The 72,089-nt window shown below is 36.8% G+C and overlaps 1 non-coding gene and 1 pseudogene across 1 annotated transcript; one reads left to right on the top strand and one right to left on the bottom strand.

Annotated features, from left to right (window-relative positions):
• Nucleotides 1-36,083: 36,083 nt before the first annotated feature.
• LOC112614994 lies at nt 36,084-36,289 on the bottom strand. Its single transcript, XR_003117242.1, has one exon. It is a non-coding gene; the product is annotated as a small nucleolar RNA U3 (small nucleolar RNA).
• A 14,930-nt stretch (nt 36,290-51,219) lies between these two features.
• LOC112615071 lies at nt 51,220-51,349 on the top strand (annotated as a pseudogene).
• The last annotated feature ends 20,740 nt before the right edge of the window (nt 51,350-72,089 follow it).

The raw sequence follows: 72,089 nt of genomic DNA, 5'->3' as shown, positions 1-72,089 counted from the left end.
AAAATAGCCTATTCTTTAACTATATAATATAAAATTACTTAAAATAAAATTCTAATGAATAATGATAATAACAAATAACACATTCCTCAGTGTACAGTAAATATCTCTCTTTTAAAGTGGCAGGAGAACAAAATGGATTTATCTTTTATGTCTTTGAATACTCATATTTGCAAAAGATAGAAAGTCTTATTTAAAACATTTAAAATATAACTCATATTTCATCATGAATTTACCTTTACTATTTTCCCCCTCTTCTGCCTTTCTCTAGTTTTTTTTTTTTTTTTTTTTTTGAGACAGAGTTTTGCTCTTGTGGCCCAGACTGGAGTACAATGGTGCGATCTCAGCTCACCGCAACCTCCGCCTCCCAGGTTCAAGCAATTCTTCTGCCTCAGCATCCCAAGTAGCTGGGATTACAGGCATGCACCACCATGCCCGGCTAATTTTGTAGTTTTAGTAGAGACAGGGTTTCTCCTTGTTGAGGCTGGTCTCGAACTCTTGACCTCAGATGATCCGCCCACCTCGGCCTCCCAAAGTACTGGGATTACAGGCGTGAGCCACTGGGCCGGGCCCTTTCTCTCGTGTTGAGGATGCTTCTTATTATGTTTTTCTATTGAGTTCCAAGAGTGCCTTTGGACAAGTTTGGCTATAATTCGGTCTTTGAGTCTTTGTTATCCTTAAAATAGGCTCAGACAATTGTATAATTGGTTCCCTAAGGATTTTGGAGCATTGGAGCACTTTCTTTTTTGTTTTTTTTTGAGACGGTGTCTCGCTCTGTCGCCCAGGCTGGAGTGCAATGGTGCGATCTCTGCTCACTGCAAGCTCTGCCTCCCGGATTCACGCCATTCTGCATTGGAGCACTTTCTAGTTCAAGCTGTTACCTAACATATATCCAAGACTCATAGAGAAAGTTGCATTGTCTCATCAAATAATCTATAGAGACATTTAACCCAAGGTTAATATCATCTTTTGATACAGAGATATCAAAAGTACAGGGATATACTTAGGGACTGTATAGGGATACCATATGGAAGAACACTTCACACTTCAATGGTATTTGTGAATCAACTCTAATACTTACTTTGGCGTTTTAAAAACAATGCACATTGACACTGTAGTTAAAGTATTTGAGCACCATGAAAAAGCTTGCCTTGATTGATTTCAACTTTAATATTTCACTTTTTGGAGGAGGTATCTAATGGGAAGTGTTGATGAGGGTGGATATTTTAAGACGGTAGATTTTTTTCTCCCACCATAAGCTTAGTTGATCACTTATAAATGAAGCATATATATTTTTTAAAAAGACAAGGATTAGAAGGGAATCACATGTGTAGAAAACTAAAGCTGTATTACATTTGGTTTTGGCAGCTTCCAATTCTATTCTGTGACTTAGAATGTGAAGTGAAGAACCTGTACTTACTTTGAAAGCCTGAAATAAGTGGCAGTTACTAGCATTTCCAGATTCATGTTTTCCTAAATGCCTGGGATAAACTCAGTAGAGATAAAAGAATATACGTTAGTGAGCAAGTAAGAACTCTTTCAGCGCATTAAAAAAGGGCCTATTTGAATTATCAAGTTTATTGACAATAACATATATCTTCTTTCATTTCTGTTTATACAGTCTCTGATGGGAACTATGGCCAGAAGATGTTATGATACAATGTTAAGATAAGTTTGGCTTAACAATTCTTAGAGAAAATTCCTTACCATCTGCTAATTTCCAGAACTTTTATGGTAATTAGAACAGTCCTCTACCAAGAAAGGAGAAAGGTATACAAGTAAAAATCAATTCTGCTTCTTCCCCAGGTCTGGGCCTTTTTTCCCCTGCTATCTCTTTGGAATCCTAAGGAATGACTTGATACTTCATCACATGCCTGGGGGTGGTGAGGGCTCAGAAAGGGTGAGGTGAGGGGTGCTTGTGGCCACATTTCTGTATTGAATTTAATTTTTCATTGATAATTAGACTCTTGAAGCCACCTGATATTTTTGACCAGCAGGAAACAAAAGCCCACTGATTTGACTCAGGGGATACACAGGAGCGGCCCCCACTGTGCTCACACAGCAGCTCCACAAAGACTAAAAACAAGAGCTGTGGCAAATTGGATCACCATACAAGTTTCAACTGGCCCATTGTGTACAAGTAGTAAATTGGGAGCTGATATTTCTGAGAACTATTTATTAGCAAAGCTTGGTGTTTTACTCCCTCCCTCCCTTATCTCTCCCCATCACCCCTGCTTAGTTTACTTGAGTAAACAGCTTTTCCCAAGTTAGATGAGCAACCTAAAGTATTTCTGAAAATTCAGTTAATTATCCAAAGAATTGTCCAGACTAGAAATGTACTGATGATATGTGACAAACTGAATACATTTTTTTTCTTTTTACTAATCTTAACGGGCATTCATGTGTGTATAATTGTACAAAAGGCAAATGGGTGACATTTGCAAGAGTTTACTGAAATGCAAAAAATAGAATAATATTTTAAAAATTCAACTCTATTGCTGCATGTTTTATTAAGATTTTTAAATGATGATTTCTCTATGACAGCTTCGGGTGGAGTGATCAGTTCTAACCATTTAGTATAAAAAAAGTGTGAAAATACTAGGCTGTGGCCAGTTAGCAGAAATCATAGTTATACAAGCCTAGACCTGTCTGTCTTACAGAAGAATTGATAACTCTGGATGTTTTTTCAATTTGAGTAATGCAGAGGGAGAAAAATAGAGTTTGTTTCATTAGTTGCTTATATATGTACCATCTCTGAGAGTTTTAGCTTTTGGTGGTTGGGAATATGGTATTATCGCCACTACAATATCACAGGGGAAAATGTATACAGAAACTTGTATAACTGCAAAAAGTAATGTTTATATGAACCCTTTACAGTGAGGCTTTTGAGATGATGCCAATTCATTTTATGGATATTTATTCATTTAATCTTTTATGGGTACTACCACATATGGTATATTTTTATTTCTGTGCTCTTACATTTTCATCCAGTATATAAATTAATCCCATAGCAATGAAATGATTTGGTGGTAGAAGCGCAGGAGTAACAGGATTGATATTGGTGCTGCAGCTAGGGAACAGCATGGAGACCATGCCAGAGAGGGTGCAAGCATGCTTTGCTCATTATTTTGTTTCTGAGTATGAAGACTAAGCCATCAAATATTCACTAATGCCTATGATGTTCAATAATCTGTTAGATGTTGTAGAGGATGAGAAAAGTATGATGCTTGGCTCCTGACATCTAGAGGTTTATCATCTAATAGATAAACAAAAGTTACTATCATAAAGCAATTAGCAAACTATTGAACTACAGAGGTTGCAAGAATAATATTGCAGAGCTATGAATATTTGCATGCCTGTTTAGGCATTCTTTTAGAAAAATTGAAGTGTAGACTTTCTTAACTTGGTAGCTAGCATGAGATAGGTGGGATTATTGTACCTCAGAAAATTATAAAAGAATTCAAAAATATCTTATAAATTAGAAAAAAAATTCATTTGATTCTTGGGAATCAAAGCAGACACTAGAGACTCAGGATCCAGAGATACTGAATAGTCTCCAAGACTAAGGAGATATTATTGGAGGAATATGGCATGTTTAAGAAAACTTTAGTTTTTGTCATTACAGATTTTTTTTAAAGTAGGGAAATTGAAGGGAAGCAAAATGAAGAATATTTATAAAAGTTCCTCATTGGGTTGCTATGAGGATTAAATGAGATAAAGCATATAAGGTGCCTGGCACAGACTAGGTGTTCAACATATGCCAGTTTTTAAAAAAAATAAAGCTACCAGCCTGACCAACATGGTGAAACCCCGTCTCTACTAAAAATACAAAAATTAGCCAGGCGTGGTGGCACACACCTGTAATCCCAGCTACTTGGGAGGCTGAGACAGGAGAATCACTTGAACCCAGGAAGTGGAGGTTGCAGTGAGCTGAGATAGCACCACTGCACTCCAGCCTGAGGCAACAAGAGTAAAACTCTGTCGAAAGAAAAAAGAAAAGAAAGGAAAGGAAAAAAAAAAAAAAGAAAAAAGAAAAGAAAGTAAGTGAGGAAAGGTAGAATAATGTCTCAGTGCTTGAGACTAGAGAGTAAGTTGGAAGTGATGATTCATTGTCTTTCTCCCTCGGCTCTCAGAGGGTCAGGTAAGCATGTATCTGCTGGATGGGATCCTCTTTAAGTTTGCTGGGGCTGGACCCCGTGCTCTCCTTACTCTTGTGGCACGTACTCCTAATACCACCCCTTTTCCATCACTACAGGAAATAAGCCTAATTCCAGGTCCAGCGGCTTTTGACACTTTTGTCTTCCCCACCCACCTTCTGAAAATTCCCCTTCTCTTTGGCTTCTGGGATAATCACTGTTTCCTATTTCTCCCACTTCTGAACCTCTTCTCTGTCTCCCTTGATGGGCTTTCTTTTTCCATGAGAAAGTACCGTTGCCTGCCTTTTTTTTTTTTTTTTTTAAACTGAATTCTATTCTCAGCCCCCCTTTTCTTCCCACTCTATAAATCATTCCTAGGAGAGTCTCATCTTCTTGCATGGCATCATTTCTCATATAATGACTGACAATTCTCCATATCCAGCCTCAGCCTCTCCAGTGGGCTCTGAAAATGCATTTCCAACTTGTTACTTACATCTTCTGTAGTTATCTTAAATTCAACCTGCCCGTAACAGAATTTATTTTCCACAGTGAAAACGTTCCTTCTCCTGTATTCCCTATATAAATTAATGTTATTTCTATCATAGGGTGTCCAAATGTACAACTTGCCTGGGATTGAGGGGTTTCCCATAACACAAGACTTTCAGTGATGAACCTGAGAAAGTCCTGGGCAACCTGGGACCAGCTGGGCCTCCTATCTATCTATCTATCTATGAAATCTTCCAAACCAGCACCTCTGAGTTTCTTTCCACACTTCCCCCTCTCTCATCTCCCACCTCTAATTAGTAACCAAATTCTGGGTATCATACCTCAGAAATCTCTCTAGAAACTTTCCCTTCTTTTCTCTTCTCCATACCACTGCCTGTATTCAGGCCTTTATTATTTCTTGCCTGAGATACTGTAATAGAATCCCACCTTGTATTCTTGACTTTGAGCTCAGTCATTTCATATTCTGCCTAAGAAATCTGCATGAATACAGATATAATCTTCGTGATGCTATTAAACAATAAACCTGGAAGGAATGAATTCATACAGAAAATTGAATCCTGCCGTAGATTAGAAGGTTTTGGCTTTTCACCTTGACCACAAACCCAGGAACTGATTGTAACCTCAGTATAATAGATATCTGTTAGAGATCAACACAATTTTCTCCTCAGCATCTGGATCAATTTTTCCCTCTGTCTAGACAGGAGTGCTTGCTTTTAAAAAAATTGCTATGGGAACATCATCTTGCATTATAGTCTAATCAAAATAAAGCCATAAAATTTCTGCGATTATGTACAAAGAACTAGATACTGGTGATAGGATAAGGATCAAGAAAAAGCAAAAATATAAATTTTAACAGGAAACCAAATACTAGTATAATCCATTTTATTGTCCTTCCCTTTATTGTGCTTCACAGATACTACATTTTTTTTTTTTTAAAGAAATTGAAGGTTTGTGGCAATTCTGCACCAGGAAGTCTTGCACCAAAAAGTCTATCGGCACCATTTTTCTAACAGCACGTGCTCGCTTTGTGTCTCTGTGTCCCATTTTCGTAATTCTCATAATATTTCAGACTTTTTCATTATTATTATATCTTTTATTGTGATCTGTGGTTAGGGATCTTTGACGTTACTGTTGTAACTGTTTCATGTCACCATAAACAACACCTGTGTATGATGGTGAACTTAACCAATAAATGTGTGTGTTCTGACTGCTATACTGACTGGCTGTTGCCCCATCTCTATTTTTTTTCTTGGCCCTCCCTATTCCCTGAGACACAATAATATTGAAATTAGGCCAACTAACAATCCTACAAAGACGTCTAAGTGTTCCAGTGAAAGGAAGCATTGCAAGTCTCTCACTTTAAATGAAAGGCTAGCTATGATTAATCTCAGTGCGGAAGTCATCTTGAAAGCTGAGATAGGCTGAAAGCTAGGCCTCTTGCACCAGTTAGCCAAGTTGTGAATGCTGAGGAAGAGTTCTTGTAGAAAATGAAAAGTGCTAGTCCAGTGAACACAGAATGATAAGAAAGCAAAAACAGCCTTATCACTAATATGGGGAAAGTTTTAGGGGTCTGAATAGGTTTTACCGGTCTGAATAGAAGATCAGACCAGCCACAAAATTCCCCTAAGCCAGAGCCTAATCTGGAGCAAGACCCTAATTCTCTGTGAAAGTTCTATGAAGGCTGAGAGAGGTAAGAAAGCTGTAGAAGAAAAGTTAGAAGCTAGCAGACGTTGGTTCATGAGGTTTAAGGAAAGAAGTTGCCTTTATAACATAAAACTGCAAGGTTAAGCACGAAGTGCTGCCATAGAAGCTGCAGCAAGTTATCCAGAAGATGATTGATGAAGGTGGGTACACTAAACATCAGATTTTCAATGTGGACAAAACAATGTTGTATTAGAAGATGCCATCTTTAGGACTTTCATAACTAGAGGGGAGAAGTCAATGCCTGGCTTCAAAACTTCAAAGGACAGGCTGATTTCTTGTGAGGGGCTAAGGTAGCTGGTGACTTTAAGTTGAAGCCAATGCTCACTTACCATTTCAAAAATCCCAGGGCCTTTAAGAATTATGCTATATCTACCCTGCCTGTGCTGTATAAATGGAACAACAAAGCCTGTATAACAGCACATCTGTTTACATAATGGTTTACCGAATATTTTAAGCCCAGTGTTGAGACTTCCTACTCCATAAAAGATTCCTGTCAAAATATTCCTGCTCATCGACAATGCACCTAGTCACCCAAGAGCTCTGATAGCGATGTCTAAGGAGATGAATGTTGTTTTCATGCCTGCCAACACAATATCTATTCTGCATCCCATGAATCAAGCAGTAATTTCGACTTTTAAGTCTTTTTTTTTTTTTTTTTTTTTTTTTGGGACGGAGTCTCACTCTGTCACCCAGGCTGGAGTGCAGTGGCACGATCTCAGCTCACTGCAACCTCCGCTCCTGGGTTCAAGCAATTCTCCTGCCTCAGCTTCCTGAGTAGCTGGGATTACAGGCACAGGCAACCATGCCCGGCTAATTTTTGTATTTTTAGTAGAGATAGGGTTTCACCATATTGGCCAGATTGGTCTCAAACTCTTGACCTTGTTATCCACCTGCCTCGGCCTTCCAAAGTGCTGGGATTACAGGCGTGAGCCACTGAGCCCAGTCCTACTTTGAAGTCTTTTATTTAAGAAATATATTTGATAAGGCTTTAGCGTTCGTAAGTCAGGATTCCTCTGATGGATCTGGGCAAAATAAATTGAAAATCTTCTGGGAAGAATTCACCATTCTCTCTCTCTCTCTAGTATATATTATATATAGAAAGTATATATAATATACAAAGTATATATTATATTTCTATTATATAAATATATTCTATATAGAATATATATTTTCTATATTCTATATAGAATATATATTTTCTATATTCTATATAGAATATATATTTTCTATAATATATACAGAAAAATATATTTTACTCCTGACTTATGACAGCTAAAGCCTTATAAAATATATTTCTTAAATAAAACACTTAAAAATTGTGTGTGTGTGTGTATATATATATATATGTATTTGTTGATGTTGTTGTTTCTAGAGTTTCGTCATGTTGCTCAGGCTGCTCTTGAACTCCTGGACTCAAGCAATCCACCCACCTTGGTCTCCCAAAGTGCTGCTGTGATTACAGGCATGAGCCACCATGCCCAGCCAGATTCCAGTTTTAAAAGAAGTTCTGTTATAAATAGAGTGCTGTCAAACAGCATCACATGCTACAGAGAAATTTTTCATAACAGGAGAAGTCAATTGATGCGACAAACTTCATTGTTGTCTTATTTAAAAATATTCTTACAGCAGCTGGGCGCAGTGGCTTATGCCTATAATCCCAGCACTTTGGGAGGCCAAGATGGGTGGATTGCTTGAGCTCAGGAGTTTGAGACCAGCCTGGACAACCAGGTGAAATCCCATCTCTATGAAAAGGATATGAAAATTAGCCAGGCGTGGTGGTGCGTGCCTGTAGTCCCAGCTACTTGGGAGGCTGAGGTAGGAGGATGGCTTAAGCCTGGGAGGCGAAGGCTTCAGTAAGCCCAGATCATAACACTACACTCAAGCCTGGGTGACAAAGTGAGACCCTGTCTCAACATATATATATACATTTTCAACTGCTACATTAACCTTCAGTGACCACCACCCGATCAGTCAGCAGCCATCAACATTGAGTCAAGATCCTCAGCAAAAAGATTATGACTTGCTGACAGCTCAGGTGATCATTAGCATTTTTAGAAATAAAATATTTTAAAATTAACGTGTATATATATTGTTTTTTAGACATAATGCTATTACACACTGAATAGACTACAGTATAGCATAAACATAACTTTCATATGCACCAGGAAAGCAAAATATTTGTGTTACTTGCTTTATTGCAATATTCTCTTTATTGCAGTGGTCTGGAACCAAACCCACAGGTTTGAGGTATGCCTATACAGAAATTTTGCAACTTGGGTGTATTATATCATCTCTTCTAACTCTACTCTAGGACCTGTCTCTTGTTTCAACTACAGTCTCACTAATAGTGATAGCACTTTTTGCTTATCGATAATATTCTCCATCATCATGCCAGATGCTTAAACTTGGACTGTGTAGTGGTTTTAAAATATATCCACAAAGTCTTTGATATTCCATCCTTCAGCATGTGAAGCTTAATTTCCCTTCTTTTGAGTGTGAGCTTGACTTAGTGACTTGTTTCTAATGAATAAAATATGGCAGGAGTGAGAGGAAGTCTTCTGAGACTAGATCATAAAAGGCATTGTGACTTCTTCTTTGATCTCTCTTGTTGGATCATTTGCTCTGTGGGAAGCCAGCTTGCATGTCAGAGGACGCTCAGACAGCCCTATTCCGAGGTCTACATGGTCAACAACTGAAGCTTCCTGACAACACCCAGCATCACCTTGCCAGGCCTGTGAATGAATGATTGGCTTAAAAGTGGATCTGCTAGTCCCAGTCAAGCCTTCAGATAACTGTAATCCCAGCCAACTTCTAGACTGCAACCTCATGAGAGAACCTGAACCAGAACTACCCAGGTAAGTTGCTCTCAGATTCCTGACCTATGAAACTATGTGAGAAAATAATGTTTTATTGTTTTAAACCACTAAGCTCTGGGGGTAATTTTATTATGCAGCAACAGATAACTAATTCAGAATAGTTTTGCTTGACTTTTTCTCACCTACTTAAGCTATATTGTTTCCCCCTCATTTATTGTATTTACTGCCCTGTGATAGTCCTTCATCTCTTAATAATTGTTTTTACATGCACTCATTCTGTAGGCCTTTCTATCCTCCACTTGTCTGGAGAAAATTCTCCATAGGTCTCTTGCATTTTTTTTCTATCTGGTGAGCAGAAACAAGTGTCTTTTTGTACTGGATCATCTTTTCAAGGATGTAGGTTTGCTTGCTGTCCTGTATAATAAAATAATGTCTTCTTCTGGAGCAAGGTCAGACAGGTTTGCTTACTGCCCATTATAAAAGATTCAGGTTTTGTAAGTTCAGCATTTCTCAGTTGTGATGCAAACCTACTGCATGTGCAGTATACACGGGGCCCTTTCTGCATCACCCCCATGGCACTTGGGTGGGAAGTGTAGCTAAAGCAAAAATGATGTTCATGTGGCCTGCTGGGTCCTGAGTAATTAAACCCTTTATCTCTGATACAGGATCTCATGACTTTTGCAGGCTAACTCATCAGCTTGCAAGTAAGGTAAAATCTTAGACTCTTCATGGTTCTTGACAGTTTTAACTGATTCACCTGAATTCCACCTAACGCTGCCCCTTTTCAATTAATTCTTTAATTCATTTACCAAATGAAAACTGCTAAACTTCTCACTGACTGCCATTTTAATTGCACTTTTTTTTCTTTGATACATCTTAGGAAATGTGTTAGCAATGCAAATTTCAAGCACACTCTCCTTATCTCTACCTTGGAACTCTAGAAGGTAACAATATATATACATATTTTTGAGACAGAGTCTTGCTTTGTCACCCAGGCTGGAGTACAGTGGCACTATCTCGGCTCACTACAACCTCTGCCTCCTGGGCCCAAGTGATCCTCCCACCTCAGTTTCTGAGTAGCTGAGACTACAGATGTGGATCACCATGCCTGGCTAAGTGACAATATTTTTTTTGTGTGTTATATCTTCCTCTTATTCTTTTCCATAGAACCACAGCATCCTTCCACCTGTCTCTGAATAGCTGAGACTACAGGTATGTGCTATCATGCCTGGCTCAGTGACAATTTTTTTGTGTTATATCTTCTTCTTATTCTTTTCCATAGAACCATGACGCCTACCACTTTCAAGACAAATGTGTACAACTTATGTCTCCTGGGAAACATTTATCCATTGTTCTTAAACCTGATTCTGGTCATAGTCTGATTGGAATAACTGTTCCATCCTTGCTTTCTCTTATCTCCCTCAAGTACTGAGCTCTTACATTTTATACAACAACAGTTAATTGTAGACATACATTTATGCCTTTTAAAAATTGTATGTTAACCCATATAGATTTTTTTTTTCTCCTCTATAGGGTAGCAAACTTCTTGAAAGCAAGAGATGTGGCTTTTGTTTCCTTAGCAAGACAAGCAGATCTGGACAGAGTATGCTTTATTTACATGGTAGTCATTTACCTAGTGCTGGCAGACCCACATGTTCTGGTTTCCTGGGATAATCCAAATCTCGTTGGTGACATTGCCTTGGTTTTTGAACATAGGCGTAGAAACAATTGCTGAAGTAGCTCCAATCCTAGGAAGCTGATGGCAATCCTTGAAACTGCCTCTGGCTGCCACTGCAGAGCAATTCCTCTTTTCTGGCCCAAGATTTCTTAGCAGTCTTAGCCTTTATCCAAGACTTTTTACTCTTTCCCTCAGGCTGCTGTAGTTTAAGTCATCCTCTAGAAAAAAAACAAAACAAAACACAAAACCCACCAAAGCTCTTCAATCTTTTGTCCATTGAATAAATCTTCAATTCTCTTTCTTATGCCCTTTAATGTTCTCTCTCTCAGTTAAGATTGGGCTTCTTGGTTTCATATTCTATTCTCTGTGGGAAAGCATTAAAAATAAGAACTAAACAAAAAGTCTTACTGTAAAGAGAATTTTTTTGGGGTCTCTGCTTTTCTTTTTGATGTTTAATCTATTCTGCAAACACAGAATTTTAGCTAATCTGTCCCTCACTGTATCTGCACTCCTGGAAGTTCAGTCCTTGTGGGCAGTTTCTTTTTTTTTTTTTTGACAACTTTTATATATAGCCTTTTAGAGATCATCTCCTTTCTCCAGGCCCATTCTGCTGCAGGCTTGTGAACTTGAAGCAACGTGAGTGTGTCTCTATGTGTGCACGTGCACACATAAGAAGGAGAAAAAGAACTTTCTCATCAAGCAGACTTTTTCAAGTGTCCTCAGCTAGTTTAGAATCTGTGAGTCGGGCACAGAGGCAGGGGGTGAATTTGTCCCTTGATGATTCCCATGGCTAACAGCTTCTTCAAATACCATAAGGTTGTGAGATAGCAGTTTTTTCTCACCAGTTTCTTGGCTTGCCATCCTAATTTGGATGGTCTGAAGTGATATTTAAAGTAGCCAAAACAGTAAAATCAAGGCTCATTTTTATGTTGTGGCCATGCAACATGGGGATTCATAACTAAAAACATTTAATTAATAACATGAGATAATATATGGGAAATACAATGTATACTTCTTTTTGATAGTATTATTCTTTCAAATTGCTGTAAAAGCCCCAATGAAAAGGAAGTCTTATGTTAGAAAAATCTTTATCCATTTGGTCTTATGAAAATATTCTTTTTTTACTATTTGTTTTTGTTCCAGAACTAAAGTTTGTTTCCTAAACCATATATATATATATATGTATAGTGTATGTATGTTTTGAGACAGGGTCTTGCTCTGTTGCCCAGGTTGGAGTGCAGTGGTGTGATCACAACTCACTGCAGCTTCAGTCATCTGGGCTCAAGAGATGCACCCACCTCAGCCTCCTGAGTGGCTGGGACTACAGGTATGCACCACCATGTCTGGCTTATTTATTTTATTTTATTTTTTGTAAAGGTGGGAGTCTCACTATGTTGGCCAGGCTGGTCTTGAACTCCTGGGCTCAAGAGATCCTCCTGCCACAACCTCCCAAAGTGTTGGGATTACAGGTGTGAACCACTAAGTCTGGCCTAAACTTTAAATATATGTGTGTGTGTGTGTATATATATATATATAAAAAATATATATATATTTAAATTTTTTTACAAGTGACTTTCAGAGAAAAAAATAGCTGAGTACAATAGACTGTTTCATCTGGCATTTCAATATTTAAAGGTTCCCGCCTTGCCCCTAGGCCAGATTATTACCTACATATTTTATGAATTTTTGGAATTACTACATAATTGTCAGAGATATATGGCTTGAATTACTATAGCATATATCAGAGTGTCTGCTGAAGACATGCATACATTTAAAACAGCTATAAAAATAACAAACACCAATATTAGCTTAACTTTTTCTTATTCTTGTCCCAAATCCCATTCTTATCTTTCCCTTACTTGAGGTAAACTTAATTTTACCATGTCACGAATTGGGTTCCTCATTAAACAATCTCTGAGACTCTGAGATTTGTGTGTGGAAGTTTTTTTTGGCGGGTGTTTTGGGAGACATACCTGTGAATGGTGAGGCGAAGAATAATTGGATTAAGGGAAAAGTTGAACTATGATTCAGTCACAATAGACATTTCAACTGATCTTACAGAGAGTCCTGAAACTGGGATGCCTGTGCAAAATTGTCTGTCTTAAAGCAAGGAGGCCAAGGCCCTCACATTGGTTAGTCACTGGATGCAGTCCTTCCCCATGGAGGAGAGATAGCCCTAGGCAGGACAGCTTTCTTTGGCAGGTTTCTACTTGTGGCAACCATGCTGCTCTAAACATCCATGTACAGGTTTTTGTGTGAACATAAGTTTTCATTTCTCTAGGATGAATACCCTAAAAATAGCTGAGTACAACAGATGGATGTGGGATTGTTGGGTCATATGGTAAGTGTAGGTTTAATTTTATAAGAAACTGCCAGGCTGTTTTCCAAAGTGGCTGGACCATATTGCATTCCGCTCAGGAATCTATGAGAGTGCCAGTTGCTCTGTGTCCTTGTCAGCACTTGGTGTTGTTTTTTGTTTTTTTGTTTTCTTTTTAGCCATTCTAATAAGTGTGTAATGGTATCTCTTTGTGGTTTTTCATTGTGTTTCCATAACGCCTAATTGGTATCTCATTGTGGTTTTAAATTGTGTTTCCATAATTCCTAATGATATCAATTTCTTTTCATGTGTTTATTAGACATTCAGAATTTTCTTCATATCTTTTTCCCATTTTAAAAATGAAGTTGATTGTTTTCTTTTTGCCAAGTTTTGTGAGTTTTTAAAATATATTCTGGAAACAAATCCTTTATCAGGTATGTGATTTACAGATTTTTTTTTTGCAATCTATGATTTGTCCTCTCATTCTCTTTATGATTTTCTTCATAGAACAATATATTTTAATTTTGATGAAGTCCAATTTATAAATTCTTCTTTTATAATGGATTGATCACTTGGTGTCTTATCAGAAGACTCTTTGATTAACCCAAGGTCATGAAGATGTTTACATTTCTTTTCTGAGTTTCATATTTTTCTATTTTGCACTTAAGTCTCTGATACATTTTGAGCTAACGTTTGTGTGTGGTATTAGGTTAAGGCTGAAGTTCAGGTCTTTTGTAGATGATATCCAATTGTTCTAAGCATCATTTGTTGAAAAGATCACCCTTTCTCCATTGAATTTCCTTTCCATCTTTATTAAAAATCAACCAGCCATAATTATGTGGATGTATTTGTGAACTTTTTATAACGTTGCTTTGATCTGTGTGTCTGTCCTTTCACCTTTTACCAATCTTGATTGATATAGTTTTATCTTACATTTTACTGTTGGGTAATGTGAGTCATCCAACTTGGTTCGTTCTTTTTCAAAATCGTTTTAACTGTTGAAGTTTCTTTACTTTTCCATACAAATTTTAGAACAGGCTTATCTATATCTGCAAAATATCTCTTTGGGATTTTAATTGCTATTGTGTTAAATCTAGATTACTTTGGGGAAAACTGACATCTTATTTATATTGAATATTCTAATCCATGAAAATGGAGTGCCTCTCTATTTACCTAGGCCTTCTTTCATGAGTATTTCATAGTCTTCAGCATATAGATCTATGTATATTTTATTTTTTAGGAGGCTGTTGTAAATGGTGCCTTTTAAAAATTTCGGTTTTCAGTTGTTCATTGCTAGTATATACAAAAATGATTGATTTTTGTATGTTAACCTTGTATTCTGTGACCTTGTGAAGTGTACTTGCTGCTTTAAGAGCATTTGGTAGATTCCTCAGTATCAGTCCCCAACTGTTTTGGCACCAGGGACTGGTTTCATGGAAGACAATTTTTTCATGGATGGGCATGGGGGTGTGGTTTCTGGATGAAACTTTTCTATCTCAGATCATTAGGCATTGGTTAGACTTTCATAAGGAGCTCGCAACCTAGATCCCTGGTGTGTGCAGTTCACAGTAGGGCTCCTGCTCCTATGAGAATCTAATGCCACCGCTAATCTGACAGGAGGCGGAGCTCAGGCAGTAATTCTCCCTTGCAGATGCTCACCTCCTGCTATACAGCCCGGTTCTTAACAGGCCATGGATGGTACCAGTTAGTGGCCCTGTGGGTTGGGGTCCCTTGTTCCTTGGGATTTTCCATGTAGATACACATGTTATCTTGAATGACAGTTTTATTTCTTGTTTTCTAATTTAAAAGTCTTTTGTTTGTTTATCTTATCTTACTGTGCTTGTTAAGACTTCCAGAACAATATTGAATAGAAGTGGTGAGACTGGATATTCTTGCTTATTTCTCAGTCATAGGAGGAAAGCTTTTGGTCTTTCACCATTAGGTATGGTGTTAGCTATAGGCTTTTTGTATATGCTCCCTATCAGATTGAAGAAGATCCATTCTCTTCTTAGTTTGCTAAGAGGTTTTTTTTATTTAATAATTAAAATATCATGAATGAATGTTGAATTGTCTCACATGCTTTTTCTGTATCTGCCTATATGATCGTGTAGCTTTTTTTTTTTTGGTTTAGTCTGTAATATGGTGATTTACACTGAATGTTTCTCAAATAGTAAATTAGCCTTTCATTTCTGCGATAAACCCCGCTGAGTTGTGATGTGTTTTTTTAAATATATTGATAAAATTTGATTTGTTAAAATTTTGTTGAATAATTTTCACATCTGTATTCATGAGGGATATTGATCTGTAGCTTTCTTTTCTTGTATTGTGTTTGTCTGGTTTAGGGGTCAGGGTAGTGATGTTTTCATAAAATGAGCTGGAAAGCATTCCTTTTTCTGGAAAAGATTGTGTGGAACCAGTATTAATTTTTTCTTAAATATTTGGTAGACTTCATGTGTGAAACCCTCTAGTTCTAGAGTTTGTTTTATTGGAAATATTTTAGCTATGAATTTAATTTATTTAATAAATATAGGACCCCTTAGTTATCTATTTATATTTTGAGTGAGTTTTGATAGTTAATGTCTTTCAAAGAATTGTTCCATTTCATCTAGGCTGTCAAATTTATTATATGAATAGAGTTTTTTTTTTTGTGGTATTCCTTCATTATTCTTCAATGTCTGTGGGTTTTGAAGTATTATCTCCTGCTTCGTTCCTGGTGTTTGTAATTTGTGCCTCCTGTCTTTCTTAATGAACCTGGCCAGAGTTTTATGTATGTTTTAATATTTCTGAAGTAACAGCTTTTGGTTTCATTGATTTTCTCTTTTGTTATTCTCTTCTCAGTGTAATTGATCTTTCTCTCTTTGTTATTTCTTTCCTTTCTTTGAGTTCATTTACTCTTCATTTCTAGTTTCTTTTGGTGGAAGCTTAAAGCATTAATTTGAGACCTTTCTTATTTTCTGATCTACACATTTAATACCATAAATTTCCCTTTAAGCACGGTTTTAACTATATCCCACAAATTTTGATATGTTGTATTTTTATTTTTCATTCAGTTCAAAGTGTTTTTGAATTTCCCTTGGGTCTTTTTTTTATTATTTAATTGTGCATTGTTTCAATTCCAATATCTGGGGGAAATGATATATTTCTCTAATTGTCTTCTAGTTTAATTCTATTATGACCACAGCAGATAGTTTGAATAAGTTTAATTCTTTAAAATTTAAGAATGTGGTCCAACTTATGGAATATTCCAAAGGCATTTGAAATGAATGTATATTCTATTGTGTTGGATGGAGTAGTCTATAGATGTCAATTAGGTTAAGTTAGTTGATAATATTCAAACTTCCTACATTTTTGCTGCATTTCTGTCTGCTTATTCTATTAATTACTGATAGAGGTAAGTTGAAGTCACCAACTATAATTGTGGGTTTCTCTGTGTATATTTTTCATTTTATTAAGCTTTTGCTTCATGTGCTTTACAGCTGTATTGTTAGGTGCACGGATGTTTAAAATTGTTACACCTTCTTGGTGAATTGAGTCTTTTATCATTATGTAAATTCCCTCTTTGTCACTGGTAATTTTCATGATTCTGAATTTGTCCAATATTAATACATCTACACCAGCATTTCTTTTATTAGTATTTTCCTAGTATATGCTATTTCATTCTGTTATTTTTAGCCTTTTTTTTTTGGTTTGTTTTTCACCATTATGTGAAATGGATTTCTTTTAGACAGCTGATAGTTGACTTTTTCTTTTTCAAATCTTATCTGATAATCTCTTTCTTATTTAATCAGTATGTTTAGACCACAGACATTTAATGTACTTATTTGTATGGTTGGATTTAAGGCTACTATTTTATTAGTTTTCTGTCCATTCATTTTGTTTTTCCTATCTTTGTTTTTCATTTCTTGCCTTCTTTTGATTTGTTTGAACATTTAGAATTCCATTCTCGTTTATCTGCAGTATTTATTTTAGTATATCTCTTGGTATAGTTTTTCTTCTAGTGGTTATTCTAGGGCTTACAATATACATATCAAACTTTACACAATCTACTTAGAATTAATACTTACTACTTTAGGTAAAATGAAGAGATCTTAGGACAGTTTACACTTCCCCATTTTTGATGTGGTTGTCATATGTATCACATCAACCTATTTTGAAATAGCGTTATAATTTTTGCTTTCAGCAATCATGCATATTATAACAAACTTAAGAGGCAAATAATACTCTAATTTATTTACCGGGATATTTACAATTTATGTTGCTCTTTCCTCGTTACTGACCTTCCAAGTTTCCTTCTGTTATTGCCTTCCTTCCACTTGTAAACCTTTATTTAGCATTTCTTTCAAAGCACATCTCCTGGTGACGTATTTCCCTCATTCAAGAATGTCCTTATTTTGCCTTCATTCTGGTGGATATTTTTGATACAGGATTAGGCTGATAATTATTTCTTTCAGTACTTGAAAATAATGTTATACTGCTGTCTTCTGGACTCCATAGTTTCCAATAAGAAAGCTGCAGTAATTGAAATTCTTCCTCCTCCATATGTAATGTAATTTTTCCTGTTAATTTCAAGATTTTAAAACTTTATCTTTGATTTCTAGGAGTTTCACTATGATATACCTAGGTGTGGTTTTCTTTATGTTTATCCAGTTTGTGGTTGCTGAGATTCTTCAGATCTGTAAATTTATGTCTTTCACCAAATTTGTGGAATTTTCAGCCATTATTTATTCAAATACTTTTCTGCTCTATTCTTTTTTTCCCTCTCCTTCTATAACTCCAGTGTGATAAATGATAGACCTTTGATATTATCTCACTGGTCTCTGAGGCTCTGTTTATTTTTTGACCATTTTTTCCCTTTCATTGTTCAGATTGAATAATTTCTACTAATCTGTCTTCATGTTCATTGACTTTCTTCTTTCATTGGCCTTTGAGTCAAGTCCCTTTGGTGAATTTTAAACTTTTTTATTGCATATTTCAGTTGTAGATTTTTAAAAGTTTTCATTCTGTAACTTCTATTTCTTTCCTGAGACTATAGTTCCATTTGTTTCTAGATTATTTGCTCTTACTTCTTGTGGCATGTTTATACTAGCTGTCATAACTGATTTTTGTTTGATAATTCCACATTTGGATCATCTCAATGTTGATGTCTGTTGATTGCCCTTTCCTTTCAGTTGTTTAGATTTTCTTAGTGATTCTTTACATCAAGTAATATTGAATTGTGTGTTAGATATTTTGAATACTGTGTTATGAGTTTGGGCTTTATTAAATCCTTTTGGAGACTGGCTTTGTTTCTTTAAAAGCAAGAAATCAACCTTGGATTTACATTGTAAGTTCTGACTTGGTCTAGTTGGGCTTGGTTCCAATGTCAGTTTAGTTTTCACAGACTTTGCTGTGCTATTCTGGTTTTCATAGCTTATGTGCTTTCATAAGCTTATGGGCTTACGTGCTTCCATATGTGATGTATACTATAGTTCAGGTCTCAGAGCTTTTGCTGTCTGAGTCTGATAGACTTTACACATATTCAGGTTGAGGATAGCTCAAGGCTTCATACAGAGATTTAAAGAATCTCTTTCAACTTCCTCCTTTCCTGATCTTTCCTCACTCATTGGTTGCCAGTTAATTTATTCAGCATTTCTATATGGCTATAGTGTGAATGTGTGTGTGGGGGTCAATGTTAACTCAGCCTGACATGTTATTAAAACCAGAAGTTTGCATATTTATTTAATATTTAATTACATTTATATATATTTTTTACAACAAAATGATGTAACTTTCACTGTGATATTTACACACTTTTACAAAAAGTTCATGTAGCAGATAATGTCAATGCCCCACTATTATTTTCTTAAATCCTTTAATCATTTTTGTTTATTTTGACTCCCAGAAGTTTTCATTCCTGACAGCTAGCATCTGCATTGCCTTGTGAGAAAGTTGAGTGTAGGCTATGGCTGTGAGTTTGTTTGTGGATGCCTGAAGTGGGAATTTATATGCTCTGGAGATAGCCCTGATACCAATACCTGATAGGGACAGGAGTGTAATATTTAAGTTTCCTTCCTTGTAATATTCAAGGGTTCCTTATCCATCTTTGCAACCCTTAGACATAACCCAAACTGTTGAGTTTCACTGTAGAATTGAGCTAAATTTAGCTCCCATGGGAACTTGCTAGATATTGGCATCCTTGCTTCCTTTTTTTTTTATTTGCTGCCCACTTCTCCATTCCTTTACTGGTTTTTCCTTGGAAAACTTCTTAATAAATAACTTTCACATCAATTCTTGTACCAGGATCTGCTTCTGGGGACCCCACAGTGATGAGTAGAATTCTAAGATGGCCTTCAACATTCCCTGGTGTATGTGCCCTGTAGAATTGCCTCCTCTCGAGCATTGGTGAGGACCTGTAAATATGATGAGCCAGTGACTCCGTGCCCTGTAGAATTGCCTCCTCTCGAGCATTGGTGAGGACCTGTAAATATGATGAGCCAGTGACTCCCTTCATTAGGTTATATTAGACAGCAAAGGTGATGGGATAATCACTCCCTTGACTCAGTTTTAGCAGATTATTCTACTGGCCTTAAAGAAGTAAACTGTCATGTGTGAGGGGGCCACAGTGCAAGAAACTGCAGGGCCTCTAGGAGCTAAGATTGGCTTTCAGTTGATAACCAGAAAGAAAGTGGGGACCTCAGCCCTATGACAGCAACAAGGAACTAAATTCTGCCAATAACCATGTGAACTCCAGAAAGGAACACAGCCTGGCTGACACCTAGACTGTAGCAGCCTTGTGAGATTTGAGCAAAGGACATAGGTAAGCCATGTCTGGACTCCTGCCCATAGAAACTGAAGATTAATAAATGTAGATGGTTTTAAGAAGCTAATTGTGTAGTATTTTGCTATGCAGCAATACAAATTAATATAACATTCTAAGGCAGTTAGTTATTCCAATATTCTCTATTTTCTCACTGATTTTATCAATGTTATAATATTGAGTGTATTTATGATGATAATTCTGAAACAGCTCTTGAATTACGCAAAGCCATTATGGGTTTATTTATTCAGTCATAATTTGTTGAATGGTTAGCATATATAAGGCACTTTTTTAGGTTCTGAGGGGATATTAAGGTGAATATCATCTTCCCTGCCTTAAAGGAACCAATATCGTGGAGAGTAGGGGAAAATACACTGTACATGGATAACAACTATATTATAAATTATATCATAAATGTGCTATAAGGAAGGTATAAAGAAGATGCTATGAGACCATACAAAGCTCTATTAGAATTAAATTTGATGCATGCAATGTGTCCACCTGAGTGTTGAATTCACAGCTGAAGTTCAAAAAACAATAACAGTGTGGTCTAGTGGATATAGTACTGATTCGGCAGTCAGATAGACCTAGGTTTAAATCCAGACTCTTTATATCATTTTCACTCGATTTCCACATTGGGAAAGTTTCTTCCAAACCTTGTACAGAGCAAATTATATGTTTTTCACTCAATTCCTGCACTGGTAAAGTCTTTTTACAAACTTCGTAGTTTTATGATCAGGAGCAAACTATTTATAGCATGCCCCACAAATGATTATGGAATTCCATAACTGTTAGTGAATAGAATGAATCGGAAAATGGAGGCTCTAGTAATATTTCTGACAGATGAAGAGGGTCAAAATCCATATCAGTGGAAAGGGGAGTGAGAGTACATTAGAGATATTCAGGAGGTAGAAGAGACTAAACTTTGAAAATGATCATGTGGCAGAGGTTTGGAGATGAGAGAAGTGAAAAAAATGGCATTTATATCTCCTCCCTCAGTGTTCCCTTCTGGAAAGGTCTTATCTTGACTGCATATGACAGAAAATAAACATTTTTTGAAAGGATGCATGAGTCAAGAGCATTAATAGAACTTTTAGGAAACCTCACACCATTCACTTGCCTTCTTCTGTTAGTTTCTCACTAGTGACAGAGTGCTATCCTTGTTCATAATAGAAACTCTCAATATAAAGATATCAACCCAGGCATGGTGGCATGTGCTTGTAGTCCCAGCTACTCAGGAGACTGAGGCAGGGGAATGACTTGAGCCCAGGAGTTTGAGGCCAGACTGGGCAACATAGTGAAACCTGTCTCTAAAAAGTTAAAATAAAATACACAAAGCAGCATACATTTTTCAGTTGTCTTTATTAGAAATATGTGTTCACAGGGAAACTCCAAATGTCTTTTCTTGGGAAAATCTTTTCTGGAGAGCAGCCAAGGGGAGTTAGAGTGATCTGAAAGCATGGGAATGCTAAATGGGTGCAAGATTCCTGCAGATTCTATAGATGGGAATGTTTTCTGAATATTTAAAAATTATTTTCAGGCTCTTTAAAAATTTAATTTAAACATAAAGTCTACTTCAGATATCCCTTTGGAATGGAAGTAGAAGTTTGTTTTGAGCCTTTCATTTTGGTGCTCAGTAAATGCTAATTTCCTGGTTGGACACTGGAGTGTCAGATGCTTCATCTCAAAATGTTTATGGGAAGACCACATTTTCCCTTGACAACAAGAGCGTAGGAATGGATAATATGTTAAATAGCTCCTAGAGTGTATGAATGGTGTGTTTTTGTTATCCCAAAGCATGTGCTTTATCTCTCGCACACTGTAAGACAGATATAGGTGTAATTATCATATTAACTAGCCAGTTAGCTATTCTGTGAGACTATGATTATGCAGAGTGTAGAGAAAACTTTATTTATGAACTTATTCTCAAGAAAAAAAAAAAAAACAAAAGCAAAAAGCTAAGCCAGCACATCATCTAATTCTCAATGTAAAATAATGCAGAAGTGCGGAAGATGAACATCTGATTTGTCACATCTGATACACTAATGTTTTATCCAAAAGGAAGAACACATTGGAACTTGCTCAGTCATCTGCATAAACACCACCTGGCCCTTTACAGGCACCTACTCAAGTAACAAGAGTCAACGAATGGCAGCTCTGCTCATAGCCTTTTCACTGGTAGAAACAGAAAAATCGCCTTTCTTTTCACTGGTAGATATAGAAAAATATCTCTGTTTCTTTAAAAACAAAACATTTATGTATCAAAGTAGCAGCATCTCATACATTTTTTTTTCAACAGCATCAGATCTCGGTGATAAAAGTGAATCCAACGGAATCTGCTATGTTAGGGAATATATGGTCACAAATTGCCTAGATTTTGAACAGCTAAAAAATTCCTTATCCTTTAAAAAGTGGGTATATCAAATTAGACCCCATGCAATAAGGTGTTTATTGGAACATGAAGTCACTTGCCTCCCAGGTATATCACTTAGTAAATCTTGCATTGGAAATAGTTATAGTTTTTAGTGTAAAATGTTTTGCCAGGGATGAGAGGACTTTTCCTCCTCTGAACTGACACATTCTGGTTGTATGCCTCAGTGAGCATACCTTTGTGCTACATTACACACATAGAGGTAGCGTCACACTTTCCAGTTGTACTAATATAAAAAGGAGGAATCTTGATCACTAAAGTCTATTGTACCAGTCTTGAGTGTTTTCAAGGAAAGTTAGTGAGAGGGTGAATGAGACTGATATGCTGTCTTAAAGAAAGATTTAGGGAAAACAAATCTCACTTGCCTTTACATCTTAGATCCAAGTTGGCTAACTAGAAGGTGTCAACTACCTTGTTTCCTCCACTGTGAAAACCCTGCCAAAGTCTTGGCATATTTCTGCAGACAGGAAACAATTGAACAAATTAGTCTTCTGGGATGTATCAGTTTTTAATTTTTTTTTTTTTAAAGAGGGGAAAGTGTCAGAGAGCCACTGAGCTCTGCCGTTAGCTCACTATTTTATTGACGACCTGTGGGACATGCTTAGTTTCTAAAACTTTCTACCTTTAAGTAAAACTTCCAGCCATCTATCATGCTAAAAGTCTTCCTGGAACCACTTGAAAACTGACAGTCTGCAGCTCTTTTATATTTGTTTTTTGGATCTCATGCCTTGAATTAATGCTTTCATTTAAAACATTTAAAAAATACTACATAATAGATGGACATATTTTGGGGTTACATGTGGTAATTTGATACATTCATATAATGTGTGAAGATCAAATGAGAGCAACTGAGATTTCCACATTAATAGACTTTAATGCATGTATTTGGTAGGGAGAATGACTGGGCTTTCTTTGTTTTTGGATTTAATGCATTATGATATTATGATGTTTAATTGTCCAGGACAGGTATGTCAACACAAGGCAAATGTTTAATCTCGTTTACACTGTTCAAGTGCATCTATCATTAGTCTCTGGTATAGACTCCTATTTTAATTGTATTATCTGATTCATGTTGGAAAAGTATGCCTGGATTAGAGAGGGAGAAGGATCTTGCTCATTTCCCAATTTCCAGTGCAGACTGGAAAGTAATTTTATTTGTTTATTATACTAATAAATTTAAAGTTCCTACTGTGTGCCAGTGTTGGGGAGAGACTAATGAAAGGTAGACATGGTACCTGCCTTCATACAGCTTATAGTCTAATACATTTGAATGAACATTTATGATTTTAGAAATCATTGACAAGGTTTCTACTTCAGGATTAGCAAGTTGATGTCATTTCAACAATTAACATGAAATTACATGTTTTGAGTACTTAGTATACACTAAATAGTTTGTCACATGTCATTTCATTCAATCTGCACTACAAACCCAGCAGGTAATGTTAGTCTAATTTTACAGATAAGGAAATTGATACACAGACAGGTCTCATAACTTTCCCCCTGTTGGATAGCTACCCAGATCTATCTGATTGAAAAGCCAGCTTGCTGAGAGTTTGCATTGGCATCATCAACCTACATCTGCAAAGTGAATTTAAACTTACGTAATTTAGATGAATAAATTAGAAGTATTATTTTTTTATCCTAACCAAAAGTTGGAAACTCAAATATCTACAGAGATAACAGGCATAATATAGTGAAGCAGGAGAGTAATAACAGGGGGTGGTGAGGAGTGTAGTAAATTCAAGCTTACATGCTTTGTTTAAATATTCCAGGTGATTTCTACTAATGAGGTGTGAATGATGAATGCAGACCTAGGGATGAGATGTTGTTAGACCATATAGCACATTTGTGCAAATTAGAAAAAGTCACTCTTTCCCCTTAGTGATTATAGTCCAGGCTTGGCAAATGAGTACAGGCCTTGTGAACATGGCTTAGCAATGGAATGTGAGTTGGGAACCAGCCCAACTTACCCCCTTCACCTGATGCTTTGTGCAAGGCACAGCAAAAGACACTGGACATCTGGGTTTTTTTTGTTTTTTTTGAGACAGGGTCTTGCTCTACTACCAGGCTGAAGTGCAGTGGCATGATCATGGCTCACTGCAGACTCAACCTGCTGGGCTCAGGTGATCCTTCCCACCTCAGCTTCCCAACGAACTGGAACCAGAGGAGCACGCCACCACACCTGGCTAATTCTTGTATTTTTTTAGAGATGGGGTTTTGCCATGTTGCCCAGACTGGTCTCAAACTCATGGGCTCCAGGGATCCTCCCACCTCAGCCTCCCAAAGAGCTGGGATTACAGGCCTATGCCACTGAGCCTGGCCTGACATCTGCATTTTTAAAGCGAAATTTCTTGATTTTTAAAATTAAATTTTAAAATTAAAAATTTGAAAATCACTGCGTGGGTCAAATAAAACTCATTTATATTTTGGATTTGGTCTGCTGGCCGCCATTTGAAACTTCTGAATTACAAGCTAAGCCTGTGAGGCGAGAAGTAGCAGTTTTTGTTTGTTTACTCGTCAGGCTCAAGTATCTGGAGACAAAAATGTTTTCAATTTCAATCTCAAAAGTAAGAAGCATTTTTAGTATCTACATTTTAAAGGCTAATTTGAAGCGAACTTATTCCATTTCTAGGAGTCTAGCTGTAATAGTCATGAACAATTCTCAGGTAGTTTGTTATTTGGTAACTACCTATGTTTAACATGGATACTTGGGAGTTAAAAATGCATCAAGCTTAATTGCAAAAAGGAAGTAGAACTTGCGTAAATCTCAAATTATTTTGAATTTTTCTTTTGATTGTAGACTGAGCATCAGCTGTGGCCTATGATTGGTGGTAAGATAATATCTGATGATGCTAATGTAGTGAGCTAAGAATAACACCAGAGAAAATCCATATTATTTCACCCACAGGAGAATTTGCCTTTTGGTCATGAATTTAGGTTGTCTCAAAATAATTTTGCCAGAGTCTAAGGTAACAATTGCACATTTTAAGATTTCGGTCCATTAAGTTTTGTCTTTGTAATGACTAATTCTTTGTATGCTATCTTACTTAAGCAAACCAAACCAAACCAAACCAAACCATCACTACGTGTGTCAAGGGAATCATGAAAGATATGTTTTGCAGTGAAAAGGGATAGGTACCACAGGTATACCTCACAACCCTTGTGCCTGCTAAGCTGGTACTTCAGGGAAATCTTGTCTTGAGAAATGATAGGAAGCTGCCCAGAGACAGAAAACAAATTGATACTTTTTCGTAGAGGTGGGAAGAAAATACCAGGTCTGTATGAGTGACTACTAATAACTTCTTTTGATGAAATGCAGTTCTTTCCAAGGACTAGAGTTGTTTGGACCTTAAGTAGTCATTACTTTTGTGAAGTTCCATGAGCATGAAGTTCTTTTTCATCTTCAGGAAGGGAGAGCATAGGTCAGTGACAACATCGTATTTTATTTTTTCTTTTTCACCTACAAATGAAACTTGTATAACTCTGTGTGCCTAAGATCTTAAACCCAAGCTGCAAAACTGCAAGAATTTAAGCTACGCACATATGAAATTGCCACAAGCATAGTTTGTTGTCTAGAGTCTGAAGCATTCTGAAGAAGACTATCTTTATCTTTTGTTCCGAGGGAAGCCTAGAACAAATTTTGATTAGGTTCCCAAAGCCTGTCACTGAAATGAGAAAGTTACACTAGGAAATAAGTTGCAGAATCAAAGTAAGTGCATAGTCATTGCTATTTTTGCCTTTAATATTCAGCTTTTTAATTATTAAGACATATATTTTTCTTGCCTATATATATTCATACATATGTGTTTATTTTTGGTATACATATACACACATATTTATCTCTGTGTGTGTGTATATATATTTATACCACTTTATATATATACACACACACACACACACATATACACACACACTCACACACCTATTCCACTGGTACATACATATGTATTTATTTGTGTGTGTGTGTGTATATATACACACACAGATATATGTATACACACACACACAGACATACGCACACACACACACACATATACACCCAAATACATATGTATGTACCAGTGGAATAGGTACATATATGTGTGTATATATATTATATATGTGTGTATATATGTTATATATGTATATATATAATATATATAAATAGTGGTATAAATATATATATACAGAGATAAATATATGTGTGTATGTATGTATACCAAAAATAAATATATATGTATGAATATATAGGCAAGACAAATATATGTCCTAATAATTAAAAAGTTGAATATTAAAGGGGAAAATAGCATGTTGTGTATATATAGATATTTATCTGTGTGTGTATATATGTGTGTATGTGTATATATATATACACATACACACAAACATTTCCTAAAGACTAATTTGAAGAGGAATTACTCTGTCTCTAACAGTCTACCTGTACTCGTCATGAAAAATCATGTGCGTGTGTCATATTTTGTATCAAATACGTATATACCACAAACAAATATATATGTATGTGTGAGTGGAATAGACCTGTTGGAATATTCAGCTTTAGCTTTCCTTTAATATGGTGTTTTGACTAAAATGTTAGAACAGGAAGGATTCTTGGCGACACCTTTTACTTTTAACCTGTGATCCTTGGAACCCCAAGTGGCTTTGGACATGTTTCAAAGTTCCTATAAAAATTTTATTTAAAAATTATGTAATCAGTTCTCAATTATCCAGGCTATCATAGTCTGCAAAGGGGGAGGTTGTTAATCAGGGCTTCACAACTCCAGTTACATTTTAGCCAGACAGCTTCCATTTTATTCAATTATATTCATTTATTTATTAAGTAAATACTTATCTAGCATCTACAATATGGCCAGGCACTATTTTAGGTGCTGAGAATAAGGCGGTCGAAAAAGGTAGACAGAGTCCATTGTCTCATAGAGCTTGTATTCTGGGATGGGATGGAATAAGGGAGAACAGATTTCTGATTAGCATGCTTGAGGAATACTAGGAAGGCCAATGATTCTGGACTACCTTGAACAAGGAGGGAGTTAGGAGAATGGGCCAGAGAGATATCACATCAAGGACATAAAAGGCCTTGAAGGCAAAATAAGAAGTTTGGATTTTAGTGTAAGTGTAATAAGAGATGTAAGACAAAATAAGGAGTTTGGATTTTTGTATAAGTGTAATAAGAGATGTAAGACAAAATAAGGAGTTTGGATTTTTGTATAAGTGTAATAGTAAGATACGNAGATGTAAGACAAAATAAGGAGTTTGGATTTTTGTATAAGTGTAATAGTAAGATACGTAACCTGATTTGTGATTTAAATGGATCCTCCTGCTTCTGGGTGGCAAAGAGCCTATGGTATGGCCAGAATGGAAGCAGCAAAGCCTGTTGAGAGATTTAAGTAGATTTCCACTTCTAAGTGTGATGTAGTAGGTTGCATTAGGGCAATGCTTCTGCTGAAAACAATTAGAAAAACCTGGATAAATTCTGAAATGTATTATTTTAAAGCCACAAAGAGCTATGGGAGCTATGAGGACAAGACAGGCTACAATTTCAGAGAGGGACATGGATGATTAGGAGCTATTTTCTCCCGTGAGAGCATTTGATAATTCTGGGCATGGGCTAAGGATTAAAACTTGGCCCAGGCTGAGGACTACTTCTTGGGAAAATAAAAACTTTAGTGGTTATGTGAAGCTGGACTGACAAAATTTGAGACTATAGGGATCTCAAATACATGGCCAGGTTTTCCCACAAGACATCTGCTGAACTCTGAAGCTAGATAGGAGATTAAAGAGCTAGGTTGAAAGCTTCTGAAAGGTAGAGTGAAATATCACATAGTCTTGTGATGCTTAGGAAACAAAAGCTGCTCTGGGGAGCAGACCCCAAAATAAAATATGCAAGGATAATAAAATCCCTAGAAGGAGTGGTGAATTGATCTGGAGATACTTTTCGTCTGGGATACTTAGTAAATCTGGGTGCCCCTTGAGGCTGAAAATCTAGGCTTGACCTGTAGCAGAGTAGCAGAAGGCCCTTCCTGAGAAGCAGAGAAACCAACAGGATTCGACTTTTTTGTTTGTTTGTTTGGACTGAAGTAGCAAAATTGCAGACTTGAGGAGTGTCAGACACATAGAAGGTTCCTTGATGACATTTGCCACATTTGAAGTTGTGTGGGTCAGGAAGCTAAAGAACCAAGTGATAAACTTCCGAAGGGCAGAACTGAACCTCCTTCAGTCATTCAGATTTGGGAAATCAAAATCCTACCAAGTTTGCAGTTGAAAACCCTGGGTAGCCATGCCCTAGGAACAGGGCCAAGCAGAACTACATTGGTTTTACCAAAACTTCTTCACAGCTGCAACTCAGCAGCATTCCTGATTGGCTTGAGATGATTAATCCCCCTAATAGCTGTCCTTGCTATTAGCAGGAGGAAAGCCTTTCTGATGGAAGATAGCATGATCTGGAGGCTCTGCGTTTTCTTTAGAATTGGAAAATAGGCCAACAGAAAACACCCAAGCAGAAGCACAGAGAGAAAAAATAATGGAAAAAACAGGTAAGAGTAATGTGGACCGTGATGAAAATGATGTGTAATTGAATTTCTGGAAGGAGAAGACGAGAAAGTAGAATAGAAACAATATTCAGAGTGAAAAGCTAACCATTTTCCAAAACTGATGGAAAACGTGAATCCATAGATTCAAGTAGGATAAATACAATAAAAACAATACCCAGCATTTTATATGTAAGACTGCTGAAAACAAATAGTAGAGAAAGTCTTAACTGGAGTCAGGGAAAGACTATATTCCAAAAGAACATCAGTAAAACTTATATCTGACTTCTGAACTGAAACACTAGAAGTCAGAAGGCAATGAAACGGCGTCTTTCACATGCTGATAGAAAATAATTGCCAAGCTGGAATTTTGTACCTGGTGAAAATATACTTGAAAAATTAAGGTGAAATAAAGACAATTTCAAACATATGAAAATGGATAAAATTTGTTGCTACCAGTCCTGTAGTAAAAAAAAATAATAATAAGCAATAGCAAAGGGAGCTCTTCAGAGAGAAGCATGTAACTTGAAGAGGGAATGAAAAATACCAGAAAGGGAAAATATCTGGGTAAATACAAATGAACATTGATTGTATAGAACAATAAAAGTAATGTCTTTTGGAGTCTTAAATTGATATATAACCAAAATGCATGACAAAAATAATGCAAAAAGTAAAAAAAGGATTAAATAGGAGTAAGGTGTTATAAGGTTCTAGCAGTATTGGAAGGTGATATAAGTAATAATTTATACTAGAATGTGATAATTCAAGTATATATGATGTAATCTAAGTAATCTATATTCCTATACCATGAAATACAATGAAAATGATAGTATAACAAATTAACATAGGAAAATATTTTAAAATGTACTAGATTAATCCAAAAAAGAAAGGAAAATAAAAAAAATATGAAACAGAATATAAAATGTAAAACAGATTGTAAAGTCATAGTTATAAACCCACTATATCCACAATTGTATTACAAGTAAATGAACTAAATATTCCATATAAAAGACTGACATTTAAGACTGGATAAGAATACAAACCCCAACTATATACTGCTTACAAAGAACAAAGGATCCAAATACATAAATATACAGAAAGGTTAAATGTAAGAGAGGTTAGGAAAAGGTATACTTAAAAAAACACTGACCAAAAGAAAGGTATTACAGCTTTATTCATATTGACGTAGGTTTTTAAGGGGAGAAGCATTATTAGAGATAAGAGGGCTATTTTGTAATTGTAAATTGTAATTGTACAATTCATCAGGAAAGAGACTATTGTAATAATCCATGCCAGAGATGACAGTGCCTTGGACTAGAAAGGTAAGTGTGGATGTTAAGGTGACATGGTGAAATTCTGGGTATATATTGTAGGTGGGTGCCAACAGTACTTGCTTTTGGATTCGGTATGGAATATGAAATAAAAGATAGGTATTAATAGTAATTCCAAAGTTTTTGTCCTGAGGGACTAGATGAATAACAGTACCATTTACTGAAATAGGGAGTTAAAAATGCATCAAGATTATTGCCATAAGGAAGTAGAACTTGTGTAAATCTCAAATTATTTTCAATTTTTCTTTTAATTGTAGGTCGAACATCAGTGTGGTCTGTGACTGGTGTTAAGATAATATTTGATGATGCTAATACTGTGAGCGAAGAATAACACTAGAGAAAATCCATATTATCTCACCCATAGGAGAATTTGCCCTTTGGTCATGAATTTAGGTTGAGATGTGGGTTTAGGAGAGAAAAAGTTCTCTTTTGGCTATGTGGAATGGGATGGAAGAAATAGCAATAATTCAGTTTTGAACATATAGACTGGTGCTGTGGAGAAGAGATCTGGATATACAAATTCCCAATTTAGTTTGACTCCTTAATTTTACAGATGAAGATCTTGAAGCTCTGAAACTTGCTTACGGTCACACAGCAAATAAATGCCTCAGGTGGAACTAAAATCCAGGTCTTTTGGGGGCTTAGCATAGGGTCACAGATAATACCATCTACTGCTTCTAAACTTGCTTTGTTGAACTCCAGAAAATATCTCATATAGAATAACAATAATTTAAAAAATGTGTTGTGTGTGTAGTATTTGACAGATATTGTGCTAAATGCTTAAGATACCTTTTCTCTAAAGTCTTTTTGTTGTTGTTGAGATGGAGTCTTGCTCTGTTGTCCAGGCTGGAGTGCAATGGCACAATATGGCTCACTGCAACAACCTCTGCCTTCCGGGTTCAAGCGATTCTCCTGCCTCAGCCTCTGGAGTAACTGGGATTACAGGTGCACTAACCCACCTGGCTAATTTTGTATTTTTAGTAGAGATGGGGTTTCACCATGTTGGCCAGGCTGGTCTCAAACTTCTGACCTCAAGTGATCCATCCGCCTCGCCCTCCCAAAGTGCTGGGATTACACGCATGAGCCGCCGTGCCTGGTCCTTTTTCTCTAAAATCTTTATAGCGCAACAAGGCAGATACTATCATCCTCATTTTTACCGATAAGAAACGAGCTTTTGAGGTTAAGCAACTCTCCCGAGGTCAAATCATTGGTGAATCTAGTCAGATAACCAGGATGTTTAACTCCTGCAACCACTATGCAATACATTTACCTGTGTCGTAGAAAATTAACACTCAATTGTGCTATGTCTCATTCACTTTCTTTGATTTTTTGTGGGTTTATGATCAGTTCACAGCTTATACTATTTGATTTTTTGGCCTTTCAATTTTTCCTTTGGAGTTTGAATTTGACTGAGGAACCGTTTCCGTTGAGTTAAATTTAGGGAAATGACTGATACTTAATGTAAGGCTCTTTTTCCAGGGCGCATGATAAATCCTTCCTCAAGACACAGTGTTGGCTTCTTCAATTTCAGCAGCTGTAATTGCTGTCTTTGGGAACAAAGGAATAATTGGAGATCATTTGTAATAAAAGCCTTCTCTCTTTTTCTAAGAGCATTCATATTTTTGTTGACCTCTTTGAAAATTACAGAGAAAATAAAATAAATCCAGCAAACCCTCCCAAACAAAACAAAACATACGACTTACAGAACTCAACACCTCATCCAAATCCTCCAACCTGAACTAAAACATCCTCAGAAGAAGCAGCCCTTTTTTTTTTTTTTTTGTCTTTAATCTAAGGGCAGTGTAAAAGCCTGGGTAGTCTCTAGGACTACTTTAATCAACTTAATGGAGTTTGTTGACTTCAGGCTTTGGGCTAGTACAAAGAGACACTCAGATGTAAGCCAGTGAGAGAATGCTTTCACAGGGCATTGGACTGAAAACAGCAGTATGCAATAAGAGGAGCGGTCCAAGAGGAGTCAACGATGTGGTCGATTCTGGGTGGATTGATACAGTCTGAGAATGTGTTATGTTACTAAAGGTGTAGTGGCGAAAGCCAGCTGGCCCCTCAATCTAGCATAATTTCCTTTACAAGGCACTTGTGAGAAAAAAAGTGCACAGTGATGGACCTTTGTTAGTTCAAAGGTTTTTACCTCTTTATTGTGAAGCCCCATTGTGAATTCACAGGGCTTAAAATATGTATTAATGTCCCTTTCATTTTATCATTCTAAAAGAAATCAAAGACAGAGAACTTTTTTCTTCCCAATGAGCTTGTCTTTTTGAAATCACAGAGTGTTTGTGCATATGGTCTCCTAATGTCTCAGTTGAATCTGGGATTTCAGTGGGAGTTAGTGAGACATTGTTATTCCTTAAAGACTTTCAAGAAACTTTTGCAAAAAGACAGACTTGCTTTCTCTTCTTTTTCAATAATTACATTTTAGTTTATTGTACAATGAAACAGAGCAAACTACAAGTACATTTTTTTTAAAGATCTGAGAGTGTGAACCTTCCACCTCCTTTTCAACTAAAGTTGACGAATTTGTCCTGCTATAATCTCAACCCTTGAGTATTTCTATCCACAACTTTTGCTTCAGCAAAACTTCTGACTAAATCAAACAGGTTTTCAGCATAGACATGGTATGCTGTATAGTGTGATGCTAGTGAAAAAATAAAGATTTTGGCTGTATGACTAAAATAATACTCTCATGAGCATTACTAATTGCCATTTACTGTTATCGGCCTGAGGAATTTTTCCTGAAGGCATATATTTTATATTGTGAATTGCTTGCTCACTGGAGTCTCTATGTACTATATTTTTCATCTGACATACAATCCATACTTAAAAATCTATCTTTTATCCATTCAGTACAGTTTAAAGTTTAATTTCAGTGTTTGACAGTTTATAAAAAGAAGAAATGCTCATTTTTTAAAACTGGAAAAACAGAATAACCTCTAGCAGTACAAAAACATTGGTGACACTACCCTACTTCCCAAAGAAATATTTTGTTCATGATTTTCTGAAATGTGAATCAAAACTCTCATGACAAGTGAATGAAGAGAGAAGAATTAAGATATAGGTACAAACAAAAGCAGCATTAATAATTCAGGTAAATAAAATTTGCATACAAAAGAATATCATCAAGGTGATGGAGAATACTTCTGAAAGTACAGGACATTTAGGCAATAGGAAAATGAGTTGAGAGTTGAATGTTTTATATTTCACAAAAGGCTTTATATAATTTAAAATTTTTTCCTGATTCCATTGTTCAAGCAAACATTATTTACCGTTATCTCTAACCTTTCCTTGGTTAGATAAATTGGAATTTTTCCTATATGTTGCGATGTTTTATTATTATAATTTTTTTTGAGATGGAGTCTCACTCTGTCACCCAGGCTAGAGTGCAATGGCATGATTTAGGCTCACTGCAACCTCTGCCTCCTGGGTTCAAGTGATTCTTCTGCCTCAGCCTCCCGAGTAGCTGGTACTACAGTTGCACACCACCACGCCTGGCTAATTTTTGTATTTTTAGTAGAGATGGTGTTTCACCATATTGGCCAGGCTGGTCTCGAACTCCTGACCTCATGATCTGCCTGCCTTGGACTCCCAGAGTGCTGGGATTGCAGGTGTGAACCACCACTCCCGGCCTCCTATAAGTTGCAACTTTAAGGGACAAACCACACGTAAACTATAAACTGTTCTTCAGCATTTTTGCAATTTATATGTATTAATCTGAATTGGCTGAAAGCTGTTACTTTCTTACTTGAGTCATTTTTTCCATGTCACATCTCATTAGTAGTGTCCCTCAGTGGGCCTTTCCATGTAGAATGAATGCTTCAGTTTTTAAGGCACAATGTAAAACCGTTATTCACTCAAGTTATCTTAAGATGTGTTAAGAGAGCAGCTTGCATTGGTAAGAATCAAAAGATGCATTGACAAGATTCGTTTTCTTTTAAATGCGAAGCCATAAGGGTTTGTTGTTTTTAAGGAGGAACTTATGATAAGCTAAAAGAGTTATTACCTGCGTTAGAATGACAGCTGGCTTGTCTAAATTGCTTCATTTATTCAACAAATATTTAATGAGAGCATATTTAATGAGGATCTGAGGATAGGAAAATAAAAGAAATAGTATAAAAATGTTCATAATCAGAGGAGAGGTACCAAGTGAAATAATGAGACTTCGGTAAAAAAGGGGGCAAAAATGTTTCAGAAAGAAAGAATGATCACTTAAAGCCAGGAGTCTTAGACAAGCCTGGGCAACAGGGCAAGACCCTGTCTCTAAAGCAAAATAAAAATATTAGCCTGGCGCAGTGGTGTGCACCTGTAGACTCAGCTACTTTGGGAGGTTGTGGTGGGAGGATTGCTTGAGCCCAGAAGTTTGAGGCTACAATGCGCTATGATTGAGCCACTGAACTCCAGTCTGGGTGACAGAGCAAGATCCTGTCTCAAAAATAAAAAGAAAAGAAAAAAAAGACAGAGGAAACAACATAAGCTTGGCGTGATCAAACTGGGAGCTGCGAGTATTTGGAGTGGTAGGTTTGTGTATTGCGGTGAGGGGGGGAGAAAAAATGGAGACAGTGGTAGATGAGACAGGCAGAGGCCACAACTGTGTGATATGCCAAGTAATTTAGACCTTATTCTGAAGAAGACAAATAGCTATTGAAGGGTTTTAAGTAGGAGAATGATCTGATCAAACTGGGGAATATTGACAGACCACTCTGGAAATTGTGTGGAATTTAGATGCAAGAGATACTAGATGCAGAGAGTTAGTAACAAGGATTAGAGTGAGCTGGGAGAGGTGTAAATACTGTATGTGTTAAGGCAGAGTAGATGGTATGTTGGATATAGATTTGTGAGGTACTTAGGAGATAGAATTGACAGCATTTGGTTTGGTGATTAGAGGTAAGAAGTGAGAGAAAAGGTGGAGTCTTCTATGACTTCCAGGTTTCTGACTCAAGAGACCTGATGAAGGGTGGTCAGACTAGGAAATAGAAGAACTGAAACATGTTTAATGGTGGTGGCAGTCACGGTTGAGATAATCAGATTGGAAGCTTAGTTCTGGACTTGTTGAGTTTTAATTTTATGTGTCTAACTATCAGGAGATAATTTTAGGTAAGGGATACAGATTTGGGAATATTTTATTTCTAATGGTAGCTAATGCTTCAGATAAAAATACACTACTTAAAAAGTGTCCTTTTAATATTTTGTTTTTAAATGGGAAAATACATGCATATGGTAAAAAAATTAGATGGATGCAATAAAACACAAGTCTTTCTCCCATCCCAAGTCCGCAATTCCTTTCTCCAGATTTAGGTATTGTTAACAGTTTTCAGAAATGTACTTGACATTTTCTTTCCAAGTACAAGCATATATATTTGTGTGTATATGTAGGTGGAAATGTCTTACATACATACATGTTTTAAATAGAAATGTTAGTCTGTTATATTTATCCTTCTGTACCTTATTTTTTTCACTTTTCAGCATACCCTGAAGATTATGTCATAAGGACACATATAGATCTACTTCATTCTTTGTAATGGTTTTGTAGTATTGCATTTCACACAGGGACCTAGTTTTCTTAAACCAGATTTTTTTTTTAACTGATTTTTAAAATATAGTTTTCATGATAAACAATGCTTCAGTGAACATCTTTGCACATGTAGCTTGGGTTGGAGTATTTCCCTTTTTTATTATTGGTGCTGAGCTAGAAACTAATCTGAGAGAAGGCACATTGTATTAAAAAAACCCGAAAAACTACTCCTCACTCTGATTGGAATCAGACTTGTGTGCCTTACTCTCTATTTACTGTAGGGATGCTAAGGTGATGAGGTGACTCTTTTTTTAAAAAAATGGGAACCACTCAAACTGTGTCATCTCTTACTCTCCCAGAGAAGAACGATCATCAACGGCCAATGGCACTCGCAGCGAAGCAACACCAAGATCCGGCCTCCTGCTCAGGAGCGAACGCTGCGCCTCCTGCTCATGGTTTCCGGTGCTCTGCACGTTCACAGAAACTTCTCTGGTAGTGCACTGTAGGAATGATCCCTGAAAGTATAGTCTTGATGAAGTGACTCTTAATCGGGATTCTCCCCATGTCAGTATGTGCAGGTCTTCTCTTCTGGGCTAGTAGGTTTCCCCCATAGAAACATTTCAGATATTCTACCTGGGAATGGGAGGCTGTTGCTAGACTTTGGGTTGCTGAACAGGATAAGGGCACTGTGGGCCTTATTCTTGTAGACGAGCAGAATGCCTGTACTTCGTTGCTTCACTGATGTCTTCAGCGATGCCAGCGTCCCTGAATCTGGGACCTCTTCGATTCAACATCATCAAGAAAATCTCTTATCTAGGGTTGAGGGAGCAGTTGCATGGCTCCGTGGAATATGGGAGAAATTCTGGGATTTGAACTGCTCTTTATATCACTGCCTTTCAAATTTTAAGGGGTTTACAGAGCACTTGGGAATCTTGTTAAAGTATAAGCCTGATTGGGTAGGGACGGAATCAGGGATGGGACCTGAAATTCTGCATTTCTAACACACTTTGAAGAGTGCCTATGCTGCTGGCCCACAGGCTTTGGCTAACAAAGTTTTGGCTAAACTATCAACCCAACTTCTCTTGAATTCCGACGCTTTCCTAGGGTTCTGGGGACATGAATAAAGTCACATTTTCTTGATTTTTCCCTCTGTAGTCTCAGGCTGTAGGGTTTTCAGTTGTGTGAAATGAGTTATAATTTGTTCATATTAAAGTGAGATAGAAAGATATCCCTCTCCTGTTTTTGTCTCGTTTCCTGTTCTCTTTGTCCTTGTGGATTCATAGCTTCTGATTCCTCTTTTGTTATTTTAATAGAGTAAAAGAGGAAACAGAGATAAATACGTGAGTTCAAGTTGCCAAATTTTCTTATTTTAGATAATTGCAGGCATCTGAAAAGCATTTTTTATGACTGTAAAATTCTATAGAAGTATTCATTAAGAGATTACTTGTTGAGTAAACTAGGAGGTAATGGTAAAAAGTCCCTTTCCATTCTTGTATCAGGCATATAACTTGTATTCATCAGGTGAATAGTCGGGTTACTACAAAACCTTGAAGAATAGGCAAAGGGTGAAAATGCATGCAAAGTATTAATATGGTGAATTTGGGTAATTGGGGATTCAGTCATAGCCAGTTTACTGTTGCAGACCTATAGGAATTTCTTCATGTTGAATGTTGGAATAATACAACTCTAGTTCTGACTGAATTTGGAACTAGAAGTTTGGCCATGACTAGATGGTAGCAGAGAAGCAACCATAAGATATGAGATGTAAAACAGTCTGTGTCTGTCAATCCTCTATCTACATACCTACCTACCGATCGTCTATTATTCACATATATATATGCATACATATCACCTCCAGATGTAGAACCACATATTCTAAAATTTATGCACTTGCAAGCAAATACAAATTATATTCTTATTTTTCTCCTTTTTTTTTTTTTTTTACGAAAAACATAGCTATTAAATGCACTGTTCTACGTTAATTTTTCCATAGCAGTATTTGGAATGTTTCCTCATTTTTAAAAATTATGCAGTATTCCACTATATAAATGGACTATAGTTAACTCACCTTCTGTTGGATAGCTATGTCTGCATTGTCTCTAATATTTTGCTCTTAGAAATATTGCTGAAATCAATATAATTTCACATACATGCTGATAGATCTTTAAGGTAAATTTTCTGGTTTGGAATTTCAAGGTCGGGGGATATGTATTTATAGATATTGCCAATTACCAATTGTTCTTTATAAGGGCTAGACACATTTAAACCTCTGCTTGCAATGTTTGAGAGTACCTGTTACCCCATAGAGAATACATGAACAGTTCTAGATTTTTGCCAATATGATAGGTATTCTTTAAAAAGGCATTTTTTTGTTTGTATAAATGAGATAGAACATCTTGTCATATATTTAAGAGCTACTTGTATATTTTTTCCGGAATTAACTATTCATTTTTTTCCAGTTTTTCCACTGAATTTTCTTTTCATAGATTTCTTGGAACTTAAAAAAATCATTTAAAATTAAATGTTTTTAAAATTACATTTGTAATTTTCTCTTTTTTTAAAAAAAATCTAATTTTAGGTTCAAGAGTACATGTGCAGGTTTGTTACATAAGTAAATGGCATATCATGGAGTTTCAGTGTACATATTATTTCATTTCCAAGTGATAGGTATAATACCCAGTAGGTAGCTTTTTGATCCCCTCCCTTTTCCCACCCTCTACATTCCAGTCAGCCCCAGTGTGTGTTGTTCCCTTTGTTATGTCCATGTGTTGTTGTTTAGTTCCCACTTACAAGTGAGAAATGTGGGATTTGGGTTTCTGTTCCTACATTAGTTTGCTTAGGATGATGACGTCCAGCTCCATCCATGTTGGTGCGAAAGACATGATCTCATTCTTTTTTATGGCTGTGTAGTATTCCATGGTGTATATGTAGCACATTTTCTTTATCCAGTCTATCATTAATGGGCATTTAGCTTGATTCCACGTCTTTCCTATTGTGAATAGTGCTCCAAGAAACATAGACATGCCTGTGTCTTTATGGTAGAATGATTTATACTTCTTTGGGTTTATACCCAATAATGGGATTGCTGGGTTAAATGGTAATTTTGTTTTAAGCTCTTTGAAGAATCACCACACTGCTTTCCACAATGGCTGAACTAATTTACATTCCCACTAGCAGTGTATAAGCATCCCCTTCTCTCCATAACCTCACCAGCATCTGTTATTTTTTAACTTTTTAATAATAGCCATTCTGACTGGTGTGAGATGGTATTTTATTGTGGTTTTGATTTGCATTTGTCTAATGATTAGTGTTGAGTGGAAATCTTTATATATTAGGGAGATACGGCAGACACACCCTGATCCCCATTGAGTAATGCTCTTGTGTAAACCCCTCTCCTCCAATGAGGGCAGAATCTGTGACTTCTAATTAGGAGAATATGGCAGACGTGAGGGTATTTTTGTAGTTGTAATAAAAGTTCCTAACCAGCTGACTTAAAGTTAATCAAAAGGGAGATTATCCTGGGTGGGTCTGATCTAACCAGGTGGGCTCTATGAAAAAGGGTCTAGAGGTCAGAGACCGGAAGTAGCAGAGGCTTGTTCTCTTGGTTGCTGGTGTTGAGGCTAACTGCCAGGACTTCTGCCAGTCACAGGAGGGAATTTGGAAGCGGATCTTTCCCTAGTCAAATCTCCAGGTGAGAACACAGCTTTTACATTTTGAGTCACAAGTAAAAAGACTTCCCTCATTCTAAGAATCTAAAATATTTTCCTGTGCTTTCTTCTAGAAATTGTGGGGTTTTACTTTTGTATATTTTCTGACCTTTGATCCATTTGGAATTTAATCTGACTGAAAGTGTAGGGTGTGATTAAATGTTTGCTTTTTTCCAGATGGACGTCCAGATACCTCAACACCCCTTATTTTGTAGTCCAACTTGTCCCTCTTGGTTTTGAGAAGCTACTGTTGTCGTATGCTACATTCTCTTACATATTTGGATACTGAGTTTTTAATATTTTGGTAGCATTATTTGATGAAGTGAATTTTTTTAGGAGGAATTCTTTCTTAGAAGTCAGGAATTTTATTTAAATTGTTCATATTTATATCTTCATGGCTTAATCTACTGTTTGGAATATTGTAGATTCTCAATAAAGGCTTGTTGAATGAATGGATGGTGGTGTTTACACAATGCAGAATGTAATTTGGGTAATGCTTTTTCTCAATGTTAACTTTCCATAGTCAGAAGCTAGATCTTTATTTAGGAAATTATGATCCAGGCTAAAGCCCTGTTCCTACCAATAAGTCTGTATATATGTCTTCAATGCTTATCTGTAGATATAATCATAATGTTGGCAGATAGGACCAAAGAGAAATGAAGTATATAGCAACATGTTTATACCCACCCTGCAGTTGATAAAAAGCAAAGTTTACTGCAATCAATTAATAATCATGTGTATTTATTAGGGGAATGGGAAATGGGAGTCATTTCCTGCTCAATCCCCTAGTTTTCATGGGGGGAATTTTTCTCTTGCTCCAATTCTTTCTCCAACCCACAGAGGTACAGTGAATTATCTCACTAGTGCGTTTGGAAGCGGAATTGGGCACGAAAAGCGTAGCCACTTTCTCCCACTGTGTGTGTGTGTGTGTGCGTTCAACTACTTACAGGAAGCATACATTCTAATCTGCTTTTCCACGTATGTTTTCTATTAGTAGAAATTAAATGAACTAGGCCAGCCATGGTCACTCATGCCTGTAATCCCAGCACTTTGGGAGGCTGAGGTGGATAAATCACTTGAGGTGAGGAGTTTGAGACCAGCATGACCAACACAGTGAAACCTCATCTCTGCTAAAAAACAAAAATCAAAAAATGAAAAAAAAAAAAGAAAAATTATCTGGGCATGGTGGTGGGCACCTGTAGTCCCAGCTATTTAGGAGACTGAGGCAGAAGAGCCACTTGAACTCAGGAGGTGGAGGTTGCAGTGAACCAAGATGGCGCCACTGCACCCAAGCCTGGGGAAAAGAGAGACTCTGTCTAAAAAAAAAAAAAAAAAAAAAAGAGAGAGAAATTAAATGAACAAATAGTAATATTTACACGATGTGAAATGTGGTCTTTAGAGAATATTTTTCTCCAAAGCTTGATCACCTTGATGACCAGAAAGGACTGCGTTTTAGCACTTGATGGGGCTGAGTGAATTCACTTACTTCCAGTGATTGTTGGTGCATACTTAAACCGTGTCCTTCAATCTAGAGTGGTCTTTGTTGGTAACACTGCTGATACTTTGATCTCCATCTCTTGTTTAGCTCTCAGTTGGCTCAGAGCTCAGGCTGAGAAAAGGGTGCTATTTAATGGATTCCCTCAAACCTTATCAGTCTTTAATCTGAATTACTTTAATATATGCTTCCCTTGATCCCCTCCCTAGGTACCATCTGTTGAAATTACTTAATTCGACCAGCTTTGTTTTACCATATTGTGTTTTAGCTGAACTCTGAGTATTTACAATGAAGGCAACTGACTGCTGGTACTGATGATGGTGTGTTTAATATCTCATCTCTACATACTCATTGAAGGCAGCACCTATTTTTTTTTTTTTTTTTTTTTGAGACGGGGTCTCCCTTTTTCCCCCGGGTGGGGGTGGGGGGGCCGGGATCTCGTTCCACTGCACGCTCTGCCTCCCGGGTTCATGCCAGTCTCCTGCCTCAGCCTCCCAAGTAGCTGGGACTACAGGCGCCGCCACCATGCCCGGCTAGTTTTTTGTATTTTTTTAGTAGAGATGGGGTTTCACCGTGTTAGCCAGGATGGAAGGCAGCACCTATTATGTATACAAGTTCATTCAGTATTTTCAGAGAATGAACAGAGCCTGTGAAATTCATTAAACATTACCACAATAAGAAAAAAGGACAAACCACAAGAGAAAAATAATCTGTACATAAGACTTCACTGCAAACTAGACGATTTCAGTGTTTATAAATATTCGTCTGTGGAGAGAAGTACGTGTATTATAATAATTATGCATTAGTGCCTCATTAGTAGAGGGTTACATCCATGCTGTTTCTTTTTCCTCTAGTGTATTTCTGATAAGTTAGCATTTTAAAGTCTTATTTAAAATGTAATAAAAACAGGAGAGTGCGTGTGTGTATATCCAAGAGTAGATTATTTATAATTCCTTCAGCTGTGTGAGGAAACATATTCCATGGGTTCTGAGCCTACAGAAAAGATGTAAAGAATTGCCTTCCTCATCCAGAATCAGAACCTAATTACTTGTAATGTGGACAATCAAATCAAAACTTCTGCTGTATTGACTTTTTTCTCGATGCCATTATATTGCTACTTGCATTTAAGTTCTAGGTCTTTAAATATGTTTTGTAAATGAGACACTTTCCAGACCAGCACTCCTAGGAATGCCTTCATTAAGAACTTTGTAGGTACATTCTAATTGCAAAATCCACAGACATTTCTCAGTCCTTTTCTTATGAGATCTTTCTGTTGAATTTGATATAGTCGATCAGTTTCTTTTCTTTTTTTTTTTTTTTGAGGTCCTGTACACCTTTGGATTCTGGATATTTCACATTAATTGATCTCTGTCAGCCTCTTTGACTGCTGTTTCTTTGTTTCTTACATAAGACCTTTTAAATTTTTCTTTGCTTGTCCTTAACATGTTTCCCTGAAATCCATTTATTTCCTTATCTCTGCTCTTTTCACACTTCATACTTCCTAGATGATCTTCATTTTCATGATTTCAGTTATCATCACCTAATGCTGATATGCTATATCTATAAAGATGAGCTATAGTCTATATTTCTAGGTCTATAGACGCTCTGGAATCCATGAATGTCAACTGCTTGTTGGCTACTTCTATTTGGATATCTCGTAGGTTCTCAGAACTCAGCAAGAGCAACTGGCATTCATTATCTTCTTTTATAAGCTTTCTCCCACTTCTTTATTCTATTTTAGATGGTGGCATCACCATTGTTCAGTCACCAAAATAAGAAACGTGGAATTCAGCCTTGACAGCCTTCTTTACATCCTCTCCCATGTCAACTTAGGCACAAAGTTCTGCCAAATGCTCTCTCAAAATGCTCTCAACTCTGTTTCTTTCTTTCCATTTATCTTACCACAACCCTATTTAAAGCCTAGAAAGTGAACCTCAGTTGCAATCTATTGCAACTGACTTTTCACAGGTCCTCTTGTGTGTAGTCTTGCCCTCTTCAAAGTCACTCTCCATACTGCTCTAGAACCCATCTCTGTCCAGACATTGTCCTTCTATATAGAAATGTAAAAAGTAACAAAAAATTTTACCATTCCCCAAATCCACTTCTCTGGAGTAACCACTGTTAGCAATACATTTCATAAGTCAAGGTTCTTAATTACAACTAATAGAAAATGCTGGCTGATTTAAATAGGAAAAGAGTATATTAAGAAGATATTGGGTAGCTTTCAGAACCAAGTTGAGGACTGTGCAGCCAGGAGGCAAGTGAGAGGCAATACCCAGCATAATGCTGAGGATATCACTGTCATGGGCACTGTGTGATAGGTGCTGAGGCTTGCCACTGATAGTGCTGAGCTGTAGAAATTGGACGTTGACTTGGCACTGCAATCATTGCTTCCCAGGAATGTGATCCTTCTGCACCTGCCACCACTGTCAAATATACAGATCTTCCTGGTCCCTGCAACTCTGTAATGGGTACTTGGATGGGTACTTGGATGGGTGTAGCCTGGATGCAGCAAGGACTTGGAAAGAATGATCTGGAATTTTCAGAGACAAAATGAAGAGGAGTTTTAGAGTAGTGCCTCTGGAACCAAATTTCTTGGGCTACAACTGTGTTCTTCTATTTACTGGTTGTAGCTCTGCGCAGGTTGCTTGATCTCTCTGTCTCAGTTTCCTCATTTGTAAAATAGAAATATAGTTGCAATTACTTCATGGGGTTGGAGGGAAAATTGAATAAGTTAATCTAGGTAAATTGCTTAGAATGCTTCCTGATGCATATATAAAATGTTAGCTATTATTATTTCACTGTATATAGTGTGACTTGATTCTACTTCCCACTGAGACTTATAAGGGGGAGGAGGACTGTCCAGATTTAGGAAGCAGGTTCATATAGTGAGTAGCCAGAAATAATGACAAGTATCCACTATCATATATATTCTTACAGACTTCTACCCATACATTTGCTATTAAAATATTTATGCTTGTGTGTATTTGTCAGGATACTCAATTCAAACCTTATTCAAACCACCACAGACAAGAAATGTGGGAATTTCTTGGCTTCTGTAATTAAAACACAGAGAGGATGTGATACAGCTAGGTCTCAAGGACAACTGGAAGCATTGATTTCAGTGCCACTAAGACTGTCTTCCCATCTACCTCTGTTTTCTTTGTCTATTCAGTATATTTCTTTTATATGTGTTTCTTTTACAAGACTGAAAAGTACCACCCCTGGCAAACTTCAGGCCTCATATGTCCCCATTTCAACATCAAAGAGGAAGTGAAATGTCGTCTTTCTGATGCCTAGGAAAAGAATCCTGAGATGGGGCTATGATTAGATTGGCTTGAGTCAATTATTGTGACTGGGAAGGTGGTATCATCAGGAAATATGAAAGCTTTACTGAAATCACATGTTTGAAATTTGGGGAAAGATTTTTCTAGAAGTGGGAAGAGAAAACTTGGCAAACAGTTTTATGTACTTTATATGTAACACTCACAGCAAGCTAAAAATTCCTTTAAACTTAATCTGTTTTTAAAATGGCAATACAAAGCAAAAATAAGAAATGTGCTAGGTACTGAATTTTAAAACCCTGGAGATGAGCAATGTGTTAACTTGGGCTGCGGGGTTAAGTTGTGCAGTTTCTTGGAATAAAACTTCTATTATCTTTTAATTGCAGAGTATCCTGAGTTTGCAAGGGAGCTTTAAAAAACTGTTACTATTTGCAACCACTTATCTGTGTGAATCAATTCTCTGCAACCAAAACAAAATACAAAGAAAAAATAAAAAAACAGAAAACAAAAACAAAATAACTTCGAACAGAAAACAAAGTTACTGTTACGACTGCAACCTGCCTTTTCTATGTTCAACAAAACTGATTGACTTCATATTAGGTAATTGTTATACAATTTACTTTACAAAAGTAATGTATACTAATAAAATATTGCTTTCAAATGTCTTATTTGCTAGGCTTTCTTGTAGGATTTTTCTTGAAAGACTTCTACTGTGAAAAATTTGAAAAACAATATATTAGAGCAGGGGCTAGCAGAGTTTCTGTAAAGGGCCAGTAGTAAATATTTCAGGTGTTGTGGGCCATGTAGTTTCTGTTGCAAGAACTCAACTTGACTGCTATTGTAGTGTGCAAACAGCTATAGACAATACATAAATGAACTATGGTGACTACTTCCAATAAAACTATTTATAAAGACAGTTGGCAGACTAGATTTGGCCTATGGGCTGGGCTGTTGTTTGCCAACCTCTGTATTTAGAACATTTGCTATAAATTGATAGATCGGACTATCCAAATTTGTTACCTACTTACCTTAAATGAAGGGGGGCAAATGAGCTGCCTTTTCATTCTATATTGACAGTTATTTTCAAGAGGAGTGTTCTAAAAACAGTTCTGATTTTAGTAATGTCACTTTATGGGTGGCTGAGTTGAAATTAAGTATTTGGCCATTTTGGTTTCAAAAACTATAAACTTTAAGTTAGCCCAAATCTGTAGCTTTTAATGTGTTCTTTAACATAAAATATCTGTAACAGTTTGCATGCTCTGTTGGATAATGATTTTTTTTATGGTGGAGATTGCTTGGGAGATTTACTCATTAACTAATGCTTACTTCTGATCTCATTTGCTAGAGTAAGTGTAGAGTTTACACTAGGCATACTAATCTAATCTTCCAAATTTCAATTTCTTTTTCTTTTGCTCACAATAGCTTGGATCATCTGAAAAAGGGCCTGAATAAATGTATCATTTGTTACTAGCTAAAAACTGTCATCATTAACTTGATTAATCAAAATGCTGCTCTTAAAGATGGATTGAAGCACAAAATAGCCAGCCTGGTTCCCCATAATGAAGAGATTAATTTGACACACAAGACAACCAATTTAGTACTACTCAACGATCATGCTTTATTTAGAAAGCCATCAATTAGTATATTTTTTCCTTGATCTACTATTTTGTCTCTATAACAAGAAACGATGATTTCCTCAAAAGTTAATCTGCTTTCTTAAACATAAAAGGATATTTAGCTCAGCACTCTTACACTCCAAAATGTGAAATTCTGTTTTATGAGTAAAGAGGAAATTAATGATGGATTAAAAAGCTTGCAGTGGAATTCTTTATTTTAGGGTATTGCTAATTTTCTTTTTGTAACATGATTGTGAATATGGTAGTAGAAGTCACAGCAAGAGAGACACCCAGGCCTTGTGTTCTTCCTTCTTTTGGACGGAGATTAAAATGGCCGGTATACATACACTGAGATGTAAACACTACACTGGTTTGCAAAGAAGTTAATTAGATTTTACTGCCTTTTAAAATGTGTGTGGTGGTTGGGAGAAGTTTTTGGCAAAGTGAAAAGAACATTAAGTCACAGTATTAGTTTTCTTTATAGGATTGATACTTAGAGCAATGGAAAAGGTATATTCATGAGATTCATGTGGCATATGGACTTTTTAATCATTCCCTATTGGGCAGCATTTCTTACTATGATGGGAAGAAACAGCAGCAAACATTTCTTTACTAACTTAGGCTAATGATGCTTTCTGGACGTCGTGTTCACTGTGAATGAGAAGTTGGGTTTGATGTTTAAAGAGTTCTAAGTTGGATTGGATTTCAAATGCAGGAGTTAAGAAAATTTTAAAAAGAGAGCAATGCCGTTTCATTAATAGTTCATGGAAATTTACCATTTGAAAGGCTGATCTGATATGCTTTAGAACTTATTGGGGGTTATTAGATGATATACAATTTATGGATCTGACAGATTCTTAAAATCTGTTTTGTTTTGTTTTTGTTTTTGTGAGGAGGGACCTTGGCAGAATGCTGTATGTGTGAAGTGTATATATGTCTTGAATAAGTGTGAATGGTTGATGTTTCTGCCTAAGTGTATCAGCCTCATGGTGCTGGGAAGCTTTCCAGGATTCTAGGGGATGTCAAATATGGATAGGGAGAGACACTGTGAGTGACAGCCAAAGCTAGATTTTCCTGGTTTTGAATTCATCTGCAGGCTTTACCTCCATCAATGAAACAGGATAACAATTCAGTAAAAAGTAGTTATTAAACATTCCTTAGGTACCCACTATTGTGGGCCACACTGATTTTACTGTATGATCGTGTTCCTCTCTTCACAGGGCAGGAGCCCTTGGAGGCTGTTTGGAATTGGGCCCATAATAGAAATGGTCAAAACTTTCCTTGTTGCTGACTTGAAGGATATAAAGAACAAACATTAAAACATTGCTTAATAGATTTTGGAAACTTGTTTCCTAAGAGGATAATCCTGGCCTGGGAGCCAGGACTATTGTGTTCTAGTCCTGTCCTGACTCCACCAACAAGCAGTGTGTCACCTTGGGCAAGTTTCCCTGCTCTTTTAGAGGTTGGAAAAGTATAGATTTATTGCTCAGATAGAGAGTGGGCAACATGAGAGAACAACATGAGAAGAATACATTAATATTTTAATAGTGTTCAGAGGCATAAGCATGAACAGTTGTAGAAAATATGTACTTGAAGGAAAAATAAGTTTATCATTGAGAATGAATTCCCACAAAGCTGAGAAAAATCTGTTAAGGATTGATGGCTTGACCTTCAACCCATTCATATATTTTCCATTTTTAAAAATAAAAATGTCTCTTCCTCCCCCTTCCTGTGTCCCTTTCTTTTGATTGCAAAAGATATATTTGTTTTGGTAGAAAATTTGGAAAATACAGAAAATTGCTAAGAAGGAAATGAAAACGATGTTAATATCTAGAAAAAAAATTAAAAGGTTTTAATATAACCTTGTAGTTTTCTTGCCTTTGTGTGTGTATGTCCACACGTAATCAGAACCATATTGAATGTAATATTCCAAATGACTGTTTTTATTTAATAATATACTGTGGCCATTTTCTCACGTTAATGATATTCTTCTAAAATACAATTTAAAATAAATGCATAGTATTCCAAAATATGCAACTTGTTTAAAATATTTTTTTCCCATTACAAATAGTTCATTGCCAAAAAATTGGAAAATACAAAAAGATAGAAAGAAGAAAAATAAAATCCATGATAATTCTATTACCAAAAGAAATCAAACTTTTCTTCCAATCTGGTTTTCTAGGCATATTCACCATATTTATAATTTGTATTTTGTCTTTTTATTTAACAAGATAGCATACTTATCTTCTTATATGAGTAAAATTTATCTTACATATAACATTTAAATTTATAGTTAGGTTCTTAATTATATAATTAACATTTGTAATTATTTATATGTGATTAGGTATATAATATATGCAATTATTTTTTACAGTTTGTGTACTTAACCGTTATTGTGAGCTATTATGTACTAGACATTTAGCATACATATGAGAACAGAACAGGTATAAATTATAAATGAGAGTATAAATTCTTACATAATCTTTTTGTTTTCTTTACCAATGCATATGTTTATATGTGAACTAATACATTTCAGTGCTGTTATTGTGAGTAGCTACATTGTAATCCATTTGCATCATCAGCTATTTCACTAATTTACCATTGGTGCACATTTAGATTGTTAATTTTTTCCTAACAGCGTTGTAATAAATATCTTACTGTCAATTTTTTTCACATTATTTTCCTATGACAATTTCCTAGGGTGTAATATCTTGATTAAAAGACTTACATATTTTAAGACTTTTGATATCTACTGCCAAAACACTGTTTATAAAGGTTGTGCCAATTTTAACTCGTAACAGCAATGTGTGAGTGCCATTTTCCCAAACAAAAAATGGCATATCACTGGTATTTTTTTTTAACTATTCATGTTTTAAATTCCTAATAAGTTTATACTTTTAAAAATGTTTATTGAGGAAAAATTTCTTCATTGGTGAATTATTTTTTAGGTCTTTTGATCAGTTTTTGTAAGGATATTGGTTATTTTTGTCCTGAAGTATATAAACTTTTAGAATACTAGCGTTATTAACTATTTTTCTGCTGCATATAGTTTTCCAGTGTGTAGTTTGATTTTAATTCTATTTATTATATTTTTGACACTCTACTGTCAAATCTTTCAATATTTTCCTTACTATTGCTGTCTTTGGTTTTATGCCAGAAAGACTGTTCCAGTCACCCCTAGATTATATATATTTAAAACTTACATGGTTTTCTTTTAACATTTAAAATTTTAATCTAAGTGAAAATTACTTATTTTGGCAAATAATATAATGTGACGGTCTACTCTTTATTTCTCCTAAATAGTTAACCAATGATCCAAGCACTATTTATTGAATAATTAATCCTTTCCACACTGAAGTGTCACCTTTATATAGGCTTGGATGTATTGCTAGAGTTTCTAGTTAGTACCACTCTCTTTTATTCATTGTACAGTTATTGTTCAATTTGAATATCTGGCAGCACAAATTTCTCCTTTCTTTTTCTTTCTTTTCAGTGTTTTCTTGGATTTACCTTTTTATTCTTTCAGGTGCATTCTTTGTCTTTTCTTTATTGAGATATAATGTCTCTTTTTGCTTATTGTTAACTCAAAAGTTATTTTACAAAAGGCTTAACATTGCCAATCTGATAGCCGTTTTCTCTCTTCACTTATTAATTTTCTAATTTTTGATTACATGTTAGAGATTTTGGCTTTTATGTTTTAAATTTTATAAAAATTTCATTGAGACCTTAATAAATGATCAATTTTTGTAAATGCTTCATTAGTTTTTGAAAAGAATGTATTCTTTTTAGGTATAAACTTCTCTGAGGCAAAACTATTAAATTACATTTTAAAAAATGAAAACATATTATTCAAACTTCTTATTTTTGATATTTATTTTTGTTCCATTTTATCTGTCAGCTTTGGAGAGTGGTCTGATATGGTTTGGCTATATCCCCACCCAAATCTCATCTTGAATTATAGTTCCCACAATCCTCACATGTTGTGGAAGGGACCAGTGGGAGATAATTTAATCATGGGGGCAGTTACCCTCATGTTGTTCTCGTGATAGTGAGTAAGTTCTCATGAGATCTGATGATTTTATAAGGGGCTTTTCCTCCTTTTTGCTTGGTACTTCTTCATTCTGCTGTCCCGTGAAGAAGGACTGTTTGCTTCCCCTTTCACCATGATTATAAGTTTCTTGAGGCCTCCTGAGCCATAAGTACTGTGAGTCAATTAAACCTCTTTCCTTTATAAATTACCCAGTCCCTGGTATGTCTTCATTAGTAGTGTAAGAATGAACTAATATGTGGTCTGTTAAAACTTCACTCTATAATTGAGAATTTGTCAAATTACCTTTTCACTTTTAATAGTTTTATTACATTCTTATGTACATAATGGTTCATGATAGTTTCATATTTATGGTAATTGGTTATCCTTTCTGATCCATTTTGAATTTCAATTTGATATTGTCAAATATGGCCACACATACTTCTGTTTTAGTGTTTTCCTGGTTTGTCTCTGTTGTTTTAGAATTATTTTTATTTTTAATTAAAAAACTGCAAGTAGTTTTAGAAAGTCAAATATTCTTAAAAGGATTATAAAAAAAAACCTTAGTACCTAGTTTTCCCCTGCTGCTACTTCCGATGATACCTACTTTCAATTATTTTAGCTGTTTTATATAGTATTTACCCCCTGGTTTCTAAAAAATATGCTTATATGGTTATTGACTCATTATTATCTAAGAAAAAAGAACTCACTGTTCTCAATATAGTTGTATCATAGCTTTTGATACGTTTTCAGTATTTTCTTCACACATAGCTAACAATACAGCTGGTATTTATTGAGTATTTACTATATGACAGGAATATCTTTAAGTGCTTATATTCATTAATTCCATTATCAGAGTGACTGTTATTATTATTCATTTACCCATTTTATAAATGAGAGAAGTAAGCCTCCAAGTAACTTACATTATGATTATGTAAGAATTTTCACTATTGAGCCAAAGCAAGAACATGATTACGTTTCCTTTGTTATTCAAACTTTTCATTTTTTTGCAGTTTATAATGGTGTCACTTTAAACGTTGCATTATTCACTTCATCACTGATTCTTCCTCCAAAGCAAATATAGAACTCCTCTGAATATTATTTTCCTCATGATCAAAATGTAACACATATCCATCACCCCTCCCCGCAGAGTCTCTTATCCTCCTGCTCTAATCTAGAATGATTGTTCTCCAGGCCTGCACTCCTGTGTTGGATTCTTTATACTCTAAATCTTGTATTTTCACCCTTTTACTCCTGCATTTTGAATGAGCTCGTTCTTCAATAGTTTCCTGATAAATGATACAGAAGAGATACATTTTTAAAGATTTTCTAAGCTTTGTGCAGTGGCAGTATTGTAGCCAAAGAGGTTTATCTGAGGTGTGATTATTGCTAATTGAAAACTTTTCCTCATGAATGAACTTCCATTCGCAATTGCTTCAAAGAGAATAAAATACTTAGGAATCCAACTTACAAGGGATGTAAAGGACCTCTTCAAGGAGAACTACAAACCACTGCTCAGTGAAATCAAAGAGGACACAAACAAATGGAAGAACATACCATGCTCATAGATAGGAAGAATCAATATCATGAAAATGGCCATACTGCCCAAGGTAATTTATAGATTCAATGCCATCCCCATCAAGCTAACAATGAATTTCTTCACAGAATTGGAAAAAACTGCTTTAAAGTTCATATGGAACCAAAAAAGAGCCCGCATTGCCAAGACAATCCTAAGTCAAAAGAACAAAGCTGGAGGCATCACGCTACCTGACTTCAAACTATACTACAAGGCTACAGTAACCAAAACAACATGGTACTGGTACCAAAACAGAGATATAGACCAATGGAACAGAACAGAGTCCTCAGAAATAATACCACACATCTACAGCCATCTGATCTTTGACAAACCTGAGAAAAACAAGAAATGGGGAAAGGATTCCCTATTGAATAAATGGTGCTGGGAAAATTGGCTAGCCGTAAGTAGAAAGCTGAAACTGGATCCTTTCCTTACTCCTTATACGAAAATTAATTCAAGATAGATTAGAGACTTAAATGTTAGACCTAATACCATAAAAACCCTAGAAGAAAACCTAGGTAATACCATTCAGGACATAGGCATGGGCAAGGACTTCATGTCTAAAACACCAAAAGCAACAGCAACAAAAGCCAAAATTGACAAATGGGATCTCATTAAACTAAAGAGCTTCTGCACAGCAAAAGAAACTACCATCAGAGTGAACAGGCAACCTACAGAATGGGAGAAAATTTTTGCAATCTACTCATCTGACAAAGGACTAATATCCAGAACCTACAAAGAACTCAAACAAATTTACAAGAAAAAAACAAACAACCCCATCAAAAAGTGGGCAAAGGATATGAAGAGACATTTCTCAAAAGAAGACATGCATACAGCCAACAAACACATGAAAAAATGCTCATCATCACTGGCCATCAGAGAAATGCAAATCAAAACCACAATGAGATACCATCTCACACTAGTTAGAATGGCAATCATTAAAAAGTCAGGAAACAACAGGTGCTGGAGAGGATGTGGAGAAATAGGAACACTTTTACACTGTTGGTGGGATTGTAAACTAGTTCAACCATTATGGAAAACAGTATGGCGATTCCTCAAGGATCTAGAACTAGATGTACCATATGACCCAGCCATCCCATTACTGGGTATATACCCAAAGGATTATAAATCATGCTGCTATAAAGACACATGCACACGTATGTTTATTGCGGCACTATTCACAATAGCAAAGACTGGGAATCAACCCAAATGTCCATCAGTGACAGACTAGATTAAGAAAATGGGCACATATACACCATGGAATACTATGCAGCCATAAAAAAAGGATGAGTTTGTGTCCTTTGTAGGGACATGGATGCAGCTAGAAACCATCATTCTCAGCAAACTATCGCAAGAACTGAAGACCAAACACTGCATGTTCTCACTCATAGGTGGGAACTGAACAATGAGATCACTTGGACTCGGGAAGGGGAACATCACACTCCGGGGCCCATTATGGGCAGGGGGGAGGGGGGAGGGATTGCACTGGGAGTTATACCTGATGTAAATGATGAGTTGATGGGTGCTGACGAGTTGATGGGTGCAGCACACCAACATGGCACAAGTATACATATGTAACAAACCTGCACGTTATGCACATGTACCCTAGAACTTAAAGTATAATAATAATAATAATAAAAAAGATTTTCTGTGGATGTATAGTTACTTTATCTTATCCCCCTTCTGTTTGGACATAGAATTCTAAATTGGAAAGAATTTTCTTGCAGTGCTTTAGAAGCATTGATTAATTTCTTTTTAGTTTTTAATATCATTTTTGAAAAGCCTGACTACCATTTGATTTCCTAACTTTTTATTAAACTTTTTTTTCACTCTTTGGAAGCTTTATGAACCATTTTTAATCCAAATACAGTGACAACTTCATGACGATGTATCTTTGTTTTCATTTTTTCTCATTTATTATGGCAATTCTTTTAAATACAGAGTGTTATATTCTTAAGGTCTGAGATGCTTTCTTGTATTATTTCTTTGGCAATTTTTTCTCCACCCTCTTCTTCTTCTTTTTTTTTTCTTTCTGGAACTTTTAGTCAAACATTCATCAGAGTGTTGTACATTCTTTTGTTTGATTCTACTTTCAGAGGGATTTCACCAACTTTATTTTCCCATCCTTTCACTAATTTAGAAAACATTTCTGCTATCAAATTTTAATTTTATGATTTTTTTTGTGATATTTAAGTGCTCTTTATAAAATATAGTCATGTGTCAATTAATGATGGGGATACATTCTTAGCAATGTGTTGTTAGGTTATTTTTAAAAACTATATTTTTTAAATAATAAATATATTTTATAAATATAAATATATTAAATTTCTAAATGCAGTTTAAAATTTCTACCTGTTTAAAAAATCAGTTTAGCTGAGTACAGTGGCTCATGCCTGTAATCCCAGCACTTTGAGAGCCTAAGTCTAGAGGATTGCTTGAGGCCAGGAGTTTAAGACCAGCGTGGGAAACATAGTGGGACCTCTGTCTTTACAAAAAATTAAAAATAGAAAATGTTAGCTGGGTGTGGTGGTGCATCCCTTTAATCCTAGCTACTCAAGAGTCTGAGGTGGGAGGATCACTTTAGCTCAGGAGTTCAAGGTTACAATGAGTTATGGTCATGCCACTGCATTCCAGCCTGGGTGACAGAGCAAGACCCTGTCTCAAAACAAATTTAATTTAGTGTTTACAAGTGAAGTTGACCACTCACTGAAAGATAATGCTTTTATATACTATTTCCTATATTTATAAATAGATGAATAAGGCTGTAAGTTGAATTTAAAGGCTTCAGGAAATCTAGGTTTTAAAATTTGTGATTTTATTTTTATTTGTTTATTTTTGAGATACAGTCTCATTCTGTTGCCCAGGTTGGAAGGCAGTAGCATAATCACAGCTCATTGCAGGCTTGATCTCTTGGGTTCGTGATCCTTCCGCATCAGCCTCCCCAGTAGCTGGGACTGCAGGTATGTGCCACAACACCTGGCTGATTTTTTTTTGTTTGTTTTTTACAGAGATGAGATCTCATCATGTTGCCCAGGCTGGTCTGAAACTCCTGGCCTCAAGTGATCCTCTCACCTCAGCCTTCCAAAGTGCTGGGACTACAGGCACGAGACATTGCATCCAGAAATGTGTGACTTTAAAGCTTAACATTTTAAATTAAAGTATTAAAAATTTTAATATAAAAAAGTTATTAAAAATATTTTTCAGTACCAAGAAGCCATCCTAGGATATAAAACACCACTCACATTAACACTCGGTATTTCTCAATTAAACTTGCAGCAAATGCCCTGTTTTCAGGCCCACTCCTAAGCCTGCTTTCTTGATAAGGGGTTTTGCAGTATGGCTTCTAGAGTTCTGAAGTGTGGTTTGATTTTGCAGGCATGACCCCATACAAGCACTTGATATTTATCTTTTTCAGCTTTGATAATTCCCCCACTTCATATCTTCTAAAAATTTGTTTTGATTGTTGTTATCTCTTCTTCTGCAATTTTTGTCTCTGTGAGTTTGGACTGTTTAATGTGTGCCATTTGAGTGAGGCTTCAGGATAGAGTAGAGATAAATGCATGTGCTCCATCTTCCAGGTTTACCTGAAATTCAGTGTATCTTTTCTATTACTTTATTTTCAGTCTTTGCATGTAATTTTGGTTTAGCTGTTCACTACAAATAGCTAATGCTGAGTTCAGGTGGATTAAAAACAACAACGAAACTGTAAGGCATAGATTTGAGAATCTTTGCTTTAATAGGCTGAGGCGGGCAGATCATGAGGTCAGGAGATCAAAGCTATCCTGGCCAACACGGTGAACCCCATCTCTAGTAAAATACAACCTAATGTAAATGACGAGTTAATGGGTGCAGCACACCAACATGACACATGTATACACACGTAACAAATCTGCACGTTGTGCACATGTACCCTAGAACTTAAAGTATAATAATAAAAAAATTAACTGGGTATGATGGCGTGCTCCTGTAGTCTCAGCTACTTGGGAGGCTGAGACAGGAGAATCAGTTGAACCCAGGAGGCGGAGGTTACAGTGAGTCAAGATTACTGCTACTGCAGTCCAGCCTGGTGACAAAGCGAGACTCCATCTCGAAAAGAAAAAAAGGAAAGTTGAACACATCCCATTGTTTGTGATAACTGATGTTTGCTTATTTCCCTGATAACTTATAGTGAGTTCTATTTGTTATGTTTTTTAAAAAAATCTAGGCCGGGCGCGGTGGCTCACGCCTGTAATCCCAGCACTTTGGCAGGCCGAGGCGGGCAGATCACAAGGTCAGCAGATCGAGACCATCCTGTGAATGGTGAAACCCTGTCTTTACTAAAAAAATACAAAAAATTAGCTGGGCGTGGTGGCGGGCGCCTGTAGTCCCAGCTACTTGGAAGCCTGAGGCAGGAGAATGGCCTGAACGCAGGAGGCGGAGCTTGCAGTGAGCGGAGATCGCGCCACTGCACTCCAGCCTGGGAGACTAAGCGAGACTCCATCTCAAAAAAAAAAAAAAACTGGTTTTGGAGTCATATGTATTTTTCTTTTCCTAGTAGTTACTCATATTTTAAGCAATAACACTTAAACTTATATTTTTAAAAGTTAGTGTTGAGAAAATTTCAATATCTAGAACCTATCACCATGCCCACATGACTTTTCTCCCCTTAGGATTCCCCCCCACTTACCATCATCCATGTTTTGTTTAGAATAATCTGAATTTTACCTCTAGAGTGTTATGTAAACAAAATTATGGTTATACTTTATTAGGAATTAGTATTATTGATATTACTTATGCTTAACCATAACTTTTACTGCTTTCTTTATCACTGTTTTTATGTTCTTTGTTGAATTCATTTTTATTTTAATGGTTATTCTCACATAATTTTTTTCAGAAAAGGTTTATTGTGGTAAATGTTCTGAGCCTTGCACCTGAATATGTCTTTATATTGCTCCTAAATGTGCATGATAGTTTTGACTGGGTTTTACATTAAAAGCAACTTTCTTTCAAAACTTTAAAGATATTGTTCCATTATCATGTTGTCCAGAGTTTTGGCCAAGAAATCTGATGCTAATTTAAATTTTGCTTTTGTGTTTTGTCTTTTACAACCTTAAAGATTTTGTTTTGAGTTCAGAAAATTTTACTAAGCTGTATCAAAAAATGGCTTTTTGTTTGTTTAATTCTTTCTACATGGCACTTGGTAGACTCATTCAGTTTGAAGATTAGAATCTTGCTTTAGCTTAGCATAGATACTTTTTCCTTCCTTCCTTCCTTCCTTCCTTCCTCCCTCCCTTCCTCCCTTCCTCCTTCCTTTCCTCCCTCCCTTCCTTCCATTTTCTTTTTTGAGATAGTCTCTCAAAAAAAAAAAAAAGAGAGATAGTCTCTCTCTCTCTCTCTCTCTCTCTCTCTGTTTCTCTCTCTCTCTCTCTCTGTTGACCAGGCTGGAATGCAGCGGCATCATTATGGCTCACTGCAGCCTCAACTTCCTGGGCTCAAGTGATCCTCCCATCTCAGCCTCCTGAGTAGCTGGGACTACAGACGAATGCCATTATGCCTTGCTAATTTTTGTATTTTTTGTAGAGACTGTGTCTTGCCATGTTGCCCGGCTGGTTTTCAAATCCTGGGCTCAAGCACTCAAGCAATCTGCCTGTCTTGGCCTCCCAAAGTGTTGGGATCACAGGAGTGAGCCACCATGCCCTACTTCTCTCTATTATTTCTTTATTTACCTCCCTCTATTTTCTCCATTTTTTTTTTTCTTTTTCTAACCCCTACTATGAAGATGTGATAGAGCTTCTGGTTCTATCCTCCATGCCTTCTAAATTCAGATTATTCTAAATATGTATTAAATGCTTGCTTGAGGCTTATTTTCTTTTGTAAAAAATATATTGGTGCCTTTCATGCTGAGTCTTTTCTTGAATATTTGGTGATTCTTTTAAATGTGCTTATATACGCAGAAGACAGTTGTAATTTAACAGCCGGATGAAAATCCCTTTTTGCCTGTCAGTGAATACCTCGTCTGATTATACAAACTTTGTCTATTAATTTTCTATTGCTTCTGTTAACAAATTACCACAAACTTAAAACAACACAGATTTGCTATCTTGCAGTTCTGAGGGTAGAAATCCAAGAGGGTTCTAAAATGGGGCTAACATCAAGGTGTCAGCACCATCCTCTGGAGGCTCCAGGGGAGACCTTGTTACATGCCTTTTCCAGCTTCTGAGGCTTCCCACATTCCTTGGCTTGTGACTCCCTCCATCTTCAAACAGCAGTCACTGCTTCATACCTTCTGGGATTCTGATTCTCCTACCTTCCTCTTTCACGAGGACCCCTGTGATTATATTGGACCCTTAAGATCTTTCACTTAATCACATGTGCAAAGTCTCTTTTTCCATGTAAAGTAAGAGTCACAGTTTCTGGGGATTAGGGCTGAATACCTTTGGGAAGCCATTTTTCTGCCTAGTGCCCCCTGGCTAGGATGGCTGTAATAGTGTTCCTTGTCCCCTACTGTAGCCTTTAAATGACCTGGGGACCCTTCTATTTCTGCACCTGGCACTTAATCCAGGAGTCTCTCCTGTCAGAATTCTCAATTTAAGAAAATCTGTTCTCATGGCTCTATTCTGGGGGCAAATTTTGGAGTCAGAAGACCCAGGAACAGGGTTGTCTGTCTGTTTGTTTGGGCTGTTGATTAGTTGTGTTACCTACTGCTCAAGCTCTTCTTTTGCAGTTGGCTTTCTATGCTTCTAATCTTTGCAGGTCTTCTGTTTGTTGGGTCAGAGAGATGGCATGTAAGGGTCAGCTCTTCATGCTTGATGACATACTTGAAAGTCAACCCCTAGATGCCTACTTCTCCTTGACCCTTGCTCTCCCAATATTTTCCTACTGATAAGATACAAAGAAGAATGATGCAAAAACAGACTTGTAATAAACATTTAGGTTACCTGTAATATAGGAAGATGAAGAAATGAAATCTGTTTTATGACAACCCTTTAGTACTCAGGCAATACTCTCTGTCGGGACATCTGCCTGGAGTGAGGGAACCAGGGAGTCCAATCACAGGCTGCATTAAAAGGGCATCTTAACATGACGCTCTGAAAATATGTGTTTTGGGAGCTGCAAAGTCTTGGTACCTGTTACCATTCTGCCAAGAACAGCTATTGTGGCTGGAATAAACCCATTTTCAAACTTGCTAATGCTATAAGGCTTCTGTGTCTCATTGCTTGGGATTCAAATGTTGCCTATACTATTCACATGACAGGTAGACCATATTTGGAACTGTTCCTGTGGCAGTGTAAACAAGGTCAAATAGTAGAGAAGCCTAAATCTGTTGTCTCTGTCAGCCTTTTCTCATTAGCTCTATATCCCCTGGAAATGTCTCCTTGTTTTAATCTGCAGGTGGTATATCTCCCCTGCTTTCAGCAATGCAATAGATTTAAAAAAATATTGATTCTGTAATTTGTAGATTTTGGGGAGGGAGAACAGGTAAACATGTCATTTGTTAGCCAATAGAAATAGAAATAGGAATATTCAGCCCATTTTTTCTAGAAAAGTGAGCGTAGTTTGAAGTTAGGTAATGTGATGCCTCCAGCTTTGTTCTTTTTGCTTAGGATTGTCTTGGCTAAACGGGCTCGTTTTTGGTTCCATATGAAATTTACAGTAGTTTTTTCCAATTCTGTGAAGAAAGTGAATGGTAGCTTGATGGGGATAGCATTGAATCTATAAATCACTTTGGGCAGTATGGCCATTTTCATGATTTTGATTCTTCCTATCCATGAGCATGGAACGTTTTTCCAATTGTTTGTGTTCTCTCCTATTTCCTTGAGCAGTGGTTTGTAGTTCTCCTTGAGGAGATCTTTCACATCCCTTGTAAATTGTATTCCTAGGTATTTCATTCTTTTTGTAGGAATTGTGAATGGGAGTTCACTCATAATTTGGCTTTCTGTTTGTCTATTATTGGTGTATAGAAATGCTTGTGATTTTTGCACATCGATTTTGTATCGTGAGGCTACAGTAACCAAAACAGCATAGTACTGGTACCAAAACAGATAGATAGACCAATGAAACAGAACAGAGTCCTCAGAAAGAACGCCACACATCTACGACCATCTGGTCTTTGACAAACCTGACACAAACAAGCAATGGGGAAAGGATTCCCTATATATATATTTTTTTGAGACAGAGTCTCGCTCTGTTGCCCAGGCTGGAGTGCAGTGGCGTGATCTCGGATTCGCGCCATTCTCCTGACTCAACCTCCTGAGTAGCCGGGACTACAGGCGCCCACCACTATGCCCGACTACTTTTTTGAATTTTTAGTAGAGATGGGGTTTCACCATGTTAGCCAAGATGGTCTCAATCTCCTGACCTCATGACCCACCAGCCTCAGCCTCCCAAAGTGCTGGGATTATAGGCGTGAGCCACCACACCTGGCAGGATTCCCTATTTAATAAATGATGTTGGGAAAGCTGGCTAGCCTTATGTAGAAAACTGAATCTGGACCCCTTCCTTACATCTTATACAAAAATTAACTCAAGATGGATTAAAGACTTAAGCACAAGACCTAAAATCATAAAAACCCTAGAGGAAAACCTAGGCAATACAATTCAGGACATAGGCATGGACAAAGACTTCATGACTAAAACACCAATAGCAATGGCAATAAAAGCCAAAATTGACAAATGGGATCTAATTAAACTAAAGAGCTTCTGCACAGCAGAAGAAACTATCATCAGAGTGAACAGGCAACCTACAGAATGGTAGAAAATTTTTGCAATCTACCCATCTGACAAAGGGCTAACATCCAGAATCTACAAAGAACTTAAACAAATTTACAAGAAAAAACAAACAACCACATCAAAAAGTTGGCAAAGGATATGAACAGACCCTTCTTAAAAGAAGACATTTATGTGGCCAACAAACATGTGAAAAAAAGTTCATCATCACTGGTCATTAGAGAAATGCAAATCACAACCACAATGAGATACCATCTGACGCCAGTTAGAATGGCAATCATGAAAAAGTCAGGAAACAACAGATGCTGGAGAGGATGTGGAGAAATAGGAATGCTTTTACACTGTTGGTGAGAGTGTAGGAGTGTAAATTAGTTCAACCATTATGGAAGACAGTGTGGTGATTTCTCAAGGATCTAGAACCAGAAATATCATTTGAACCAGTAATCCTATTACTGGATATATACCCAAAGGATTACAAATCATTCTACTATAAAAGCACATGCACATGTATGTTTATTGCAGCAATGTTCACAATGGCTAAGACTTGGAACCAATCCAAATGCCCATCAATGATAGACTGGATAAAGAAAATGTGGCACATATACACCATGGAATACTATGCAGTATAAAAAATGATGAGTTCATGTCCTTTGCAGGGACACGGATGAAGCTGGAATCCATCATTCTTAGCAAACTAACACAAGAACAGAAGACCAAACACTGCATGTTCTCACTCATAAGTGGGAGCTGAACAACAAGAACACATAGACACAGAGAGGCGAACATCACACACTGGGGCCTATCGGGGGTGGTGGGGCTAGGGAAGGGATAGCATTAGGAGAAATACCTAATATAGATGACAGGTTGATGGGTGCAGCAAACCACCATGGCACGTGTGTACCTATGTAACAAACCTGCACATTCTGCACATGTATCCCAGAACTTGGCTGAGGCTGGAGAATGGCGTGAACCCGGGAGGCGGAGCTTGCAGTGAGCTGAGATCTGGCCACTGCACTCTAGCCTGGGCTACAGAGCCAGACTCCGTCTCAAAAAAAAAAAAAAAAAAAAAAAAAAAAAAAAAAAAAATTTAAAAAGTGAGCATAGGTATAAGAGCTGTTGAAAGTCATAAACATACAGCAGTCAATATCATGCCCGCTCAGCTCCCTGGGCTTGTCAAAGAAACACACATGAGTTCTTTTGCAGCATTTGGATCATTGAAGAAATGCCATAAGCTTTAAACATGTAATTGTTACTGCCATCTTTGAGAAGGAAAACAGGAAAGAAAGTTATGACAATTGTGTCATGTTTGTTCTTTTAGCAACAGTTACTTGACCAAAATTTTCCTGAGTGATGTATGTAGCAAATGCCTCTGGCACCGGTGTCATATCTCCTCAGCCCACCTCTGTTTTTAGCTGTAGCTGCACTGGACAGTTCCATACAAGTTCAGACTCACCTTGTGCTGACAATGCCACACTTCGCATGTATGCTGTGTGTCTTCCTGCTTTCTTCCCCAGGGCTTTCTTCAATGCCACAAGAGCCTGCACAATCCCCATGCAAGTGCAGCCCAACGGGGTGGGAGTCTTAATGCCTTCAAGGTCAACCCACAACCAATGTAGGACAGAACCCAGTGGACAAATGCTCCAGCCCGCTGTCCTTTGGGTGACCACTTCTTTGGGGGGGCATTATGCATGCTTTTCAAGAGTTCCAGACCAAATCCCCTGTTTGCTCACAGTGGTGACCTTGGTAATACATCTTTATTTTGTTTTTCCTTCTCTCTTCTTTCACTCTCCTGACTCCCCCCATCGCCTGCTTTCTGGAACCACCTCCCCAGTAGATCATCTGTACCCAAGACTTTGTCTCAGGCTTTGCTTTTGACAGAACCCAAACTAAGACAATGTCATTAAATGTCTACTCAAGAATTTTTATGAAGCTTTAAATAAGATTGAAGGCCGGGCGCGGTGGCTCAAGCCTGTAATCCCAGCACTTTGGGAGGCCGAGATGGGTGGATCACGAGGTCAGGAGATCGAGACCATCCTGGCTAACACGGTGAAACCCCGTCTCTACTAAGAAATACAAAAAACTAGCCGGGCGAGGTGGCGGGCGCCTGTAGTCCCAGCTACTCGGGAGGCTGAGGCCGGAGAATGGCGTGAACCCGGCAGGCGGAGCTTGCAGTGAGCTGAGATCCGGCCACTGCACTCCAGCCTGGGCTACAGAGCAAGACTCCGTCTCAAAAAAAAAAAATAAAATAAAATAAATAAGATTGAAGTGCTTTACAGCTTGCCTTAGCTATAAGGGAGATGTAGGAAAAAAATGGGAAATATCATTGGGAATCTTAATGTTTTCTTGACCTTCAGCAACATAATCACATATGAAAGCATAACTGTTGAGTAATTCTTCTAGTTCCTCAGCATCCTGGGGCTGCAGTCGTGTAGATCAGAGGAGGAATGAGGAAAATAGCTGTTTATTATTGCATGCCTTCTCTAGGGGATCCTTTATGTGCTACATTTAACCCACTGACTAACCCTTAAAGATGAACATTAGAATCCCCATTTCACACAAGTAAGAGGTAAAACAATAATATAATTTGCCCAAGGTGGAAATAACCAGTTAATGGCTGATACCAATTACTGGTCATTACAGTTCGCTGGTAGTAATTTTAAATGAATAATGTATATAATCAATTTATTTCATGTTTACCTTTTTATTTTAAACTTTATTTAACAATTTTTATTCGGCCGGGCGCGGTGGCTCAAGCCTGTAATCCCAGCACTTTGGGAGGCCGAGACGGGCAGATCACGAGGTCAGGAGATCGAAACCATCCTGGTTAACACGGTGAAACCCTGTCTCTACTAAAAAATACAAAAAAGTAGCCGGGCGAAGTGGTGGGCGACTGTAGTCCCAGCTACTCGGGAGGCTGAGGCAGAATGGTGTAAACCCGGGAGGCGGAGCTTGCAGTGAGCTGAGATCAGGCCACTGCACTCTAGCCTGGGCGACAGAGCGAGACTCCATCTCAAAAAAAAAAAAAAGAAAAACAAGAAAAAGAAAAAAAAAATTTTTTTATTCAAGGTAGTATATACACATTGTACAAAATTCTAAGTTGCAAGAAGGTATGCAGTGAAAAGCATATCTCTCTCTTCTGCCTTTGCTCTAGGCCTTTTAAGGAAATATCTACTTTTATCAGTTTCTTGTATGTTCTTCCAGAGATGTGCTGTATGTATATGGGTTATTTTATATTTTATTTTATTTTATTTTATTTGAGACAGAGTCTTCCTCTGTTGCCCAGGCTGGAGTGCAGTGGTGTGATCTCAGCTCACTGCAATCTCTGCCTCTTGGGTTCAAACAATTCTCCTTCCTTAGCCTCCCAAGTAGCTGGGACTACAGGCATGCGCCACCATGCCCTGCCAATTTTTGTATTCTTAGTAGGGACAGGGTTTCCCTATGTTGGCCAGGCTGGTCTCGAACTTCTCACCTCAGGTGATCTGCCCTCCTCAGCCTCCCAAAGCCCAGGGATTGCAGGTGTGAGCCACTGCGCCAGGTCGATTATTTTATTTTTATTTTTACATATAACATGCACATTGCTCTTTGCTTTGCTGTGCTATTTTCACATAAAATATGTTAGAGACCTTTACAATTGATTCACAAAGAACTGACTTATTATTTTTAGCTGTTGTATAATAGTCCATTGTATGGATGTGTTCTCTATAACCTACAATAATCTGTTAAATTTTATCATATAAAACCTTAACACTTTTTTTTTTTTTTTTGAGACAGAATCTCACTCTGTTGCCCAGGCTGGAATGCAGTGACACAATCTTGTCTTCCACAGTCTTCACCACAATCTTTGTCTCCTGGGTTCAAGCAATTCTCCTGCCTCAGCCTCCTGAGTAACTGGGACCACAGGTATGCACCACCATGCCTGGCTAATTTTTGTATTTTTATTAGAGATGGAGTTTCGCCATGTTGGCCAGGCTGGTCTCGAACTCCTGACCTCAGGTGATCTGCCCCCCGCCTTGGTCTCCCAAAGTACTGAAACTACAGGTGTGAGCCACCCTGCCTGGCCTCTTAACACTTTTTGATACTGGTTGAACCAATCATTTAAAAATTCTTAGTGGAACAAATTATAACATAAAAATAAGAAAATGTTTTAAGAAACCAATAATAAGCGATTGTGTTATCTCTTTGTACATAGGAAGCTTTGAATTGTACAGAATTTTTCTGTACTTAAAAATTTTTATTATGAGCATTGAATATTGTCAATTATATACTAGGATAGAGATACTAGAAAAATAAATCCCATATACAGATTAAGTACATTCAGTAAATATGAAGATTTAGTCATTTTCTCTTTATGTATCTTTTTAGAAGTTTTATTTTCTTTTGTTGGTGCATTTTAAATAAAAACTTAATGTATTTTTCACTCCTATGTACTTTTTGATATGCATTTCTTTGTGTGTGTGTGTGCACATATGTTTATGATAAGAACACTTGGCATAAGATCTACCCTCTTAGCAAAATTTTAACTCTACAATATGGCATTGTTAACTATAGGCAGTAGGCTGTACAGTATAACTCTAGAACTTACTCATCTTGCATACCTGAAATTTTGTACCCTTTGACCAATACCTCCCCATATCACCTTTTCCCCAACCCCTGACATACACCCTTCTGTGTTCTGCTCCTATGAGTTTGAATGTTTTAGATTTCTCATGTAAGTGGAATCATGCAGCATTTGCCATTGTGTCTAGCTTATTTCACTTAGCATGGTATCCTCCTGATTTATCCATATTGTTGCAAATGGCAGGATTTTTTTTCTTTTTTAAGATTTCCATTTTGTGTGTGTTTGTGTGTATATACGCCACAATTTCTTTATCCATTCATTTATTAATGGACTTTTAGATTGCTGCCATATTTTCACTGTTGTGAATAATGCTGTAATGAACACAGCAGTGAAGATATCTCTTCAAAATTCTGATTTTAATTCCTTTGGACATATATCCCGAAATGGGATTGCTGGATCCTATAGGGTAGTTCTATTTTTAACTTTCTGAGGAATCTCCATACTGTTTTCCATAGTGGGTGCACTAATTTACATTCCCACCAACAGTGTACCCTTTCCTCTACATCTTTGTCAACTCTTGTTATCTCTTGCCTTTTTGATAGTAGCCATTCTAATAGGTGTGAGGTGATAGCTCATTGTGACTTTGATTTGCATTTTCATGATGATTAGTGATATTGGACTTTTTTATATATCCATTGGCCATTTATATGTCTTCTTTGGAGAAATATCTATTGAGGTCCTTTATTCATTTTTAATTGGGTTATTATTATTATGATACTGAGTTATAGAAATTCCTTATATATTCTGGATATTAGTTATTTATCATTTAAGTGGTTTTCAAATATTTTTTGCCATATTGTAGGTTACCTTTTCATTTCATTGATTGTTTCCTTTGCTGTGCAGAAGCTTTTTAGTTTGATGCAATACCACTTGTTTATTATTGCTTTTGGTGTCATATCCAAGAAGCCATTGCCCAGATCATTGTCAAGAAGCTTATTTCCTATGTTTTCTTCTAGGAATTTTATGATTTCAGGTCTTAGATTTGTTTTTAATCCATTTTTGTGCATGGTGTAAGCTAAGAGCCCAATTGTACTCTTTTGCATGTGGGTATCCAATTCTTCCAATAACATTATTGAAGAGACTATTTTTTTCCTGCATGTTATTGGCACCCATGTCAAATACCATATGATCATATATGTGTAGGCATATTTTGGGGCTCTCTATTCTGTTCTATTGATCTATATGTCTGTTTATATTCCAGTACCACACTGTTTTAATTACTGTAGATTTGTAATATGTTTTGAAATCAGGAAATATATCTCCAATTTGGTTCTTTTTGCTGAAAATTGCTTTGGCTCTTCAGAGTGTTTTGTGTACTTTTTTTATTTCTATAAAAAATGCCCTTAGTTTTTTGACAAGATTTACATTGGATCTGTAGATCACTTGGATAGTATGGACTTTATAACCATATTAATTCTTTTATTTTTAAATTCATTTTAACAATATTAATCCCTCTGACCCAATAAATATTAAGGCTGAATAATATTTCATTATTTCAGTATACACACTGAAAATGATTATAGACACACACACACACACACACACACACAAACACACACCACAGTTTTATTCATTCATCCATTTATGGACTTTTAGATTGTTTTTAGAATGCAGGATGTCATTCCATTTATTTCTTAGTTTCAATTTTCTTCATCAATGTTCCACAGATTCTAATGTACAAGTCTTTCAACTTGGTTAAGATTATTCCTAAATACTTCATTCTTTTTGATGCTATTGTAAATGGGATTGGTTTCCTAAATGTTCTTTTTGGATAGTTTGTTTTTAGTGTATAGACATGCAACTGATTTTTGTATGTCGATTTTTGTATCCTGTAACATTACTGAATTACTTTCTCAGTTCTAACAGATTTTATTGTGGGGCTTTTAGAGTTTTATACATACGAGATCATGTCATCTACAAACAGATAATTTAACTCTTTCTTCTCTGATTTGGATGCTTTTTATTTCTTTTTCTTGCCTAATGGCTCTGGCTAGGACTTCTGGGAGTATGTTGAATAGAAATGATGAGACTGGGCATCCTTGCTTTGTTGTGGATCTTAAGGAAAAGTTTTCATGAACTGTGTAGAATATAATTCTCTTCAATTAGATATCTTTCTGTCTCTCTTTGTTCTGTCTGTCTGTCTGTGTCTATCTGTCTCTCCCCTTCCTCTAATATCAGTCTTTAAAAATTATGCCATGTGTAGTCTCAAAATTCTACTGATTGAATTTAAAACTTGTTGTCAGTGTCAGTTTAATTCAATTTCTATTGGTTTAGATGGTTTTTCAGAAGCAGGCATCAATTTCAGAAACTTGTTTTCTTCATTAAGATGTGTAAGACAAATGTATAGGCTATGGATTTTTTTTTTCAGATAGTATAAGAAACTTTGAAAAGTGTACATTAGATAAATCCAAATGTTTATTCCTATTCGTAAAACCCCTCTAAAACTTTATAGAGCATGCCTACTTCTATGATTGAAGGAAGATTCTAATGGAACTATGAAACTGTCATTTGCAAAAGTCTAATTTTTCATATTATTTTTTACTTTATTCTGTGTTTTGGACCTATTAACCAATAACCTGGAATAACCTCAGTAACGCAAGCTCAATTTGTAAAAAGCTGTTCATTAATGTTTTCCATAGACACATACATTTGTATTTTTAAATTAAACTTTTAATGTTGAGATAACTGTAGGTTCACATGCAGTTTTAAGAAATAATACAAAGAGGCTGGGCATGGTGCCTCACACCAGTAATCCCAGTACTTTGGGAGGCTGAGGCTGGCAGATCATTTGAGGTCAGGAGTTCAAAACCAGCCTGGCCAACATGGTGAAACCCCATCTCTACTAAAAATACAAAAATTTGCCAGGTGTGGTGGCATGCTTCTGTAGTCCCACCTACTTGGGAGGCTGAGGTGGAAGAATCACTTGAACCTGGGAGGTGGAGGTTTGGAGGTTGCAGTGAGCCGAGATTGTACTACCACACTCTAACCTGGGCAACAGAGGGAGACTCTGTCTCAAAAAAAAAAAAAAAAAAAAAAGGCAAAAAGAAAGAAATAATGCAAAGAGGTCCCATATACTCGTTACCGACTTTCTCCCAATGGTAAGCCCTTATGAACTTATAGTACAACATCACAACTAGAACATTGACAATGTTTTGGTACCAGTACCATGCTGTTTTGGTTACTGTAGCCTTGTAGTATAGTTTGAAGTCAGGTAACGTGATGCCTCAAGCTTTGTTCTTTTGGCGTCGGATTGACTTGGTAATGCGGGCTCTTTTTTGGTTCCATGTGAACTTTAAAGTAGTTTTTCTTTACATGCCTTGTAAGTTGGATTCCTAGGTATTTTATTCTCTTTGAAGCAATTGTGAATGGGAGTTCACTCATGATTTGGCTCTCTATTTGTCTGTTATTGGTGTATAAGAATGCTTGTGCTTTTGCACATTGATTTTGTATCCTGTGACTTTGCTGACATTGCTTATCAGCTTAAGGAGATTTTGGGCTGGGACGATGGGGTTTTCTAAATATACACTCATGTAATCTACAAACAGGGACAATTTGACTTCTTCTTTTCCTAATTGAATATCCTTTATTTCTTTCTCCTGCCTCATTGCCCTAGCCAGAACTTCCAACACTATATTGGATAGGAGTGGTGAGAGAGGGCATCATTGTCTTGTGCCAGTTTTCAAAGGGAATGCTTCCAGTTTTTGCCCATTCAGTATGATATTGGCTGTGGGTTTGTCATAAATAGCTCTTATTATTTTGAGATACGTTCCATCAATACCGAATTTATTGAGAGTTTGTAGCATGAAGGGCAGTTGAATTTTGTCAAAGCCCTTTTCTGCATCTATTGAGATAATCATGTGGTTTTTGTCTTTGGTTCTGTTTATATGCTGGATTATGTTTATTGATTTGCATATGTTGAACCAGCCTTGCATCCCAGGGATGAAGCCTACTTGATCATAGTGGATAAGCTTTTTGATGTGCTGCTGGATTCAGTTTGCCAGTATTTTATTGAGGATTTTTGCATCAATGCTCATCAGGGATATTGGTGTAAAATTCTCTTTTTTTGCTGTGTCTCTGCCAGGCTTTGGTATCAGGATGATGTTGGCCTCATAAAATGAATTAGGGAGGATTCCTTCTTTTTCAATTGATTGGAATAGTTTCAGAAGGAATGGTACCAGCTCCTCCTTGTACCTCTGGTAGATGTGGCTGTGAATCCATCTGGTCCTGGACTTCTTTTGGTTGGTAGGCTATTAATTACTGCCTCAATTTCAGAGCCTGTTATTGGTCTATTCAGGGATTCAACTTCTTCCTGGTTTACACTTGGCAGAGTGTATGCGTACAGGGATTTATCCATTTCTTCTAGATTTTCTAGTTTATTCACATAGAGGTGTTTATAGTATTCTCTTATGGTAGTTTGTATTTCTGTGGGGTCGGTGGTGATATCGCCTTTATCATTTTTTATTGCATCTATTTGATTCTTCTCTCTTTTCTTCTTTATTAGTCTTGCTAGCAGTCTGTCAATTTTGTTGATCTTTTCAAAAAACCAGCTCCTGGTTTCATTGATTTTTTTTTGAAGGTTTTTTTGTGTCTCTGTCTCCTTTAGTTCTGCTCTGATCTTAGTTATTTCTTGTCTTCTGCTACCTTTTGAATGTGTTTGCTCTTGCTTCTCTAGTTCTTTTAATTGTGATGTTAGGGTGTCAATTTTAGATCTTTCCTGCTTTCTCTTGTGGGCATTTAGTGCTATAAATTTCCCTCTACACACTGCTTTAAATGTGTCCCAGAGATTCTGGTATGTTGTGTCTTTGTTCTCATTGGTTTCAAAGAACATCTTTATTTCTGCTTTCATTTTGTTATGTACCCAGTAGTCATTCAGGAGCAGATTGTTCAGTTTCCATGCAGTTGAGCAGTTTTGAGTGAGTTTCTTAATCCTAAGTTCTAATTTGATTGCACTGTGGTCTGAGAGACAATTTGTTATAATTTCTGTTCTTTTACATTTGCTGAGGAGTGCTTTACTTCTAACTATGTGGTCAATTTTGGAATAAGAGCGATGTGGTGCTGAGAAGAATGTATATGACTTGGGTGGAAAGTTCTGTAGATGTCTATTAGGTGTGCTTGGTGCAGAGTTGAGTTCAATTCCTGGATATCCTTGTTAACTTTCTGTCTCGTTGATCTGTTTAATGTTGACAGTGGGGTGTTAAAGTCTCCCATTATTATTGTGTGGGAGTCTAAGTCTCTTTGTAAGTCTCTAAGGACTTGCTTTATGAATCTGGGTGCTCCTGTATTGGGTGCATATATATTTAGGATAGTTAGCCCTTCTTGTTGAATTGATCCCTTTACCATTATGTAAGGTTCTTCTTTGTCTTTTTTTGATCTTTGTTGGTTTAAAGTCTGTTTTATCAGAGACTAGGATTGCAACCCCTGCCTTTTTTTGTTTTCCATTTGCTTGGTAGATCTCCCTCCATCCCTTTATTTTGAGCCTATGTGTGTCTCTGCACGTGAGATGGGTCTCCTGAAAATAGCACACTGATGGGTCTTGACTCTTTAACTGATTTGCCAGTCTGTGTCTTTTAATTGGAGGATTTAGCCCATTTACATTTAAGGTTAATATTGTTATGTGTGAATTTGATGCTATCATTATGATGTTAGCTGATTATTTTGCTTGTTAGTTGATGCAGTTTCTTCCTAGCATCAATGGTCTTTACATTTTGGCATATTTTTGCAGTGTCTTGTACTGGTTGTTCCTTTCCATGTTTAGTGCTTCCTTCGGGAGCTCTTGTACGGCAGGCCTGGTGGTGACAAAATCTCTCAGCATTTGCTTGTCTGTAAAGGATTTTATTTCTCCTTTACTTATGAAAGTTAGTTTGGCTGGATATGAAATTCTGGGTTGAAAATTCTTTTCTTTAAGAATATTGACTATTGGCCCCCACTGTCTTCTAGCTTGTAGAGTTTCTGCCAAGAAATCTGCTGTTAGTCTGATTGGCTTCCCTTTGTGGGTAACCCGACCTTTCTCTCTGGCTTCCCTTAACATTTTTTCTTTCATTTCAACTTTGGTGAATCTGACAATTATGTGTCTTGGAGTTGCTCTTCTCGAGGAGTATCTTTGTGGTGTTCTCTGTATTTCCTGAATTTGAATGTTGGCCTGCCTTGCTAGGTTGGGGAAGTTCTCCAGGATAATATCCTGCAGAGTGTTTTCCAACTTGGTTCCATTCTCCCCGTCACTTTCAGGTATACCAATCAGATTTGGTTTTTTCACATAGTCCCATATTTCTTGGAGGCTTTGTTCATTTCTTTCTACTCGTTTTTCTCTAAACTTCTCTTCTCACTTCATTTCATTCATTTGATCTTCAATCACTGATACCTTTTCTTCCAGTTAATTGAATCAGTTACCGAAGCTTATGCATTTGTCATGTGGTTCTCGTGGCATGGTTTTCAGCTCCATCTGGTCATTTAATGACTTTTCTACATTGGGTATTCTAGTTAGTCATTCATCTAATCTTTTTTCAAGGTTTTTAGCTTCTTTGCAATGGGTTCGAACTTCCTCCTTTAGCTTGGAGAAGTTTGATCGTCTGAGCCTTCTTCCCTCACCTCATCAAAGTCATTCTCCATCCAGCTTTGTTCCATTGCTGGCGAGGAGCTGCGTTCCTTTGGAGGGGGAGAGGCACTCGGATTTTTAGAATTTTCAGCTTTTCTGCTCTGTTTTTTTCCCCATGTTTGTGGTTTTATCTACCTTTGGTCTTTGATTATGGTGATGTACAGATGGGGTTTTGGTGTGGATGTTCTTTCTGTTTGTTAGTTTTCCTTCTAACAGTCAGGACCCTCAACTGCAGGTCTGTTGGAGTTTGCTGGAGGTCCACTCCAGACCCTGTTTGCCTGGGTATCAGTAGCAGAGGCTGCAGAAGAGTGAATATTGGTGAACAACAAATGTTGCTGCCCAATCGTTCCTCTGGAAGCTTTGTCTCAGAGGGGTACCTGGCCGTGTGAGGTGTCAGTCTACCCCTGCTGGGATGTGCCTCCCAGTTAGGCTACTTGGGGATCAGGGACCCACTTGAGGAGGCAGTCTGTCCGTTCTCAGATCTCAAACTCCATGCTGGTAGAACCACTACTCTCATCAAAGCTGTCAGACGGGGACATTTAAATCTGCAGAGGTTTCTGCTGCCTTTTGTTTGGCTATTCCCTGCCCCCAGAGGTGGAGTCTACAGAGGCAAGCAGGCCTCCTTCAGCTGCAGTGGGCTCCACCGAGTTCGAACTTCCCTGCTGCTTTGTTTCCGTACTCGAGCCTCAGCAATGGTGGGCATCCCTCACC

Source organism: Theropithecus gelada, chromosome 1 (assembly GCF_003255815.1).
Source record: "Theropithecus gelada isolate Dixy chromosome 1, Tgel_1.0, whole genome shotgun sequence".
In the NCBI taxonomy this organism is placed as follows: domain Eukaryota; kingdom Metazoa; phylum Chordata; class Mammalia; order Primates; family Cercopithecidae; genus Theropithecus; species Theropithecus gelada.
This window is presented reverse-complemented; position numbering and strand designations above follow the sequence as displayed.